General features: G+C 35.4%; 3 protein-coding genes across 13 annotated transcripts; 2 read left to right on the plus strand and 1 right to left on the minus strand.

Moving 5' to 3' along the window:
• Nucleotides 1-24,953: 24,953 nt before the first annotated feature.
• On the plus strand, nucleotides 24,954-26,318 carry LOC122282152 (probable aquaporin TIP2-2). The gene is made up of 3 exons (XM_043094108.1): nucleotides 24,954-25,138; nucleotides 25,352-25,602; nucleotides 25,808-26,318. Exons 1-3 carry the CDS (start codon nucleotides 25,012-25,014, stop codon nucleotides 26,183-26,185), a joined length of 756 nt encoding a protein of 251 aa, XP_042950042.1. The 5' UTR covers nucleotides 24,954-25,011; the 3' UTR covers nucleotides 26,186-26,318.
• A 16,900-nt stretch (nucleotides 26,319-43,218) lies between these two features.
• Nucleotides 43,219-47,064, plus strand: LOC122282966 (VAN3-binding protein). The gene is made up of 7 exons (XM_043095064.1): nucleotides 43,219-43,667; nucleotides 44,143-44,541; nucleotides 44,865-45,243; nucleotides 45,640-45,816; nucleotides 46,241-46,290; nucleotides 46,383-46,440; nucleotides 46,647-47,064. The coding sequence occupies exons 2-7, from the start codon at nucleotides 44,278-44,280 to the stop codon at nucleotides 46,880-46,882; spliced, it is 1,164 nt and encodes a 387-aa protein (XP_042950998.1). The 5' UTR covers nucleotides 43,219-43,667; nucleotides 44,143-44,277; the 3' UTR covers nucleotides 46,883-47,064.
• Nucleotides 47,065-60,698: 13,634 nt separating this feature from the next.
• LOC122282776 (formyltetrahydrofolate deformylase 1, mitochondrial) lies at nucleotides 60,699-71,244 on the minus strand. 11 transcript variants are annotated; one of them, XR_006230465.1, is made up of 10 exons: nucleotides 70,952-71,239; nucleotides 70,595-70,707; nucleotides 70,201-70,351; nucleotides 70,052-70,125; nucleotides 69,807-69,966; nucleotides 69,442-69,540; nucleotides 69,246-69,332; nucleotides 68,508-68,678; nucleotides 67,465-67,592; nucleotides 66,801-67,384 (listed from the first exon to the last, which is right to left on the minus strand). XR_006230465.1 is itself a non-coding variant. In XM_043094790.1 (9 exons), exons 1-8 carry the CDS (start codon nucleotides 71,090-71,092, stop codon nucleotides 68,532-68,534), a joined length of 972 nt encoding a protein of 323 aa, XP_042950724.1. In that variant the 5' UTR covers nucleotides 71,093-71,239; the 3' UTR covers nucleotides 60,699-60,878; nucleotides 68,508-68,531. The 11 variants fall into 11 exon arrangements, 9 of the variants coding, with proteins under 9 accessions (XP_042950724.1, XP_042950726.1, XP_042950728.1 ...); XR_006230464.1 differs by having other exon boundaries at nucleotides 67,465-67,603; XM_043094790.1 differs by lacking the exons at nucleotides 66,801-67,384; nucleotides 67,465-67,592 and adding an exon at nucleotides 60,699-60,878.
• Between the last annotated feature and the right edge of the window lie 845 nt (nucleotides 71,245-72,089).

A 72,089-nucleotide genomic window follows, 5' to 3' on the forward strand; every position in this document is an offset into this window, starting at 1 on the left:
TTATTTACCATGATTTACACTTTCAATGTGAATACAGAGCAATGGCCAAGTGTGCATATTAGCCTCCGAGCAGTTAGATAGCAATGTTTCCTTATATGAAATTGTTAATTGCCTTATAACTATCCTTATATGTAACTTTGCCTTTTAAGAGACATTGTGTTAAGGCTTATTTAGTTAGTTTTCTTTTTATGTGTTATTCACCATTTTCTTATTTCAGCATTTAGTGATCTCATATCAACCATTTTCTTTCTTTATTCTTTGTTGGAAAAAATTCAAGTGGCCTTATCTCATATTGGTTTCCTAGTTGGATTGATTCGCATTCAAATGGACAAGAGTTGGATGCAAGTGCCAAACAGATTTATGTCACGTGAATATGGTGAAGGATTAATCAACTTCTCAATATGGCCCGAGCCCATGCACCTGGAAGCATGACATTTAGGTGTCCATGTCGGAGATGCCATAATGGCATCTTCCTACCAATCAATGAAGTCGAAGATCATCTATTCGTGATAGGTATTGATCCAAATTATACACGATGGATATTTTATAGGGAGGATGAATATTGGAGTGAGTGCTAATTCATCAGATGATGATGACGAAAGTAATGAAAGAGAGAATTATAGTGATGATATGGATGAGATGATAGATGACATTCAGGCCGGATCATTTATGGAGTCTGCACGTGGGGAACAAGGTACTAGTGAGAGACCCATCGTACGTGAAGGGCCCTCCACGGATTTTGACCAATTGTTAGAGGATGCTCGACGCCCACTTTATCGAAGTTGTGCAAAGTTTTCTAAGCTGTCATTTATAGTTAAGTTGCTTCATATCAAAAAATTGGTGGGTGGACTATCAAATCATTTAATATGGTTTTACAATTGTTAAAAGCTGCATTTCCAGATATTCAGTTGCCTAACTCATATCACGAGGCCCGACACTTAGAGCGTGGCCTGGGTTTTAGTTATGTCAAGATACACGCATGTCCAAATGACTGCATGTTATTTTGGAAAGAGGATGCCAAGAAAGAAGAGTGTTCTAAATGCAATGAGTCGAGGTGCATGTCGACCGTAGGGAAAAAAGGAAGGATTCCTCAAAAAAGTATTACGATACTTTCCTTTGACACCGAGGTTACAAAGGTTATTTATATCAAAGGACACTGCAAAATCCATGAAATGGCATAGAGAAGAACATGTTGATGACCATAACATTTTAAGGCATCCTGCTGGTTCTAAGATGTGGAGAGAATTTGATAGAGACCAAAGTTGGTTTGCAAAAGATGCTTGCAATGTTAGATTGGGCCTAGCCAATGATGGTTTTAACCCTTTCAATAATATGAGTAAACCTTATAGCATATGGCCAGTTATACTCGTGCTGTTGCGCCTAAACTTTGACTCAAATTAATGAACCAAAAATTTAGTGCAGTTTTACCTGCAAGTATACAAGTGTTGTAGTATCTTACAGGATCGAATCCATAGGGATTGACTTTTGTGATAAAGAAAATAAATTCAGACAATGAAACGAAATTACTAAAAGAAACGTGCAATCAAATGAAGATTGATAAAATAACTGAATCAAACTAAAATGATAAAATGAATTGATATGGAAAAAGACTAAGGTTTCGAGGATCCGTTTAATAATTTATGATATTGTTTCCGATCGATTTACTTCAATTAAACTAGAATAATGATTCTGTTTAATTGGAAGATTTAACATTTAAGATCAAGAAAAATAGTCGCTTATGATTGAGCGTGAACGACTGATGATTAAAACATTTACAAATCTATTTGAATACCACAGGGATTCCTCAAGCATTCACTGTATTCGGAAATCACAATGAATCAAGACGAGTATATAGATAATCAAAATATCCAATAATAAAATCTTTCAATCGATCAATCTCACAAAATAGATTTTACGTGGATCCGGAAACAATATTTAAATCACTAAACTTCACCTCTAACCTTAGTATGAAAATTTAGCCAAACATATTTATTATAAATACTATAGAAATCACATAAGTATTCTCCATTAAATAACTAACACAAGAAATACTAAGCAATAACTTAGAAACAACAAAATTTGAAATCCAATTGATACAGAGGAATAAATCAGAGATTGAATTCCATCCGTCTCTTCTAAATGAAAATGAATCAATACAAGAGCTTTACGCCACAAGTAAAAAAAAAATCCACTCCGAATGAAAAGCAAGGAAACGGAAACAGCACAACACCTCCCTTTCTTCCACTCACAAGTCCCCTACTCTATTCAATTCCAACACATGAATTTATTCCAACCAATAAAAACTAAGAAACTGACTTGCTCTCCCACTAAGAAACCGACTTCTTCTTTCTTCTTTTAATCAAGACTCAAGCACCGACTTACCTCTTTTAGCACAATACAACTCCCTACACGTCTCATGATTATGTCCTTCTTTGGAAAATTAATCGCCAGCCGACACTCACTATAGATTTCCACGTCTCACTCTCCCTTCTATCTCTTACGTAACCTGCCCCTCAAATCCTCACCTACCGATTGCTCCTCCTTTCTTTTACATCCAGCAATATATTTATATATTAAGTCGGCACCAAACTTCCCCCAACCACAATTCACTTCAGCCGACTTTTCTTGTTGAATATGGCACTCTACTTCAAGCACGGCACTTCTCTTATCTCTTCTCTTCACAAGTCAAGCATGACATTTCTTTTCTTCATCCAGCAATATATTTATGGCACTCCAGCCGACTTCTCTTATCTCTTCTCTTCACCTTTTCAATTTCTGCCGTCCAGCCACACACACACACACACATATATATATATATATATGTCTTTAGATGGCTGCCTCAAGTTGGTGCTGCCTTTCCTCCAAGTCAAGTAATGCACGGCATCTATCTACTCCACTCAAACCCCCTCTTCCTCCAATCAAATTAACCAGCCGAATTCCATCTTCAATTCACACTTGGTTGAAAACTCAAGCATGTCTTCACACTTCAAACGGCTTCTCTTCCAATCCATCACATGTTCCTTACCTTAATTTAGCTGCACCAACCGATGAAAGTTAAGCCAAACAAGCAGCTGCCCAATTACGTCCTTCCTTCTCTTCATTCCTCTCAATTAATATGCACTTTTGGTCAAAAGTTCCAACCGGATCTCATTTGAATTTTATTTAAACTGAAAATAAGAAGAAAGAAATAACACTCAAAAATAAATTAAAAGAAAAATAGATTATCAAAAACAGACTATATATGTGAGGAACTATTGTCCTATTAAATCATAATTATAAAATTAAGCATAAACTTGATATCAATCAATTAAAAATCACAACTTGTATTTATGCTTAAAAATCATTTTTCCATCTAAAACCAATAATAGTGTCACGAAGAATTTAAAATACATTGTTTTTAAATAGCTAAAACATGCAATATTTCAGCTCAATCACGTGCCATACAACTTGCCCCCTTGGTTGTGCATAAAAGATCCGTACTTAATGTTATCCCTGCTCATTCTTGGCCCTAAAGCTCCAGGAAATGACATCGACATTTATTTGCAACCTTTAGTTCATGAATTAAAGCAATTATGGGTTGACGGCGTAGAGACATATGATGCCTCTAAGTCAGAAAGATTTCGCTTACATGCTGCACTATTATGGACTATTAATGATTTTCCTGCATATGCTAATCTTTCAGGGTGGATCACAAAGGAAAAATTGGCTTGTCCATTATGCAATCTCGATACAGATTCCATGTGGTTACGTCATGGGAGAAAACATTGTTATATGGGCCATTGTCAGTTCTTGCCATCCGCACACACTTGGAGAAAGAAAAAAAATCGTTTTTAATGGAAATGAGGATCATCGGTTGCCACCTACTGAACTCATGGGACATGATGTACTCCAGAAACTAGAGGAGATTGCTACTGTCTAGTTTGGCAAAGGTTCTCGGAAGAGAAAACGCAGACCAAATGAATTGAATTGGACAAAACAAAGTATATTCTTCCAGCTAACTTACTGGTCAACGTTGTCTTTACGACATAATCTCGATGTCATGCACATAAAAAAAAACATATGCGACAACGTCCTAGGTATGTTGATGAGTATTGAAGGGAAAAATAAAGACACTGCAAATGCACGCAGGGACTTGATGGAGCTTGGATTAAGGAAGGAATTACATTTACAGCCTATTGGTAGTGGATATCCCATGGTGCTTGGTTCATACATGTTGGATTTAGATTAGAGGAGACGTTTTTGTAAGTGGCTTGCAAATGTGAAATTTTCAGATGGTTTTGTCTCAAATATTTCGAGATGTGTTCAGTCAATGATGGAAAGATAATGAGAATGAAAAGTCATGACTGTCATATTTTTATGTAAAGATTACTTCCAGTTGCAATTGGTGGATTTTTGCGATTAGATATACGCCTTGCATTGATGGAGTTGAGTTCCTTTTTCAAGGCTTTGTGCGCATGAACATTGACATTAGATGTATTGAAGCGATTACAATCCGACATTGCAATCATCCTATGCAAGCTTGAGATGATTTTTCCACTTGCCTTTTTTGATATAATGGTACACCTCGCCATTCATCTACCCCGTGAGGCAGTTTTGGGAGGTCCAGTACAATATAGGTGGATGTATCCTTTTGAAAGATATTTGGAAAAATTCAAGCGCTACGTCAAAAATAAGGCTCGTCCAGAAGGCTCAATTGCTGAAACTTATGTTCATGTTGAATGCTTGACTTTTTGCTCATTGTACATCCATGATGTTGAAACTAAACATAATCGAGTGGAATGGAACAGGGATATTGATGACGATCCTCAGTTTCCAGGGTTGTCTGTGTTCTCACAAAAGGTATGTCCTTTGGGATTGCCAACTTTGCATCGATTGGATCAGACTCTAATTGCAAAGGCAAAATGGTATGTGTTGAATAATTGTACAGAGATTGGACAGTACCTACAGTAAGTATGTTGAGTTTTCTATTACTTGTACCTTATTAATATAGCATTAATAACACCTTATACTAACTTGAGTTACCATGCATATGGATTTTTACTGACCACTACTGCAAGATTCAAGAACATTCCATGGATAATGTAGAGCTTAGACATCAAAGTGAATTTCCAAGTTGATTTCGCACACGTGTAGGTTACCTCTAAATGTCTAAACAACTCATATTGTCATTTTGCAGTGGAATATAATTTGTTTTATTCGGTTTCTTACCCTCCTCACAGGTTCAACAATTGCGTTCAGAAAATGAGGATGAGGTCACTGACGATATATATGCACTTGCTTGTGGACCGGACCCATGGGTTGCTTCATATGATGCTTGCATCATGAATGGCATAAGGTTCCACACAGAGAACCTGGGAAAATATCGCCGAAACCAAAATAGTGGCCTCGTTGTTAGCGGTGAACACCGTTCAAAACCTGTTAATTTCTATGATTTTTTAATTGACATATTACAATTATGCTACATGGGATGGCGTCATGTATATTTGTTCAAATGTGAGTGGTTTGATATCGGCGATGGAAAAAGAGGAATATGAGTTGGCGACCATCTAACTAGTGTCAACACTTCTCGTAAATGGTATAAAGATGAGCCATTTGCCCTAGCCTGTCAAGCCTCTCAAGTGTTTTATCTTAAAGATACTAGTTTGGGTGGTAATTGGTTTGTAGTGCAGAAGATGACCAATAGGAATTTGTATGATGTTCCAATCGGTCCAGTGGTGAATGATGAGGATAATGATGACGGTTTATTAAAAAATGATGCATTCCAAGAGAACGAACCATCATACGTAGAGGTAGAACCCCAATATGATGATGCTGGCACGACGAATCCCTTGCATAGGTCTGATGTAGAACCAATTCATGTTGCTAACGTCACATTACTCTCGAACCCAATATCTGATCATGAATATTCAACCTTTGGCAATGAGGAAGACTTCATCGATGAGGAAGAGAATGAATATAATGAAAATAATAGTGGTAGCAGTGAAAAAGACCTTGAAACTGACTATGGAACTTCGTCTGATGATGGTATGCATAAATGCCAATTCCCTACTTAATTAGAAATACGCATTTCATAGTCACTTAACACCACCTTTTGTTTGGTACTCTTTCATAGCTCTTTACTATATCTGCAGGATCTGAAAATCCCGAGAGCTTTCAGGGGTGATCTTCAAACAAATTCAATAAACCACAAGCTGAACATAAATCTGATGGTAATAGACCACCCACAACCTACTAGAGTACAAAGCGCTGCTACATAGTTTGCATATTATTCTTGTACTCGAATTTTGTGTTATATTAATGTCATGTGTTAAATTCTTTTCAATTTATAATGTCTACAGTTTCAACCCACATTGTGATAAATAATCTTAATTTGTCATAAATATTGACATAGCTTGATTTGTCCAAGAATAAGTTGATAGAAAATTGGTTTAGACAATCGCCTGTTTTCAGAACACATGGAGATGTTGTTTCCTTCAACTTTTATTCTGTTTCCAGTTTAGTTCAAAACCAACATAAATATGTTGTTTGTGATTTTTTTCTTGGAAATAAAAAAATTTCCAGTTCCATAGTTTTCAGTTTTTGAGAATCTATGGTTAAGAAATCCTGATGTATAATGTTAGCTAAAATGTTATTAGAAATTTTTGGAATTGTATATCTCGAATGCTTAGGTGACACGTTAAAAATTAAGGCCATAATGTCTTGGTTTTTTCCCTCTCTCATTTTTTTTTTTTTTTGATAAAGTTAAACTTAGTAAAGCTAGAGAAAATGGCCGTGGTGCTGAGGTTGTATGATGAACCTATTGTGCTGGCATTGATCTTCCAGAGCTGCATATGGTGTAGTCAGCAATATGCAGTTTCAGTTATTAAATTTCATATGTTTCTATGAGATGAGTATGGGTGTGTAGAACACCTTATTGAGAAAATGCTGTAATTCACCTCTGTTTTTAGTTTGCATTTCCTGAGGTATTTGGTTAAACTGCTATATTTGAGAAATTAAATGTCTACAATTTGGCAGGATTGGTGTAGTGAGTCTATTCAACTGGTTAATTTAGCCATTCATCTTCTAGTCATGGAGCATACAAGTACAATGGTGAGATGATGAGGAAGGGAAACGTAGTTTACCATTGTATATAAGATCTCCTTGTCAGAGGTGAATGTTGTAGTGATCTGTTCTGGCAGCAGCTTTATGTATTTAGTATTTATGGAAAACATTACCTTAAGGATGAGGAATACATTTACTACTAATTAATGTCGTTGTTTGAGTACAATTTCATACTATAATTGGGGTTGAACGACTGGATAATGTAAATACTAGCCTTCTCAAAGATTATGGTGATAATTTGGACTTATTAATTGTTTATACATGCACACAATGCTTTATTACTGAATGTGAAGTTGTCGAGATATACCTTTTTTGATTTACTCATCATTATATACAGCCCAACAAATTGGCAATGAGCAAAGTTTGTATAAGGATTTAATTACTTGGTTCAACCACCAGTGAAGTGTGTATTTGTGGCATCAAAATGACTTGGTTCAACAATGAAGATTTTGTACGAGGACGTCCAATTACCATCATGAACTTTCATGTTTGCCAATTTAAAAATGGTTACTTCCAGATTTAACTTAATTAGAAAATGTTGGGTTTTAGTACTTAATATATATATTAAGTACTTAATATATAAGGAGGAAATTTCATGGTATATGTGAACATGGTAATTGTTGATCGCAGTAGTTAAATTAAAATAACTTACTTATTACATGATGGTAAAATCAATACTATATAAGAAAATGATACAAGAAATGAAATATATTGTTAACAAAATGTTTGCAAGATAAACAATTATTGTGATGAAAGTGATGTTATTGTAGAGAATTGTATTTTATATTTTATTTTGGGATATTCGGATGGAACCTTTTTGTTTTAGCAATTATTCATATCATTTTCCTGTATGGATAATAAATAAGCAATTGAAAATGCTCTAAGAAAACTCTAATTGAAATAGCCAAAGTCAAAGATAAGTTTTAGAAGAATATGATTAGAAGTTGCCTTTGTGATCTATTTCTTTCACATGGGATTTCCATATTGGATTATCTATTTAATCATTATTTTTCCCTCGTTATCAACTTGGATTAATTTTATCATATTTTACATATCTACCAAATTACCAATTATTTGTTATTTATTAATCATATTCTAGTTAAATTATTGGTTTACAAACCATCATATACTCAATGGTTATTTAAAGCTAATAACCAGAAACGTTTAATTCTCAAACTCATTGTCAATCTCAATATAAATGTCTTAATTACAAATCAAATAAATATATTTTCCATCCAAAGTATATTCTAAGATTTCTATAAAGGGACATTTCCGTATGTGAGTGGAAATGTTGAGAGGAGAGAAATACTAATGAAATCATTTGCATTGGATTAGTCAAATACTAGTGGTTTTAAATTATTTTTGGTCTTGTATATTAGGTTCACATGCATATCGATTTTCAAGAATAAGTTGGTTTTGTAAATTAGGTTGAGGAAAAAAATTAGTTAGAAAACAATAATTTAAGTAAAAGTAAATTATTAATAAATATATGATTAGTGCAGTTGCAAAGGTGGAAAAAAAATTATAAATATTTTTATCAAAAAAATAATAATACATTATTATTTTGACTAATCCAACATGAAAATGAGGAGGTTTGAATGGTTTTAAATTTATGGAAAACATATACTTATATTCTTAATGTTCATACTTATATGAGGACGAATATAATGACCAATACTAATGCTTTGAAGATCATCTCATATGTATCAACGTGTCCCTTAGATACTAAAGTTTATTATTTCTTTATAAGTCCTCATCGAATCTGTACAGAAAATCTTTTACCTTAAGTATGTGAGGTGACGTAAAAGTTGACAAGCAATATATACTGTATAATTTACAGCTGCACTTGCGCGGGATATTGCTGAAAACATCAACTCCAAAGTGAAATATCTTTCTATTACAATGGCCAACTTGGAGAATTGTGCCTCAACTATACTTGCCATTACATGAAAAAACTTCACATATATACAACGTACGTACAGTCAAGTAACTTAAAAACAGCCAAGAAGAAAACTTCACTTCTACAAAACAGAGAATACATTCTGTTAGCTGCCACTGGGTTGCCTTCGTTAGCTTCATCCTCCGCTTTTGCAATTCTCTACTTCTGAGTTCTTTGATCTTGTTAAAGAGAAGGTGGGATATTCTTCTATTTGGTGATATGGTTCTTGCAAAAAGAGGAAGAGGAGGAGGAAGATCATCGAGACAAGCACCAAGACAGGCCAATATTGGACGATGCCTACCATCAGAACCAGCAACATGGAGTTTAGGAGATGAACGCCAGTCATCATCTGATGACTCTACACAACCTCCAGATGTTGAATGTGAGGCATTGTTGGGTCCCTGTAATGAGGCAGATCAAACAAATACAACTGGCCAAGAGGATGGTAAGTAAACTCATAAACAAGTTCATGTAGTCTTTCCTAAATGCCCATGCAAAGAGAGGTTAAGTTCATGAATTAAAATTGCACTAACATGTACAAGTTGCCTACTGCATTTGTGGTATAGTACTAGCCACTTTTAAACGTTGGAGGGGTGTTGCCAAAGGGAGAGAGTTTGAGAGGCTGAGAAAGCTGGGGAAGATACCACTGGATATTAAAGATGGAAAGATAGGTCCATCTTGCAACAATAGAACAGTGTACACCACAAGAGTCACATGGATCATCAAACACTATGCAGAAATGAGGCATGTTAGCTGGAAAGTGGTTAATGTGAAGGAGAAAGATGAATTGATTAAGCGTGTTCGAGAAATGCATTAGATTTTGAATGTTTCATATATTTCCCTATTGGCTTGTGATTCAGTGATGCTTATATTATTGTACAGAGTTATTAGGAAGACTTCAGAATATGTTGTGCATGGTGATTTTAAATTGATACATCCATAGGCAGATTTTGAATGTGACTACTCTTTTATGGATGAGTTGTTACAATTAATATAGGTCATGAATATTAATTGTTTGAACTCTTTCATTCATGGGTTGACATTGTGTTGTAACCATTGTCAAAAATAGTAACCATCAAACATCTGATTGCATAGGCCTTGTTTTCTCTAGATTAAAAATATTTCCGACTTCCTAGTTATACACTAACTGACGCATGCAACTACTCTTACAACATTTAGACTAGAATACTGATGACCACAGCCAAGACTAAAAGACATGAGAAAGATAAGGAACTATAGCTTACCTTTCTCTTCCCCTGCTAAATCTACAGAACAAGTCCTACATGGACAAATGAATGTTTTAGGTTAGAGCCCATTCATGCTTGTATTAAGACTGAAAACATGAAATGTCTCTTCACTTTTTTTTTTTTTTTTTGTTATAGAGGAGAGACAGGTGTGACTATCTAGGATATATGACAATATGCTTTGAATTGCAATTAGAATGCTCTCAATATCAAAAACATTCTGATAGTGACAAATTGTATATGCTGAGTTTGTGAGATATAGGCTAACTCGATCGTTCATAGGCTAACTTTGTGTTGTATTTTTTTAAGCATCAAGTAAATTGTATATGCCTTCTGATTTTGAATATTTACATCATGGAGTTTTCTGTTTGTTAGATTCAAGGGTAAGTATGGTGTATTTTGGTAATCTAACACTTTCAACATTCATAGGCTGACTTTGTATTGGATTGGACTAAGAAAAATCATCACCAAACAGTGACAAATCAACTATGTCGTGCATATAACGTGTTTCATTACTTGCTATACCTAAAATACAAAGAATATGCAACACATGGGGAAGCACTAGCTAATGAAGGTATGTTGGTAGATAAGCCAATATGGGAGTGGTTATGCAATCGGTTGGTGAGTGAGCCATTCAAGGTAATTTTTACTGAACTTTTACTAATCATGGAGGATGAAATGAATGTAATTAATGGCTTTTGAAACCTGTTGAAACATAATTCTGGAGGTGTGTTTGTTAAAGTGTCTGGGTTTTAGCAGTTTGACAGCTTTGTTAAAACACATTATACTCTAAGAACACCTACTTAATCTAACAATAGCTCATACCCAATAAAAAAAAAAATCAAGTGCAAGCAGTGGCTAATTTCTTCTTATTGCAGAAAATGTCCATGCAAAATAGAGATAATAGGTGTATGCAGAAGGTCAACCACACAAGCGGAAGGACGTCCTTTGTTGTATTAATGGAACAAAACGTGAAGTTAATAACAGTTTTAATGTTTCTCATTATCTTCTACAAGTTATTTTTAAGGATGTGCCAAGACTAATGTTGCCTATCTCACATTGTGTAGGAAGACAAGAATTTAATTTCTTTTCATAAAGATGTTCACTGGTCAACGAAGAAGGGAAGATTCATCACACCCACTATGGAAGAGAACTATGTGAGCACTTCCGTTTATTTTGTGTTAAATAAAAATTATGTGAGAATTATGCAAAGACTAATAAATATCATAAATAGATGTGATCTTCTTATTGCAAATACTTCATGCTAGTTAATATTTCCAGAAATTCCACACTTCAGTCACATGCTAGGCATATATATATATGCCTATATATGGGTAGAACACTTAGTCAGCATTTCAATTTTCATACTTGAAATAAATGTACATGTGCTGTAATATTTCAGTGATTTGGAGTTCCATGTCCCTTGACTTTCAGAATGAGAAGTCCTGATGTCAGTTTCCAATGTAGTGAGTTGGAGAGGAGCACTCAAGTGTTATATAAATGTAATGTTAAATTGTTTACATGTTGTAGAATAAAATGCTTGAAATGATGAACGCCAAAGAGCCAGAGAGTTACACCGATGATGCAGCGGCAGAGATATTTAGGGACATTTTGGGCCATAGGTTAGGCTATTCAAGAGGGTTGGGCCATTCTTTTATTCCCGAATCTTCTAAAGTGTTTGGCGTACCCACTGAGGACTATGAACGCCTTGCTGAAGAAAATGAATAGAAGAAGAAAAATGCTGAGTACTACCAAAATCGGTTTGAAGAGATTCATAATGGTTTCATGGCTATAAGGGAGCATATCCATGACTATGAGAAACGTGTAAACCATCGCCTTTCAGACTTTGGGTCAAAATTAGAGTCTCAAAGAGAGACTCAAGGAGTTCTGTAGCCACATTATTGCCAGCAACTAAACTTTTTGTTTTTGATAATGCATGGTTTTTTTTTTTTTTGGTTTTTTTGGCAGTACTAATAGTTTTTGATGAATGGCTTCTGAAAATGCAGAGTTTGGAATTCTGCAGTGGCTAGATTGGGTTTGAAAAAAGAGGTGAGCTGACTACTCCTAGCTGTCATTTCAAATTTAAGGCATTCCTTGGTCAATATATCCATAAAGTAAATTAACCAACTCTGTTTTATTTGCCTCAGGGATTATCCCAGTGACTATGGGAGGATAAGTTGGTTAAGAGCATGTTATATTGATGTGCTTGCTTTGTTAATGGGCAGACTAGATAAATAAGGGGTAATGTAATGAATTTATTAGTCATGATCATATTTGGTAGTCTAATGAATGTATGCTGATTAATGTCCTGATTTCCAACAAAGTATATGAGGCTTTGAAAATTAGGAATGTATTCATGATGGAAAGTAAAAGGTTTAACTGATATATTTCTATTTTTACAGCTGATTTCGAGTCTATTTCACACCCTTCTTATTTGCATTAGAGCAAATTTCTACAGTTTGTAATTGGTAATAATATTCTAATGTTTATACTTTGGTTTCAATAATTTGGAGTTTGGTTCCAGTTTGTTTTGAAAGTGTATCAATCCTTTAGAGTGGATGTACTATAATACAAAGGTTCAGTTGCCAATGAAATTCACACAAGCACACCAAAAGTCAACATATCTCTGAATTATTTATCTAAAATACTAGGCAGGTTGTTTGGTTTGAGGCAACAGGTTTTTGGACTAAAATAATGCTCCTAAGGGGGCAAAGTTATAATATCAGCTTCATTATTGGGGCTGACTTTAGTAAGACATCAGTAGACTCACAAATGAGAAATATAAATGACTTTTTAGACAAATATTTGAATCCTTGGCTAAAAATGAAATATTTCCTGGGAGTCTAGCTGGTTTGGAGTCTGTTTCGAGCCCATTGTCCTATTGGGCATTAGAGCAAATTTCTATAGAGGGTAGAATACAAAGAATATTCTGCATTGGTTTTTATATTTGAATTGGCATATAATATAGACTATGAGAACTGCAGCCTCCTAATCAAACCTTGCCATATAAATGTCTAATGTAGATTGTAGTGTATAATGCCTTTAGAGTTTACAAGAGTTTGATTAGGATGTGGAGAGTGATGTTTCTGTACTAAATTCAAGCAGGGTGCTATCAGAAAAGATTTTTAAAATCATGATTACACTCATGAGCTGGTGGTCTTTTCTCTCAACATGCCCAAAGATTTTTTTTTTTTTTTTATAAGTACCTCACAAGTGAATTAAAATTAATAAGACATGTATATATGGTGGTGGCTATCTTAGTTAGTTGGATTTCATAGAGTTGAACAACTTACTGCTGTTACTCAAATGGTTTTTGTAAAGACAATCTTATATTGATGATGTTGGAAATTCTGTGCTAGCATATACTTGATCCCATTTCCAGATATTTTAATGATTCTCTAGGACCTACAGGAATTCGAAAATCAATGTTGAAGGGCTGCCTTTATCCCCTTGCTCTGTTTTTGCACTAGGTAAAAAAACCATGCATTGCTAGAGACAACTTGGTTGTGCTAGCCAAGATCCTAGTAACAAAGGTAGAATATGTGCAGACACTTATAGGAATTGTAGGATTGCTGGAATGTTGAAATAGCAAGTATTCATGTATGGTGGGAAAATGTAAGAAACTTACTAATAAATTTGAATCTTGTTCCTGAACTTACTATATACATGTATGACAAGCTGCACTAAGTTTATAACTACTCTGTACGTAAATTCCTTGATTTGGATAAGTGTTGTTATTAGTAATTGGATGTACAACATAACCTTTATATAAGGAATTAGTGCATGTAGGATAAAAAAAGTGCATCATTATAATAAATGCCATACAAGAAGAAAATATGGACAAAAATGATAATTTAGTGAAAACCCAATAAAATTTTGAGAGATACATTGAACAATTTGATCAAGTTTTTTTTTTCATGAAAGTGAGAAAAACATACCAGTGAAAACCCAATAGGCCTGTTGCCACATGCATAGAAAAAATGCCCCAAATTGATGCTTTTCAAATTTGAGATTGGCTGCTACGGCTTGCTGCAAATGGACAAGAGCGATGATCAGTAGTTAGTGCAAATGGAATTAAAAGCTAAAATATTTGTTCACAACGTCCAGCTTTTGCAAAAATCCATTCTAGATTTACCACAAATCTATTGTGCTGACAACATCCACAGATTAGATGATCCTAATCCCTGCGGGGAATTGCTCAACGGAATGTAAATGGGCGAATCCAAATTTTCCACCAACAATGTTTGACAATCAGCGGTGATTACAAATGTTGCCCAGATGACTAACACAAGAGGGGGGGTGAATTGAGTTGTATTAAAAAAAATAACAATTATAAATCAAATATATAATATAAAATATAAACAAAGTATGAAATAACAATAAATATAAAGAGTAAGGGTAAGAGAGAAGCAAACTCAGTATGTTAACGAGGTTCGGCCCCACTGCCTACGTCCTCGCCTCAAGCTACCCCTTGAGGATTCCCAAATTCACTATTCAACCTCCTTCAGGTGGAGATAGAAACCTATTACACATTTGAACAACACCGCTACAAAGGATCCGTGTAGAACACCCTCTACACTTGCAATCACCTTACACGTGGTGATTCAACTATTCCTAGTGTAGAATACTTTCTACACACACAAGGGTTATACACACCCTTTTTCTAATACAAGAGCTGATAGTGGGTAGATTATCAGAAAACACTCCTCAATGAGTGAAATAAGAACAATACAGCGCAAACTATATCTCTCAAAATGAACAAGGATTAATGCCCAATACTTAGAGAAGAGATAATGAAAGCTTTGAATGAATGTTGTATGCTCTTGGTATTGTAAATGTGAAGCTCTCAAATGATCTATTTATAGGCATATGAGACTTCATATTCAAATTTAAAAAGATTCACATGTCAAAGACAACATCATTCACTTTTTCAAAAAAATCAAACCTAATCTTTTACTTTTGACATATGACAAAATGAGCACACTTTCCTTTTCAAAAAATTCAAACCTAATCTTTTACTTTTTGTATATGACAAAATGAGCACACTTTACTTTTCAAAATTTTCAAACAAAATCATCTACCTTTTGTATAAGTCTAAAAAAGCATCAATCACTTTTGAAAATATTCAAATAAAACATGCACATGTGAAAGATGACAATCAATCATCTTTAATATTTTCAAAGTTCAACCCTTTAATCAAGGCATGCACATGCAAAAGATGACAAACAATCATCTTTCAAAATTTTCAAATTTAATTTTCAAAAAATATTCATGCACATGTGGAAAATGTATTTTAATGCTTTATGATAAAATATTAATTTTGAGCATTAATCCTAATTTTGAATTTTGAAGAGATTTACAACATTATTCTATAATTTTAATGTGAACTTGTTCCCTTCTTGCTCATGCTTGTTTACTTGATGTGCTTGACTCCATTGTGTAGACAACTTGAGCTTGAGACTTCTTTATTCTTTGAATTCATTTGTTATCATCAAAATCCATGTGTAAATATATAATTATACAAAACTTGAAATCTTGGATTCAACAATCTCCCCATTTTTGATGATGACAAATACTTGATAGAACCTGAAACCTGTATTAATACTTAAGCTCCCCCTGAGAATGTGCGTTAGTTTTTCAAGCAAAAATATAAATATAATTCCAAGTATATATAATAAGTTTAGCAATTCAAACAATATTAATGTTCTAGTCTAACACTTCTCCCCCTTTTGGCATCATTAAAAAAGATCCGCAACAAGTAAATAGACCTGAAGAAAACGGTGCGCTAGTAGACACTGTAGATAAATAAATAAATTTCATCCGTCCGTGACCCGACAAGTGCGGCTAGAGATTTGAAAAAATCGTCTGATGTTGTTGACAAACAAGATTGAGGGCTCCGAGTTTCTAAAAAATGTCATTTTCACCGATCGAAAAAAAAAATACATTACTCTTTGACTTGGATGATAGCTTGTCTTATTCTTTATGCTATCTCTATAAAATCAATCCTGAAGTTCATCCAATCCGCATCAAGTTTTCATCTCATCTCTATAACTCATCTGCATTCCTTCAACATTCTCGTTTTAAGCCTTCTATTCTTTTCTCAATGGCTCATTCTTCTAACATTTCTCTAGATCCATCCATGAGGCATTCTGCATCTCAACCTCCTGTCCTTTCTGCAGCTGCCATTGGTGCCATGTTGCAGCAGGAAAATAATAATCTGACTAATAAGTCAGATTCTGATGCTATTTATGACTTGGTGAGTCTTGGGACTCGCTACTCTTCCTCTATTGTTGCTTTTTCTCAGCGGCTACAAGCCAAAAATCATGAAGTTGAAAAGCTCAAAGAATAAATTGTTGTACTTCAACGAATTGTTCAAGAGTCTCATACAAGGGAAGGAATCATTCGGCAGAAGAATAAACAGTTGAAATCTTTATTAGATTCTTCATTCCGCTTGCCAGTTCCCATGGATAAGAATGACATGATATTGTATGAAAATAATGAGCGTCTCAAACATGAGACTAAGAATCTCAAGTTTATGTAAAAGTATTTAAAATATCTATCTCTATTTTTATTGACTCTGGTCTATCTTTTAAGAGATATTCATAGCATGCATCATACCTATTTCTCTTTTGATCATACATAATCTATCTTCTGATAAAGGTTTTGTGAAAATATTTGCTAACTGATCGTGTGTGTTTGTGAACTCTAATATTATATCGCCTTTCTGCACATGATCTCGAAAAAAATGATACCTTATTTCAATATGCTTAGTTCTAGAATGTTGTATTGGGTTCTTTGAAAGATTTATAGCACTTGTATTATCACATTTGATTGGAATGTGATTATACTTGAGTTTAAAATCTTCAAGTTGTTGTTTCATGTAGAGAACTTGAGCACAACAACTACCCGCAGCAACATATTCTGCCTCAGCAGTAGATAGTGCAACAGAATTTTATTTTTTACTAAACCAGGAAACTAATGCATGACCTAAAAAATGACATGCTCCACTAGTGCTTTTTCGATCTATTTTACAGCCAGCATAATCTGCATCTGTGCAGCTGATTAGATCGAAAGATGTATGCTTAGGGTACCATAACCCTAGGTTAATTGTACCACTAAGATATCTAAGAATGCGCTTAACTGTAATTAAATGTGATTCTTTTGGAGATGATTGAAAGCGTGCACATAAGCACACACTAAACATAATATCTGGTCTACTGGCTGTTAAATATAATAAGCTACCAATCATACCTCGATATATCTTCGAGTCAACTGGCTTACCGGATTCATCTTTATCAAGTTTAGTTGATGGGCTCATTGGTGTTCCAATTTCCTTAGCATTTTCCATCCCAAACTTTTTCAGTAATTCCTTAATATATTTTGATTGATTGATGAATGTCCCATTTTTTGCTTGCTTAATTTGCAATCCGAGAAAGAATGTAAGTTCTCCCATCATGCTCATCTCAAATTCTTCCTGCATAGTCTTAGCAAAAACTTGACACATATTTTCATTAGTAGCACCGAATATTATATCATCAACATAAATCTGAATTAAAAGAATATCATCATTTTCATATTTAATGAAAAGAGTTGTGTCGATTTTTTCTCTTGAAAAACCTTTTTCAATCAAGAAACCACTGAGTCTCTCGTACCAAGTTCTAGGAGCTTGTTTAAGTCCATATAGTGCTTTTGTGAGTTTGAAAACATGATTTGGGGAAATATGATTTTCAAAACCTGGAGGTTGCTCTACATATACCTCTTCATTTATAAAACCATTTAAGAAAGCACTTTTAACATCCATTTGAAAAAGTTTGAAATCTTTATAACAAATATATGCAAGTAGCATTCGAATAGCTTCTAATCTTGCGACTGGTACATATGTCTCATCATAATCGATTCCTTCTTCTTGATTAAAACCTTGGGCTACAAGTCGAGCCTTATTTCTAGTAATGACTCCGGACTCATCTTTCTTGTTTCTAAAAACCCATTTTGTTCCAATAATAGTATGATTTTTAGGTCTAGGAACAAGTGTCCAAACATCATTTCTTTCAAATTGATTCAACTCTTCTTGCATAGCTAGAATCCAAGATTCATCAAGAAGTGCGTCATCAATATTTTTGGGTTCAATTTGAGATAGAAAAGCAGTATGATTGCAAATATTTCTAAGAGATGATCGAGTACTTACACCTTGTGAAGGTTCTCCCAAAATTTGTTCCACTGGATGATCTTTCACAAATTTCCACTGTTTGGTTGCATCTTGTATTAAATTTTGAAGATCTTTCCTGATGGCTCCATGTTGAACTTCCTCTATTGTTTTCTCTTTGTTGAGATTGAAACTTTCCGTGTTATTTATACCTCCTGTTTCTTCATCAATAGATTTCTTGGAGAGTGGAGAATTAGATTCATCAAATACTACATGTATAGATTCTTGTACAGTCAAAGTCTTTTTATTGAATACTATATAAGTTTTACTATTAGTAGAATACCCGAGAAAGATACCTTCATCAGATTTTGCATCAAATTTGCCTAAATTATCCCTGTCATTCAAAATAAAACATTTGCATCCAAATACATGAAAGTAACCAATGTTGGGCTTTTTCTCATTCCAAAGCTCATAGGGGGTTTTATCTAACTTAGACCTTAGCATAACTCTATTTATAACATAACATGCAGTACTTACCGCTTCGGCCCAAAAATAACTAGGCAAGTTGTTCTCATTGAGCATTGTTGTTGCCATCTCTTGAAGAGATCTATTTTTCCTCTCTACTACCCCATTTTGTTGAGGAGTTCGAGGAGCAGAAAAATTATGCATAAAACCATTTTCATCACAAAAAGTTTCAATATTTTTATTAACAAACTCTTTTTCCCTATCACTTCGGATACTTGAAATAGTATAGCCATTTTCATTTTGAATTCTCTTGCATAACTTGGTAAAGGCATTATGTGCCTCATCTTTATGAGCAAGAAAGATGACCCAAGTATATCTAGAGAAATCATCAACAATAACAAATGCATAATATTTTCCTCCTAGACTTGCAACTCTATTTGGTCCAAAAAGATCCATGTGTATCAGTTGCAATGGTCTAGTAGTGGAAATATGTTTCTTAGTTTTAAAAGAAGTTTTTGTTTGTTTACCAAATTGACATGCATCACAAATTTTATCTTTAAGAAAATTTGTTTTTGGTAAACCTCTCACAAGATCATTTTTTGAAAGTTTGGAAATAAGTTCCATATTGGCATGACCTAATTTTCTATGCCATAGCCAACTAGTTTCATTTTGAGCTAGAAAGCAAATAGTATCTTGTGAGGTAATTTCTTCAAAATCGATTGTATAAACATTATTGTTTTTAAAAGTAATAAAACAAATATTACAATCATGATCATTCAAAATAATGCATTTATCCATTTTGAAAGTAACTGTAAATCCTTTATCACATAATTGACTTATGCTCAAAAGATTATGTTTTAAACCTTCAACAAGTAGAACATCTTCAATTATGAGAGAAGATTCATTACCAATTTTACCTATTCCTACGATCTTCCCTTTCAAGTTGTCTCCAAATGTCACGTGTCCTTCTTCTTTAGATCTAAGATCAAAGAACTTAGTCTTGTCTCCCGTCATGTGTCTTGAACATCCACTATCTAAAAATCATTTGTTTTTACTTGTGGAAGACTTCATGTATACCTATAAAAACAATTAAAATGATTTTTTTTGGTACCCAAGTTCTTTGGGTCCTTTATTTATTAGTATTAGAAGAAACAAGATTTTTAGGTACCCATATGGCCCTAATAGTCATTGTATGATTTCTTCTAATAGGACAAGTATGATAATTATGATCATTTCTATTACAAAAATTACAAATAGCATGTGACATATATGAAAAACTTGAATGATTATAATAATATCCTTTTTTGGCAAAATTATTTTTATGAAAAGAATTTTGAATATTAGTTTTTGATGTAGAATGATTATCAAAGAAATTTTTATAAGGTTTGTATTTTTGTTTTGGCATATATCCCAATCCTGCCTTGTCAAAAACACATCTTTGACTACCAAGAAGTTTTTCAAAATTTCTTTTTCCATTCGTAAAGTTTTCAACAATATTTTCTAAATCGGTTTTCTTCTTATTCAATTCAAGATTTTCATCTTTCAAAATGATACTTTCTTTTCTTAAAATTTCAATTTCGTTTGTTAAAAAAGAATTTTTCTTTTTCAAAGCAGTATACTTGATACCCAATTTTTCAAATTCCTCATAAATCTCTTCTAAAACATTTTGCAATTCTTCATATGAAGGATTTTCAATATTATCAAGATTTGTTACCTCAATGTCATCTTTAGCTATAAGACAAAAATTTGATGATTCTTCATTGCTTCCTTCACTATTTGAGCTACTTGAATCATCATTCCATGTAGCTTTCATTGTTTTCTTGCCCTTATTTCGATCTTTCTTTAGCAGAGGACAATCTGGCTTGATATGACCAGGTTTATTGCATTTATAACAAATTAAAGTGTCATTTTTACCTGAATCTTTCTTGGAAAACTTTTTGAAGGATTTCCTCGGAGGAGTTCTATTTTTCTTCAAGAACCTCTGAATTCTTCTTGTTATCATCGCAACTTCTTCATCTTTATCGTCATTTTCCTCATCTTCATCACTTTCACTTTCATGAGGAACAACTTTAAGTGCTAAGCTCTTCTTTGGCTTTCCTTATTCTTCTCCTCTTTTCAATGTGTACTCATGGGTGATAAGTGACCCAATGAGTTCATTGACTTCGAGTTTCTTGAGGTCTCTAGCTTCAAGAATCGCTGTAACTTTTGATTCCCAACATTTTGGTAAAGAGTTGAGAATTTTTCTTACTATCTCCATCTTGGAATAAATTTTGCCAATAGCTGTCAAGTTGTTTATGATGTTAGTAAAACGAGTGTGCATACTAGAAATAGATTCATCATCATTCATCTTAAACATTTCATATTCATAAGTAAGAATATAAATTTTTGATTCCTTGACTTGCGAAGTTCCTTCATAAGTTCCTTCATAAGTTACTTCCAAGTTATCCCAAATTTCCTTTGCCGTAGCGCAATTCATTATTCTATTAAACTCATTTCCATTAAGAGCATTATATAATAAATTCATAGCAGTTAAATTTAAAGTATAAAGTCTATCGTCTTCACGATCAAACTCTTCTTCTTCCTTTTTGACCTTTACTCCATCAACCACTTTTGTTGGAATATAAGGTCCATTTACAATACATTTCCAGATTTCTCTACCTTGAGCTTGAAGAAATATTCTCATTCTAACTTTCCAGAATGAGTAATTATCTCCACAAAAGAGTGGAGGCCGACTGCTAGATTGACCTTCACCAAATGAAGCTGCAATGTTAGCCATAAGATCTTAACTCAAAAGATAGTTAATCTTATAATAGAGCTTTTAGTTCTGATACCAATTGTTACTAATCATAGGCCGCACCTATGTCACCTAACAATTGTATCTACCAGACTAGCCGGCTACCGTCTCTACCGGTGCACCGTCACCCATGGTCGGAGAGTCTTGCTTCGGTGACACAGTCACAAGCGAGAGTTCCCATGAGTGATCTGCCTGTATGAACAGTACAGGTCAACTAGCTCTGAAACCAATTGTTGGCCAGATAACTAACACAAGAGGGGGGGTGAATTGAGTTGTATTAAAAAAAATAACAATTATAAATCAAATATATAATATAAAATATAAACAAAATGTGAAATAACAATAAATATAAAGAGTAAGGGTACGAGAGAAGCAAACTCAATATGTTAACGAGGTTCGGCCCCACTGCCTACGTCCTCGCCTCAAGCTACCCCTTGAGGATTCTCAAATTCACTATTCAACCTCTTTCAGGTGGAGATAGAAACCTATTACACATTTGAACAACACCGCTACAAAGGATCCGTGTAGAACACCCTCTACACTTGCAATCACCTTACACGTGGTGATTCAACTATTCCCCGTGTAGAATACTTTCTGCACACACAAGGGTTATACACACCCTTTTTCTGATACAAGAGCTGATAGTGGGTAGGTTATCAGAAAACACTCCTCAATGAGTGAAATAAGAACAATACAGCGCAAACTATATCTCTCAAAATGAACAAGGATTAATGCTCAATGCTTAGAGAAGAGAGAATGAAAGTTTTGAATGAATGTTGTATGCTCTTGGTGTTGTAAATGTGAAGCTCTCAAATGATCTATTTATAGGCATATGAGACTTCATATTCAAATTTAAAAAGATTCACATGTCAAAGACAACATCATTCACTTTTTCAAAAAATTCAAATAAAAGGTTCTTCTTTTTCAATTGTCAAAGACAACATCATTCACTTTTTCAAAAAAATCAAACCTAATCTTTTACTTTTGACATATGACAAAATGAGCACACTTTCCTTTTCAAAAAATTCAAACCTAATCTTTTACTTTTTGTATATGACAAAATGAGCACACTTTACTTTTCAAATTTTTCAAACAAAATCATCTACCTTTTGTATAAGTCTAAAAAAGTATCAATCACTTTTGAAAATATTCAAATAAAACATGCACATGTGAAAGATGACAATCAATCATCTTTAATATTTTCAAAAGTCAACCCTTTAATCAAGGCATGCACATGCAAAAGATGACAATCAATCATCTTTCAAAATTTTTAAATTTAATTTTCAAAAAATATTCATGCACATGTGGAAAATGTATTTTAATGCTTTATGATAAAATATTAATTTTGAGCATTAATCCTAATTTCGAATTTTGAAGAGATTTACAACATTATTCTATAATTTTAATGTGAACTTGTTCCCTTCTTGCTCATGCTTGTTTCCTTGATGTGCTTGACTCCATTGTGTAGACAACTTGAGCTTGAGACTTCTTTATTATTTGAATTCATTTGTTATCATCAAAATCCATGTGTAAATATATAATTATACAAAACTTGAAATCTTGGGTTCAATAACAAACAACCGCAAAATTCCCCCACAAATCTAGAACCGTCGGAAATGATGTTCTTCATGACAGAATCAACCATCAGAAAACAGGGTTGTTTGCGACGAACGGCTCCCGCTGCTGGTATGGAGCTGTTTCCGACGATTCAATTCCACAGGGGAACAACTATTGTTTGCGACAGTTTTCACAACCAGATGAACTCCATTTACGGCAAACGGCTTAAGTGCTATTCCTGGCATCTCGATTGCCATGAAAATAGGTTGCATTTTACGGTGTAACCGTTACGGCAGTTCACAGAGCAACTGTGACGCTTTTACATCGGCGATCTTAAACCGTGGCGCACGAATTTTTTCCACGATTTTTTTGCTTTACATGGCGGTTGGATTTCGTAGGAGAAGGGGACTTTTCTTGTAGTGGTAGCCTGAGATCATGTTGCTACCGGCATGTGAATTACACGCTTTTATGAAAAAGAAAATCCCACGGACAGCGCCACTGTTGATGTTATGTTTCGCGGCCCAAGGAATTCTAGGATGGCCCAAGCTTTCAGCGCATGCAAGAAGGAAGAGGAGTAGGCTTCGATGGATTCCAAGAACCCTCCGATGCTAAAGTCAGTTGAAGCTCTAAGGATGAGGCAAGTGTAGAGAACAGAATAAAAATCAGACCTTTTCCCATGGGCAGGATTGGGGTTTTTATACCCGGCTATGACTCATCAGCCGAGGATGATCGTGGGGTGTCAATCCATGCTTGGGTTAGACTTGCCACCATCTTGCTGCCGTAGCAAAGTGTCGAGTCGAGGTTGTGCCATCTCATAAGTCCTCAGGTTGCACACCATTTGCATGTTTGGGTTACCTGACATATATTTAATGCGGCATGCCACCCTGGCCTGAAGTGCCCACAATTGTCCACACCTTACTGCTATTGCTTTGTGCCAGTCAACTGCCATGTTAGAAAGGGCTCCCCCCCCCCTCCCCCCCGAAATAGTGACCCTGGACTATCGCTACCCATGATGAGCTTCTTAGCCATCCGAGCTCAGGGAGGGTGTGTTGCGGGGGCAGCACAAGTCCCTTCCCACCTTGGGCCGCTTTGCTTCCCACCTGGTGGGTCTAGCGGGTCTCGTGGCATGCTATGGTCTGGGCCTATTAGGCTCGGGGCCATTTTCCACTCACTGTACGAGTCTAGCTAGTAATCCATATACAGGTGACAAACCCTAGTCCGTTAGAAAATAATCTCATCATCAAAGAAGCGAATTATGTATTATCAATTAAGCATCTTTCTTAATTTAATGAATTGGATTAGGATCAGGAATATAATATGGCTATTAACGTCAGGGATGGAGCTGATCACTTTGGTAATAGTCGACAACAGATGCTCATCATCATCATCTATGATCTATCTATCTAGCTCCCCGGCCACTGTTTTTAATGAATTGTATATCGTCTCTCCATTAATTCCTAGTTAATTAAGTCGGTTGTCTTATGCCCATAATGCCTGTATTAATTTATGCAAAACAAGGTGTTTGGTAGGCGCTAAAACCCAATCACACACTGCCCTTTCATTCATTAGGGCCCCATGGTCGGTGCCGGCCATCCATGCCCCTAGCTTTCTTCCCTTTATATATATATATATATATATGTTGCACAGGGCACTAGCTCTCTCTATATATATAGCGTAGCTAGCTGGCCTGGTAATTCTGCTAGATCTAAGAGTCTGAGTTATCGGGTTTTGAGTGCTGTAACTCTTCTAGTTTTCGGAGAGAGCAAACATGGTGAAGTTAGGTTTTGGTAGCTTTGGTGACTCTTTCAGTGTTGGGTCTCTCAAAGCTTATTTGTCAGAGTTTATAGCCACCCTTCTTTTCGTTTTTGCAGGCGTCGGCTCCGCCATTGCTTACGGTAAGTACTGGCAATTCCAGCAAGCCATATTCCTAGCTAGAATTTGTTCTGGCATTTCATGATTGGCATGCATGCATGGACGTAACAAATTAAACACGTAAACATTGTACCAAAAAAAAAAAAAAAATAAACTTTTTATTCATATTTGATCACTATATATATATATATATATAACGTCGGAATTTTGTTTGATTTAATTAATTGTTTGTATAGGTAAGCTCACATCGGATGCAGCCTTGGATCCTTCTGGCCTCGTAGCGGTGGCTCTGGCCCACGCCTTTGCACTTTTTGTTGGTGTGTCGATTGCAGCCAACATCTCCGGTGGCCATTTGAATCCAGCTGTTACGTTTGGATTGGCCATCGGAGGCAACATCACCATCCTAACTGGCATTTTCTACTGGATATCTCAATGCCTTGGTTCCATTGTTGCTTGCCTACTCCTGAAATTCGTCACTAATGGCGAGGTACTTACGTACATTTCCCAGGAAAACTAGGATACTATTTTATATATCAGATTCATCATAAAGTAATTTTTATGAAAACTTACATTTTTTGGAGGAAAATTTCTCTGAAATAAATGATCAGTTCAAGAGCAGCTTCTCATGCATGGGTCAACACCTAATTATTAAAGACTACTAATTCGAATATTGCCCTACTTAAATTTGGCAGAGCGTCCCAACACATGGAGTAGCCTCAGGAATGAATGCAATCGAAGGAGTGGTGATGGAGATCGTCATCACATTTGCACTCGTCTATACTGTCTATGCCACGGCTGCTGACCCCAAAAAGGGCTCACTCGGCATAATCGCACCTATTGCAATTGGGTTCATTGTTGGGGCAAACATCTTAGCTGCAGGTCCATTTTCTGGTGGCTCCATGAACCCAGCCCGATCTTTCGGCCCCGCCGTTGTCAGTGGAGACTTCTCTGAAATTTGGATCTATTGGGTCGGCCCACTTATTGGGGGAGGCTTAGCTGGGCTTGTTTATGGTGACATTTTTATTGGATGGTATGCTCCAGTCCCAGCCTCTAGTGAAGACTATGCATAAAGACATCAGAGATCAGTTCTTCTGTGTTTTGGGGTTTTTATCTTTCTTGGGATTGAAGCTTGTGCTTGTCAATCAGCATCCAGCCAAAGAAATGGTTGTATGTGACAAATAAAATAGTGAACAATGAACCAAATTGCCTCTCTGTTTGTCTTGTTTTAGAATTATTCCTTTTTTATCATTAGGAATCATGTCTTCATGTGGAAGTAAATTTGCTTTGGTAAACAAGCTTTTATTCATCAAAATAGTAGGCAAGAGTCCAAGTATACGTGATATATATACAAGAGCAACAACCCCTAAGCTTGCTAGAGGAAGATAAGAGAAATTAAGATCCCTTTTAATTGGACTATCCAATTTGGTCTTTGTTCGAGCGAATTGAGATCATCGTAATACCGAGTTTAATTATTCTACATCAGATCATTTAATTTAGTCTAATAATTACAGAAAATCTATACTCATCAGAGTATATAGTTCATTCAACCATGCTCTGGTATCTCATTCTCCTCTTTTGATTTCATCAATTAAATCCTATAACTTAATTTCATCAATTAAATCCTATAACTTAGAGGCTGTTTGGATGGTGAAGTGAGATGAAATGAGATAGTTTTAGATGAAAGTTGAATAAAATATTATTAAAATATTATTTTTTAATATTATTATTATTTTGAAATTTGAAAAAATTGAATTGTTTATTATATTTTGTTTGAGAATTTAGAAAAGTTGTAATAACGAGATGATATGAGATCAGATGAGATAGTTTTTGAATCCAAACAGCTCCTTAGTTTTGAATGGCTGCACCACCTGATGGGCCTCGGAAGGTTTCAGCCAAGATTGCATAGAATTAATACACAACTTCTTGTTTCTCCTTTTTTTAGTAGTATTTCTTGGTATATATATTTTGAAAAAAATCTGGTTGTAAGCGATTCTGTGCACTCATCTATCGTGATTGGTCAAAAAGTCAGATTTCAATGCAAATGATGCCAATTTAAATTTTGAATATAAATGCAATATCATTAGTACATAGATTGGTATGTAAATTCGCTTGTATATAGTAAAACTCGTATATTTTTTATGAGCAAGACAACAATTTAATTAAATAAAAGATAGTACTAATCATGTGGAGGAAGGCTTCAATAAATATTCCATACAAGTTAATACAGAACAAAAAATAATAAAACCCACATTGTCGTCGGTCCACTATTCCTTGGCATGATGACACTTCGATCTTGGTTTCAAATTGCAATGGGATAATCACTTGTTATTGCAAAAGTGGGAAGATGAAAAGAAATTTAAGTCCTGCACTGTAAAAGATGTTAACAACTTAACATGATTTGGTAGGGTTCCAACGTCCAATTGCAATAGAACTTGATAAAGCAATGAGGCCACTAACTATATATACGTATCGATTGTGGTCCCAATTTTATGCACCTTACGTCTCTCTTTCTATTATATAAATCCAAATGCCTAGAATTTATGGTTAGAATGGCATTATCTCTTCACTTTTATTTATTTTTTTCATACCTTTCCCATTGACCTCACGAGGCATTAATTCTATCTACATCTTTGCTTTTTATATATGCATGGTTGGAGGTGATCATCATAGTGAAATGCTTGTGTGGGGGGTCCAAAAATGTTCTCAGTACGTAGTGGAAGATTTACAAACTTCACTTCAAAAACATTATCTTGCTCGTATCTTCTTTTAGCTTCTTCATGAGTTGGTGCATGCTTCTTTTTTCTTTTTCTTTTTTTCTTTTTTTTTTTTCCTGCTTTTTGTAAGAGTTTTGAGTACGTGACGATATATCACAATTTAATCCATTATTTGTTGGACAGATTGCATAAGAAATCTTATCTTCTTTTCTTTACCATATATTATTAAGATATCCGAATCATCTTTTTAAGGTTTTTTCTAAATTAATATGTTTGCAATGTTCTTTAAATTGTCTTGATCAGTTGCCCTCAAAAGGTGTATTCTTTTTGTGCACGTGTGGGAACCACAATCGTAATCATGACCCACTTTTAATAGTGCTAGAAAATGATGGTGATTGTGATCCCAAAAACCTAAAGTCATGCTCTTTCTGACTCGATGCTTTATATTTGAATGCTCCTGCAAAGCATAGATTTTTTTTTGTTCATTTATCATAAGGATTCCTTGATTATACATATTATAATTGAAGATTTGGGCACCTTTCGGCTTTGTAGATATATCAGAGTAAAAGGAGGGACAAATTGGAAGGAAAATGCCTTTTTATTGTTCGTGCTATATATCTACAAAATTTAAGATTTTAACAATTTAATTTGAATATATTCTTTGCTAGTAAGATTTGGGTTTCGATCTCTTAGGATCTACAGTGATAGAGACATATAAAATAGATCTTAAAATATTTATTAAGTATTTAATTTTACCTTAAAACTTCACATCATATGTTTATCTTTCTCTCGCTCTAAATCTTAGAGTTTAGATTGAAATTGATGCATGGATTTGGGTTTGCACCAAACCCAATCAAGCTTTTAGACTTTGATAATCTTGAATCTAAATTCGAATTCTTCTATCAAACGCTACCTCAAGAGATTTAGATTTGTGAGAATCAAGTTGTTTTTTATTTTAAGTGAAACGATGTGACAGAAATAAAAACACTTTTAAACTTTAATATATATATATAAATATATATATGTGTGTGTGTGTGTGTGCGCGCGTGTGTGTGCGCGCGCGCGTGTTGAAAGCTTAAGAAAAGAACAAGCACACAGACGGTTTGAGAAAAGATGCCATAGACAATACAAACACTCTACTCAGAACTCATTCTCTTTTTCATTACATTTTCTATACATGCTACTGTTTTATTTATAATGTGTATTTTATAACAACCAATACAAATGTTCCAATCTTGAGATGACACATGTCTACAAGGATCTCTTATTCTATTATGAGAGTATCTTCTAGAATGTTGTCATAGAAATGACACAATTTGAACATTCCAGAGTAAGAAATTGGAGTTTGTAAGTTTTACGGCTATAGAGTGTGAGACAGAAGTGAGAAAGGAGGTGGGAGTAGGGGTGGAGGAATTTTTTTTGGAGGCCATGGAGGAGTGGTGACACAAGTCCTAGGCTATAGATACCATGTTGAAAGCTTAAGAAAAGAACAAGCACATAGACTGTTTGAGAAAAGACGGCATAGACAATACAAACATGCTACTCATAATTCATTCTCTTTCTCATTACATTTTCTGTACGTTCTATTTATAATGTGTTCCAATACAAATGTTCCAATCTTGAGATGACAGGTGTCTACAAGAATCTCTTATTTTGTTATGGGAGTATCTTCTAGAATGTTGGTTTTTCCTAAAGTTTCTGCTGCTGCGATAGTGGGTGCTGCTTCTGAAGTGGTGTCTTTTTGTGTGGAGGTGCCTTAATAGTATGTGTGTGTTCGTATGTGTGTTGAGTGTGGTTTATCACCAATGTAAGAAAAGGGCAGGGGAAAGATATATTGTAGAGACTATAGACTATAGACTGTTAATATAACTTATAACTTATAGCTTAAATAATAAATTTTATAATTCATAAGCTGTTTACTGTTTGATAAACATGTATCCAAAACACTTTTAAAGTTAGTTACATTAATTTTTTTTTAAATATACAATTATCTACACGAGTTTTTCAATAAAAGTTTTAATTTTTTGTTTTTTTATAAAAGTAAACTTTCAGCTTTTTTAGCTAATTAGAACACTTTTTATAAATTTATCAAACATATTATTTTTCTTTAAAAGAAATTTTAAATAATTAAAAGTATATTTTACGCTTTCAAACGTAATCCCAAACAGGCTTTAAGTAAATCGATAGGCAGTACAGCTTGTTGCAAAAAAACAAAAAAAGATCACATGGGTATGCAGCGGCAGGTAGCCTAATGCGACTAAACAAATTATTTGATGGCAATCTGAATGTGGAAGCAGATTGAAGCCATGCCTAATTGATCATTTCAATTGTAATTTCACAGCACATATATGCATTACTAGTAGTACGTACAAGTGCATGGCAAACAAAGTTTCGCCCAAAAACTAAAAACCAAACCATAGTTGGATATGACATCATCACGACGTAAGATCAACAGCATTATGTCATGTTGATACAAAGCACTAAGCCATACATATATAACTGATTTAATATTATCTCATATTGTTTTAATTATTGCATTCCTCTTTTGAGTATTTAAATCATGGTCTGTCGGTTAAAGCAGAATATGGACTGAGGCTATTTATTATTATTATTATTATTGTTAGAAAAATATATATATATATATTAATTTATATTTATTAAAAGGAAAGAATATTAATTAAAAAGTTATTTATTTATTTTATAATAAAGTAAGTACCCTGCTACTCTCATTGGATGATTTTATCAGAAGACCTAACCCGACATTTGACCTTGAAGTCTAATGCCGACAAAGAATTAAATACAAAAATATAAATAAAAATCTCAGGACCTTCCCTTTTTTTCTTCTCTCATTTACTTTCTTTCGTATGTCTTCTTTCTTATTCTATCAATTCTGCACTGTTTTTTAATTGATGGCTTTTGTTCAGAAAAATCTATACATTCTGATCATTTATGGATTCACCATTGAACATCATCGATCTCGTGATGTTTTAGTTTAAAAAACGACTTTACACGCTTAAGGTGTGCAAGACATACACATGCATTTTCAAAAAAGCGAAATCCATATAGAGTAATCCAAAAAGGGGTTTCAATTTCTTTTTCTAAATCATGCACGAAATTTGTGCACTCTATACCTATATTTAATATTAGTAGTAGAAAAATGAGATACGATAGAAAAATATTTGAATATTGTTTTAAACTTTCATTTATTAATATGAGTTTTTAAATACAGATCCACAACAATGTGTTGGGGAAATTGCGGTGATCTAGAGGTGGTATTAGAGAAATATGATACTTGCACAACAATAATTCAAGACACATGCACACAGCAACACCAAGAATTTAAAGTGGTTCGGCAACTGCTTATGTTTATAGGGAAAGAGCTTCACTATTAAATAGTAGAACATAAAAGACATTATAGAGGAGGAGGATCACACTTCACTCAACTCAACTCTCTCTCTCTCTCTCTCTCTCTCTCTCTCTCTCTCTCTCTTCAGATCTTCTTCACTGAGCCATTCTTGTGCTTTTTCCCTTATGGCACATTGCACTGAAAATGATCTCATTTCATAGGTGAGGCTTTAGAGGACAAGCAACCACAAATCTTGACAATGGGATGCTCCAACAACAAGTATTTACCAACAACTCGCATGGATGGTGGAAGCTGCAACTCTTGACCAAGCTTCAGTAGCTAATCTATTGGTTAAGCTGCACCTCTTAACCAAGTTGTATGGGCATGGAACACCCAACCAATCTCCCCCTCCATGTCTATTAGAGGAAAACACAATCTAATTTCCTCTAGTTGGCATCCATCCCTGCTATGTCTTTGCATAGCTCGGAATTCTCACTTATAACCACCTTCATCAGCATGTCTGCTGGATTCTCTTTGTGTAGATTTTCACAAACTTCAACAATTGTTGTTCTACCTCTTCATGTATCCAGTGATAGTAGATATCAATATGCTTGGTGCGTAAATGATACATTGAATTCTTGCTCAAGTCTAGAGCACTTTGACTGTCATGACGTACCTTGTAGTCTTCCTGACTAACCCCCAGTTCATGGAGAAACCGCTTCTTCCACAACATTTCTTTCCCAGCTTCCACTACGGCAATGTATTCTACCTCTATTGTAGAAAAAGCAACACATTTTTGCAGTTTGGACTACAAGAGATAGCTCCTTCTGCAAAAGTGAAAAGAAATCATGAGGTATATTTCCTACTATCTAGGTTTCTTGCCATATCTGAATCAATATAGCCCTCCAAAACTAGTTTAGCTCCTCCAAAACACAAGCATAACTTCAACGTACCCTTTAGGTACTTGAGAATATACTTGACCACTTCCCAATGATCATTTTCTAGATTTGAAAGGAATCTACTTATCGTGCCTACAGCATGAGCAATGCTTGGTCTTATACAAACTATTGCGTACATCAAGCTTCTTACAACTGGCGAATAGGGGACTGCTTTCATCTTTTCAATCTCTTTCTTTGAAGAGGGACACGAGCTCTTGCTTAACTTGAAGTGTATAGCTAGTGGAGTATTGATTGGCTTGGCATCTCCCATGTTTAAATATTTGATTATCCTTTCAACATATTTTTATTGTGATAGCCACAACCTTTTGGCTTTCCTACACGAACAATCTTCAGGTCCAAAATCTATAGCGCTGGGCCTAAGTCCTTCATGTCAAAGGACTTGGATAGTTCTTTCTTTAGCTTGTTAATCATGGACTTATCATCACCACTGATTAACAGTAAAGGAGTATAACAAACTTGTCATTGGCGAATCTTCAAGCATAAACATATTGATCTGTAGCAAGTCTCTTGTAACCATGACTCATCATGAATGGGTCAAACTTCTTGTACCATTGCCTTGGCACTTGCTTGAGGCTGTAGAGACTCTTCCTCAGCTTGCAGACTAAGTCATTTTTCCTGGAGCTTCAAACCCTTTTGGCTATTCCATGTAGATTTCCTCCTCCAAATCTCCATGGAGCTGTCTTTACATCAATCCGTTCGAGTTCCCAATTCAAGCTGGCTACCAATCCAAGTATGACTCATATTGAGGTCATCTTCACCACAAGTGAAAAGATTTCGTCAAAGTTGATTCCTTTATTCTGTAGGAACCCTTTGACAACTAATCTGACCTTGTGCTTCACGAGCTTTCCCTGGGCATCTTTCTTCAGCTTGAACACCCATTTGTTCTTCAGTGCTTTCATTCTTTCAAGAAGCTTCACCAACTCATAGGTCTGATTTTTCTACAAAGAACTCATCTCTTCTTGCATAGCCTACATCCATAGACTTCTACTAGCATGAGTTTAAACTTTGTAGAAGCTCTCTGGCTCCCCCTCATCAGTAAGCAGAATATAGTCTGATTTCGAATATCTCCTCGACGAAATCAATGGGTGGCCTCTTTCCAGTCTTCTTGGTTTAGCTTCATCAACCAAAAGAGATTCCTCACCATCTAACCCTTGTAGTGGTATTCCAGCTTCTGGTGGACAGGGTTCTTGCTCTCCCTGCTCATCACACTGTTCATATTCTTCTATTTCAAGAACTTGATCCTGAATGTTCTCATCATCTGTGGTAAACTGTAATGGTGTAGGATCTACAACATCAGAACTATTGGACTTTGTGGATTTTTCAAAGTCTATATACAACTGGTTTTCAAGGAACAGAACGTCTCTACTTCTGACAATTCTTTGTCATCGGATCCCATAACTTGTATCTGAATTCTTCATATCTATATTCAAGTTTCAGTCTCAGATCCTTGGATATGTGTGCAAAGGCTTTGTACCCAAACACTCTTAGCTGAGAATAAGAGACATCTCTTCCAAACCAAACCTTTCCAGGAACTTCAAATTTCAGTAGTACTGAAGGTGATACGTTGATCAGGTAACAAGAAGTATGAACAACTTCACCCCAAAATGGCTTTGGTAACTTGGCCATACTAAGCATGCATCTTGTTCTTTCTATGATGGTCCGATTCATCCTCTTAGCTACACCATTGTGTTGTGGGGTATGTGCGATCATCATCTCATGTTGGATACCATGATCAGTATAGTATGCAATGAACTCTCTGGAAATGTACTCTCCTCCATTGTCTTTTTGCAAGCACTTCAACTTCTTTCTCGTCTCTCTTTTTTCCAAGGAGTGGAAACTCTTGAAGTGCTCAAATACCTAGTCCTTTGTTTTCAAAAATACACCTAGACCTTTCATGAAGCATCATTAATGAATGTCACAACATATCAGTTACCTCCGAATGGTTTTTCTTCCATGGGACTGCATACATCAGAATGTGCCATACTCAACAACTCTGATCTTCTCTTGGCAGAGGAATTAAATAAGACTTTATGTTGTTTTCCAAACTATCAATAATCAGAAGGGTTCAACACAATGCCTTTGGCAACTTTAATGAATGCCTTTTTTGCAAGCGTATCCAACCCTTTCTTATCCATGTGTCTACGTCTCTTATGCCACAAATTCGGTGATGCCTCAGCTTCCACTATGTTGAGGCTATCAGAATTGATCTTCACATGGGTTTTGTACAACGTACTACAAATGTGTCCTCGGGTAACAACCATGGCACCTTGTGACAACTTCCAAGTGCCTTTGCTAAAATAGCTGTCATAGCCTTGTCAATCAAGTGTTGTCCCAGAAATTAGGTTGAGGGAAGGTCAGGAACTGAACATCCTTCAACACCATGGTGCAACCAATGTTGGTTTTGATCTGCACATCGCCAACTCCCACAATCTTCGAGGAACTAGCATTTCTCATCTTTATAGTATCAAAGTCTCTAGCTTTGTACATAGTAAAGAACTCACTATGGGAAGTGGGATGGTATGTGTTGTCGTGTTTGCCACCCACTCAACATCATGGCTTGCAACATGCAAACACATCTCATCACTGATAGAGAGTACTGCTACATCTCCCAAAAGAGTGACCATAGCTGCACCATCTTCTTTCTTCAGCTAGCTGCTTTGACCTTGCTTTATTTGAAATTTGTGGAAGTTCTTTCTTAGGTGGCCTTATTTTCCACAAAAGTAACACTTAAAGTTTATCTTCTGCTAGTTCCTACTATCGCTGGACCTTCCACGTCACTGAGACTTCCCTTTATTTCTACCTCCACTTCTGCCTTTGCCATTACCTTAAGGCCTATCTCTACTCTCAATGACAAAGGCATGACACTGATTCATGCTCATTTCCTCCATCTGGCCTCCTTGTTGAACAGGGCATCCTTGACCATCGTCATGGTAAGTTTGCCATCTAGAGTAGAGTTACTTAGGGAGACCACCAGTGTCTCCCAAATTTCTTATAATGAGCTGAGAAGTAGCATAACTTGTTCTTCATCGCGAGGAATTAACTTGACTGACTCGAGCTGGTTAACTAGGTTTTGAAACTTGCTAGTATGCTTGGCAACAAAGGTGTCGCTCTTTAACTTCAAGTTAACAAGTTGTCTCATCAAAAGGACATTTTTAAAGTAGTCTTAGCTTGATACATATCCTCCAACTTCTTTCATAGGGCATATGCATCTGTCTCTTGGGCTACATGGTGAAAACACTATGGTCGGTCCATTGTTTATCTGATCGATAGTCTTCTTGTGCATTTTTTTCTACACCTGATCCGTAACTTTATCTGGCTTAATCCCTTAGGGTTAGAAAGATCTTTACAGTTCAGAAGATCCTTCATTTAAGAGATCCCTCATTTGAGATCTATAAAGACTATGGTTTGAGGCAGTTAGCTTTATCATGGCACCTGATGTTGAATCCTCCATATAGACTTAGACTGTTTCTAAGTTCAAAATGCAAGTACAAGATCTTCGAGGTGGAATTGTGCAAAATGGATAGTACGATTGTGTCTAGAATGGCTGAGTTTGCCAAGATTGAGTCTTGTTTCATCAAAATTGGCCCAAAATAACACAAGGTATGAGTTGCAAACCCAAAACAAGGAATAAGTCGCATGTGCAATGTGTGAGACACATGAAAATGCAAAGGCTCATGCAACTAACGTACTTCTAACCCTAGCACACATGGGTGTGTACTTCATGCACCTTCAACTTTCAGTACGCATGGGGGCACATTGGCACTTGTACTTCACGCGCTTCAGCCTTTGTGGTGCATTTAGGGGCATGTGGATCTCGTGCTCTCCTTCCTCACTGGTGCGTGGGGTTACTAGATGACCTTCAGGCGGCGCATGGAGGTGCGTGCTATGTCTTTTTAGCCTCTATTTTACATCGTTGTTCTTGGTTTCATGAAATGAACAGTCTGGTATGCTCAGATTATTTGACTGAGCAACGTAACATAATTGAGTTTTTCGAGAAAAAAACAACTCTTCCCAACACGCTCTGATACCACTTGTTTGGGAAAATCACAGTGATCCAAATGTGATATCAGAGAAATATAACACTTGCACAGCAGAATTCAAGACACACACATGCACACGCTGACACCAACAATTTAACATTGTTTTGCAATTGCCTACATCCAGAAAGAAAGAGCTTCACTATTAAATAGTAGAACATAGAAAATATTGTAGAGGAGAAGGATCACACTCCACCCAACTTAACTCTACTCTCTTCTTTTTCTTAGAGCTCACCCTTACTCTCTCTCTCTTTCTATTTTAAGCTCTTCTTCATTGAGCCATTCTTGTGCTTTTTCCCTCACGGCACATTGCACTGGAAATGATCTCCTTTTATAGGTGAGGCTCTAGAGGACAAGCAACCACAAATCTTGACAATGAAATGCTTCAGTAGCAAGTATTTACCAACATCTAGCATGGATAGTGGAAACTACAACTCTTGACCAAGCTTCAGCAGCTAATCTATTGGTCAAGCTGCAACTCTTGACCAAGCTGTATGGGTATGTAACACCCTGCACAATGTACTCTTCGTATGTGCATATAATTTTTTAGTACAAAATGTAGACATCCATTATAATGAGCAACATTATAGTCGAACAGCACGGTCTTCTCCTCTCGATTGATCTACAGTATAGTCATTTGTTTGATTGTTATGCATTGCTTATGTTTCTTCAAGACAATCTCATGTGTGATAATTGTGATAATGATTCAGCTCCTTCAAAGTCATCAAGGTTTAAGATGAACTTCGTATAGTTGGAAATACTTAAGACACAACCATCTCAAATGTAACTCTAGATATAATGATCATTATAATTAGAATATTTATCATGGACAAATATTGTTGTTGTACAATTTATTTCATGGCCGCGGTTGCTAACAATTTTGCTGTCGCTTTTTTTGTGAGGACAACTTGACCAAGGAGATACTATTGTAGGGGCCTAGTAAAAAGGGTCTTTATCCTATGAATTTAAAGCAGTTTGCTAAGAATAAAATAAGAGAACATATAGAACTTCTTTAGAGTTCAAACATTCACTAGTATCTGGTATGGAAGGCTTGGCCACCACAATTCATAAGTTTTGTAGAGTGTCATCTCTTCTCACTAGCTGACTATGTTGAGTCAAGTCTTGTAGTTCAATTTGTGTTCATTGTTAGTTTGGAAAGAGCAAATAGATGCCCTTTGCTAAGTCTTTGCATGTCACAACTAGTTCTTTAGTAGGGTTGGGAAACGGGCCCGTCCGTTGGCCTGCTTGTGCATCCCACCCGGCCCGCTCAATATGAGGTGAAAAATCCACCCAGTTTGCCATGTAGGTGAGGCAAATTGAGTTTTTGTATTACCAAAGAAAGGTGAGTTGCTAGTAGAATATCCGCCCGCCCGCCCGCCCCATATATATATATAATCCTAATTCTAACTTCTAACCCTCTCACCATCTCTTTCTTCTTCTCCTTCCTCTTCTTTTTCTCCAAACCTTTCCTCTACTCTTTTCTTCTTCCTTCTCTCCTCACTTTTTCTTCTCCAATGTTATGGGTCGCGTGAAGTTCTCCAGTTCCTTCTCTTGGTTGCGACACCGTCATTCTCTAGTTGCGAACCAAAGACCCACAATGTCATTCTCTAGTCGTGAACTAGAGACACATGGCGTCTTTCTTTGGTCATGAACCAGAGATTCATAGTGCCATGGGTCTTTGGTTGTGATGTCGTTCTCTGATCACGAAGTAGATAACCATGGCCTTGAATCGATTTTGGTTCCACGTTTTATTTGATTTTCATTTTATTTTAGTTGGTTGTTTGGATTTGGAATGTGCAGCGGGGGGAATGGCAAAGGAAATATTTTTTTGATGAACTTTTGTCATTAGGAAGTGGAGGATTGACCAATACTTGCCCTCCATCCGTATGCCCATGTGATGGGAATGAATGGCCTTTTTGTAAGGCAACAAGATGATATTAGGTGACCCTGTCCAAGCTGAGCAGGGAGGCTGCAGACCTATTCTTTAGAAATTGTATATAGTGATATATGGGTATCATCTTTTTATCTTTAATAAGTGGTTATACTTTTTATACAATTTTTGTTGATGGTTTTTTAAGATATTTAGGGCTCTTTCTTTTAAAGCAATGATATGATGTGTTTGATTGGTTTGCTAAATTTTAAGTGTCTAATTGAAAGTCTTCTCTCTATCAAAATCAATCAATTGCAAACAAAGGGTGGGGTGAATATACCTCTCACCACTTCACAAACTCTCTTTCATCCTCAATTAAAAAAAATAAAATTGAAAGACTTGTCATTAGTTAGAGCATCTCATTTGTAATTTGATGGTATCGGTTTGTTGAATTTGACACAAGAGGATGCTACACAAAACCTTCTAAAATGATTTCATTGAAATCATCACTTTGAATAAATAGGTAGTTGAAAGAAACCATAGGCCTGTTATAAGCAAGCCTGGCATTACTAGCTTAGTCATGTATAAACAATACATGGCCGAGGCCTTCTCCACTACCAATTTAGTAGTCTACTCCTTTTATCATGATCTTCAAAAGAAAATCAAATTACTTAGCTTTGAAAGTGTTGGTTGTGCATAATATTCTCTACTTAGGTCATACATACACTAAACAAAAAATGGAGTAAATAGTGACCTTCCTAGGGTACAACTCCAATCACAAGGGTTACATATGTCTTGATCCTTCCTCTAATAAGGTGTATATTTCATGGCATGTTGTATTCAATTTGAACCCATTTCCAGCTCATGATAAAAATATCTCTTCACACTCTACAGGAGCTTCTTCCCCATAGAGACATAATGTCTTGCTTGTTGCATTGCATGTTTATTCCATTAATGTTGCACCTTCCCCCTTCCATTGAGGCATCACCTACCAAGACATCATTTTCTCCTCATTAAGGCTAAATTGTCCAACCTTTTGGGACAAGTTCTTCTTTATCTCAGGCTACATCTTGTATTGATTACACAGAGATGGTATTGACTACATTTGGGGCTACAAATGAACAAGACAACTTGTAAACAATTCGAGTTCAGCGCGTATATACTCGATTTGGACTTGGTTTATTTAATAAATAAGAAGTTTGTAAACAATAATATTGATTCAGATTAAGCAAGCAAAAATTATCTAAAACTCAGCTCAACTCGATTTAGGATCATGAACAAAACTCGTATAAGTTCGATTTAGCTTGTTTGGGCTCGTTTTGAGGCTTTTAACATGTGATATATATATATGTTATTTTTATTACATGTTAGTTATATTTTATATATTTAATTATATATTATTAACTTATTTATAGGTTACCTTTTTTTTCATGGAAATATACTTCATTGCATTCATTCAGTAAACGAAGTTACAACTGTGACTTATAAATCAAGCGAACCCGACTATAAGATCAACTAACGTAACTGCTCAGGAGCTTCCCCGCACACAAAGTGGCAGACATTGTCTTAAACTTCTAAAACTCTCAAAAGAGAGAGTAAACATTCTGTATGATCAGAGACTGGATGGCCCCTCCAACCTCCAGAGAGACAAAATGCGGAGACAAATACTATGAATAAACAGTCCAATAGCATATACCTATACTAAATCTTATTAAACAGACAACCCACAAAACAAAAAAACCAACAAAACAATCAAACCACGAGCACGGCATGAGCTCTGACAGCACACCCTCCACAGACAATCGGCATCACGAGCCCCAACGACACGAGCACCCAGCTCATTAAATAGGTTACCTTATTTAATAGACTTATTATGTTCCTAAAGTGTGTATAGGATGGATACTATGTATAATTCTTTTTATATAAGATATATTATGAATTAGTTATCTATATTTAGGTGGATATTTTATTACAAGTTATATGATATATTAAACTATTTTATGTTTGCAATACAAATTATTTTATATGATATATCAAACTATGTTATATAATATAACATTAGTGTCATGTATAAATTTTCTAATTGTTATATAGATTATAGCCTATTGATATAGTTATAAATGAAGGAGTGAATGCACATTCACTTGGAATAGTTGCCAAATTAACTTTAACTGGGTTAGCATAGATCATATAAATAATACATATCATATATATCATAAGTTGATAGTATTTCTTTTTAATTAAGGAATCATATCATTAATCTTATATACAATATAGTTTTCATTATACTAAATAAATGATAACACATATTCTAATTTATAACTATTATTTATTACTTATATTTGCATATTATTATATTATTATAGTATAATATACGTCAATAACTTATATATTATAATTATATATTAATTATATCATATATATGCTTGTAATATACATAATATCGTAATGTACGCTAGGATATATTCATAATTTATATTTAATAATAATATAGTGTATGAGTACTAGAACGTTTGACTTACTATGCTAGCTATATATATATTAAATGGTTCAACGTTATTATGTATTACTTTTTTTAATTTATAACTATAAGTTAATTTAATTTATAAATATTTACATCAAAAGGATTTTTTAATCAAAACTATTTAGTTGAATAGTTAAATGGTTAGAATTTTATGTAAAATTAAAATTTCTTATATTAACCAAAAGACAAAATGTCATATTTTCTTTTGATAAAACTGAGTTCAAATTCAGGCTACTCGAGTTTGACTTGTTTATTTATTTTTAGTCAAGCTTGAATCTAGTTCTAATAACATTAATGATCAATGAGCCGATTCAAACAAGAATATTCGAGTTTTATTCAAATTCGAACTAATAAATATATTAATTGAGCTTGAGCACCCTTATTTGAATTCGTCTTGACTTGGTTTATTTGCAATCCTAAAGTCTGCATTGTTCTGAGCAACAAGATGTTATTGACGACACAGAGACATTTAGCTCAATGATTAATTAACCAACAACTGTTTGACTAATTTTGGTTCTTGCAATCAATTGCATCTGGCCTATTAAGCAACTTAATATATCTAATGCTTTCTTGCATGGGTACTAAACTATCAAGGAATCCTTCATGGAGCAACCGAGAGGCTCAAAGATCCTCTCATCTTAACTATGTTTGTGAGTTGCACAAGGCACTTTATGAGCTTCAATAACCTCTCTTTGTTTCAAAGGGTCTCTCTAAGTCCTATTTGACTAACGGCCTATTAGGATTTGCAGTATCAGTCTTAAAAAGTACTTAAAAGTCTTAAAATCTCTTTAATAAAAAAATTAGGTTGTTTGGGTGTTACATATTAAAACACTTTTAATCTCAAATAAGTTAAAAAGTACATTTGAGGAAAAGCATCAAACGTGCTTTTTTGAATAATGCAGAACATAATTTAAATGTTAAAAAAACTTTCAATAGACTTAAATACCAATACAAATTACAACTTTCAAACTTTTAAGGATATGGTCATAATTTTTAAAAATTTAAATAATCCTCATTTTTACCTTAGAAAGCACTTTTTAAAATTTGTTTTTTCTAAAAAAACATAACATGTTTGAAAGTGTTTTAAACATATGGTTACCAAACAGTAAATAATTTTTTATTAGTAAAACTTATTATCTAAGTTAATAATAAGCTATAAGCCTTAAAACTATAACCTATATTTCTCACTGCAATCCAAAAAATACACTAAGAGCCTAGTTGTAATTGCGTTAAAAGTCTTAAAAATATTTAAATAGTTTTAAAAACACTACAAAGAAAAAATTAAGTTGTTTGGTTGTTTTATATTAAAGTACTTTTTAATATTTATAAAAATAAAACAAAAATAAAAAGCTAAAATGTACGTTTTGGAATAAGCATCAAATTGATCTTTTCCTCAAACGTCTTTTTCGGATATTATGGAACGTAATTATACTTCTAAAAAAAACTATCAATGGATGAAAATAACTATATAATTTTTAAATAATTACAGCTTTATCCTTATTATATCTGATTGAGTGAGAATCCATTTTATCATTATTTTCTATTTTAAATTGAATTTCAAGTTTCAAATTTTAAAATTTTTACCATTTTCAATACCTAACACATAAGCATGTATGGTTATGTAAGTAAAATTTTAATTATAGATAGCATCTTCCATCTTTAAAAAAATAAATGACCTAATTTTATGTCATTTCTATTTCAGAAAGTACTTGTTTACTTTTTTTCCAGACAAATATAATATGTTTAAAAATAGTACTTTAACATATAGTTACAAAACAGTAAATAAATTTTTATTTTTTTAATAATAATATCTATTAATTTAAGCTCAACAACTATATATAACCCTTAACCTAGCTAACAGCTATATCACCGACCACATGCACTAAGGCTTTGTTGGATCTATGGTTGACACATCACTTTTTATGCCTCATCAATCATCCATTCGCAATTTCATTCTTCTATATGTGAACAAGATTATTATCACCAGCACACATTCCTCCATTATTGACGATCTCGTTCAAAGTTTGCAGGCTGAATTGAAGCTCAAGGACCCCGGGTCCTTGTCTTATTTTCTTGGGAATTTATGTACACACTGAGATGGGCAATCACTCCACCTCAATCAAGCTAAATACATCAGTGACTACATTCATCTTATAATTAAGAAACTTGAACTCAGTGTTTACTTAAAGAGGGAAACCTTTATTTGTAACTTGTAGTTTTTTTTTTGTAAATCATATTTTCATAAATTGATAATCATATTCATAGTACTTTTTGTGTTTTAAATTATGATTTTAATATTTTCTTGTATTATATTTATTAATGCACAATATACATTAAGAAAAACATACCACAAAATATTAGTTATTATAATGCTAGCAAAAGCTGAAACGACATATATATAATAAAACAATCTGCTACCCTCACAATGGGGCAGACATGCATGGTTGTGGTGCCTGAGAGTCGAGATGTGTGGTTTTGGGGCTGTGGCTCAATAGAATCATTATTCATTAAATACTAGTTTTTGTAGTACTACAGTGTCTGTGGTTTGAAACGAAATGGACCCTCAAAACCGTCCCCACCGTCCAGACAAGGTTCGTGCATGATCCAGCGTGCACTTTTTCGAACTACCCAACCACCGATATTCATAGCGTGCTATTGCCTGAAAAAAAAGACAACCTTTGTCAGTTTCTTAGAGCAATAATATACCATTAAGGTTTTAGTACCTTAACCCAAAGTACTTTTATCTTTTTATCCCTTATACAAATATTGCTTGCTTCAACCGTTGCATGAGTCTAGGAAACCATTCCCACTTATCCAGGACTATGCTTTCTTTCTGTTCCTGGAATTAAGCTTGTTTATATTAATTGTTTTCGAGCTTCGTGAATTACGGGTTGTCTTTGTGTCTTATTTATTGGTTCGTTTAATGAAATAATCCGTGGGAGTTCAAAGCACTAGATTTCGATATGCGTTCTTGTAACCTGTTCTGTCTGACTGTTGGTTTTATATATTTATATATATAGACTCCATAACCTAGTTTGTTGCAAAGGAGGACATATGCTTGTTTCTTTGCTGATTGGAGAGGTTTTGAGGTTTATATGAAAGGTTAGTAAAGCGAGTCCTTTTTGGTTAACTTCGTTTTACTATTTCTCAGGTTTTTTCAGATATATGTGTCTTGGCGGCCGATCTAGTTAAATTTCTGGAAACCCATTTGGCCAAATCTCAATTTGGTTTCTTCAGTTTTGATCATTGGATGCTGCAAAATTTACTTTTTGTTTATCTATTCATGGACGGTTTTGTTTTTTAATCATTTGGGCCACTTTACATTGCTTCCAAAGGCAGAATCCAAAGCAACTTTGCTTCAAGAAGCATGAAAAGAACTTTCAAATTGCCAGCCAAAATATGCCTTCCTTTCTGGTTCCTGTGAACTATATCTTCGTGGTGTTTTTATTCATTCATTCTGAAAGCAATATATCCGCAATTATTCAGCTTGATAAGTCCACAGCTTTCTTCTGTTATGTGCTGAGCATCTGTGGCTCTATCATCAATATGCTGAGCTTTGATTCATTTGATATCACAGGGAAAGCCAAAATTTTCAAAAATTTGATAGGACAAAAGTCTTAGTAGCCGGCACAGGGGAAGGGATTGCTAGTAAAGAAGGGATTTTCAATTGATCAAAACATTTGAAACTTTTGTCTGAGATCCAAAAATAAGAATGGAAAGTGGTTTTCAATCAGCTTGGAGGAGTAGCTATTTGCGTGGGCTAGAAAATGTGGAGGAAGACCAAGAGCTGAAAGTAGTAGCATCGTTGCCCGTGATTCCTCAACCACAAACACCGCGAGAGCCTATGGAATTCTTGTCAAGGTCATGGAGTCTTTCGGCTTCCGAAGTTTCAAAGGCTCTTGCCGAAAAGCAGAAACAGTTTTTCCCAGACAATAATCAGATCAATTTCCCAGAATCATCTGCTGTACCAGAATTAGTAAGCCAACACATCCCCAACACTTTTTTATGTTTCAGCTTCCCTCTTCATGGTTCATAATTTGCCATGGGAATTAAGGCTAAAAATAAATACTCAGTTCATCAGAAAGGAATTGGTTACTTTTCAAAGTGAACATACCGATAAAGGTTTTCCCCATGGATGGTGCTACTTGAATGAATATGTGAAAATTTTATGCCCTCAAACTGGTGATAATATAATTCAGAAGAGGCATATGTATTTAAGGTTTCATAGGAAGTGCTCCTCAACTCTTAATTTTGTAAAATGATCAATTACTTGTGCTTTGTTGTGCTGTTCTGTTGCAGCCAGCCAAGCTAATAAATTCCATTGTGGCACGGAGGACGGGGTCATTTGGAAAATGGTTCCACCACAAAGAGTCCAGCATCAGCTTAGTGAAGAAGAAAGATAGGGCACGCTTAGAAAGTGCACATATGCATTCTACTCTCTCAGTTGCTGGACTAGCTGCAGCCTTGGCTGCTGTAGCTGCAGCAGAGAACTCCAGTGACTCAGGAAAAAAGATGAGCATGGCTTTGGCATCTGCTACAGAACTTTTAGCATCACACTGCATTGAATTAGCTGAATTAGCTGGAGCCAGTCATGATTGCGTGGCTTCTGTTGTAAGATCCGCAGTGGAGGTTCAAACTCCAGGCGATCTAATGACTCTTACAGCTGCAGCTGCAACAGGTATTTTTGCTCAGTCTATCTCCATGATGTAATAAAAGGGTTTCTGGAGAAGTCTCATGAGTAGCTATTTATAAAAGCTTTATAACCTATTCCCTCTTCCAAAAATACTAAATGATGTTGAAATGGTTGCTTTGTGTATTAATCTCAAGAAAGAAGTGAAACATTTGGATAATTTCAAATAATATATTAAGGTGTCAGACAATATGTTTATCAAAGCATGCTTTATTTTGTTAGCAAGTTCCTTCTAGGAAAATATTAAAGTACAGTTAAATCAGTCCAAAATATTAGATTTGCCGCAATGTATTTGCTATTAGGGATTAATTCTGCACTCCAACCTGCGATTTGTTTAGTTCATTGGTCATTGGTTGATGGAATTCTTTTACTTTACAAAATTAGCTTTGCGAGGGGAAGCAGCCCTGAAAGCAAGATTGCCAAAAGAAGCAAAGAAGAATGCATCTATAAGTCCCTATGACAGAGGTATGATAGGGACCGACTGGAGTGCTGGTTTTCATAGTAGAATGGTGGAACAGACTCCTCCTTTTGTTGGGGAGTTATTGCAAGTAACACAAAAAGGTAATCTAGGATCAAAAGTTCAGGACTTCATCACTATTAAGTTAGTGCATATCCCACGCTATTGGACAATGCCTAATCTCTGGAGTTTGTTCTAGTTTTGGTAATGCAATTTGTGCAGTTCATCAATTTCAAATTTCAAACTATACTTTCTTCGACCGTTTGTCAATTCTTTTATATCTTTTGAGTCATATAATAACCAAGAGATCATACGAGAGATTTTTACATTATCAATTTTTTCCATTTTCATATATAAACAACATAGTCATATAAGATTATGTCGTGTCTCCTCCCAAATCTTTCATTTCTTTTCTCTTTTCTTTTGCACCTTTAAGATTCCAAATGACTGCTTGACCATATATACAGGGGTTTACCCTCTTAGTAATTTAAGCAGCTATTTTTAAATACTTTCTATCGGACTTGACAGGAGTTCTACGATGGAAGCATGTTTCTGTTTACATCAATAAGAAATCTCAGGTACTTAACTTAATGCAGAGGAAAATAAGGAAAGTTTGTCTGTTTGTCTTGTCCGCTTGTCTCTTCATTTTCTCATATCACTTTGTTTTCAGGTCATAATTAAGCTCAAAAGCAAACATGTTGGAGGAGCATTCTCCAAGAAGAATAAATGTAAGCATTTACATTTGAAGTCTCTTATTAATTTGGCTGTTGTCTACTTCTCACCAGCTGCTTCATTCTCTTCTCAACATCAAAACTCTCTTTCAATTCTTTCCTGTTAAACAAGCAGACAGTACTTCGTCACAAAGAAATTTCCCTTGACAATAAATTTCTACCCTTTGTTTCCTTTTCATCTGAATGTACCCTGCTGATACCAGGTGTTGTTTATGGAGTTTGTGATGAGACTGCTGCTTGGCCATACAGAAAAGAAAGGGAAATTACTGATGAGGTCTATTTTGGCCTCAAAACCGGACAAGGTCTTCTAGAGTTCAAGTGCAAGAACAAGAACCATAAACAGACATGGGTGGATGAAATTCAGAATCTTCTTCGTCGAGTTAGTTGCATTGAAGCAACTGAACACTCTCTAGAATTCTTAAGTATTAATAGTATATGACATGTTTTTGTGTATATATAGTGCAAGAGTAGGACAGATACCTTTATTAATGCCGTACTCCTAGTTCATGAGAGATGAAATTGGCATCACAGATTATATAGGAACATGCAATGTACTGCTCTTATGTTTGGTTCAAAACAATAATCATAAAATTCAAATTTTAGCTGAGAGTTTTGAGAGCATTTATGTGTAATTACAATACAATGGACTGGAATCTTGATACAAAAAATTAAATAAATAATTGAATGTACATACAGATCTTACCCCTTTTATTTGCTTAATCTCCAATTGGAGGTTGACATCTCATCATCTCTATATTTTTTTAAAAGACCTGAGTTCCATATAATCATTTCTCATTTTCAAAACAAATAATGTCTCAGCACATTAATATTGAATGTATCTGTACAGCTTTTGAAAATTTATGTGCCCAAAACGGCTACTTATCCAGTCTCACTCTCTCGGTTAGTTGCTATGGCTGCATCTCCTTTCCAACTTCTAAAACAAGCATTTGGATGTAGAAACTAGGTGGTTTGGAGCCTGGAGGTTTGGCTTTGGAAATTGCGTGTCGAAACTGAACTTTGGATGCCAATATACAGCCAAGCAAGCATACTTTCATAATCATTATAATTTTTTTTTTTTTTTTTTCAGAGTAAAACTTTGGATGAAATACAAACAAGAACAGGTAGAATTAAATGTTCGACTAAGACGGATTCTTGATATCAGTCAAATTTGGGCCTTGTTTTTTTTTCCCCAAAAAGTTTAGTCTTGGGGGAGAACTAAAGACTGTTAGCATTATTTAAATTAATGGACATATATAGATTAGGAATCTGACATTGTATAATTGCCAAATATAAGATTTGAATGATGTTTGTAAGGTCAAATAAATGTGATCAAGAAAGTGACATAAATGGGCCATTGATACATATCTAGGAGTCATGGTTTTGGTTAGGTCATGAGCATAAAGTGCTACGGGCTCAATTCATGTGTAGAGACACATTAGGGACCTATGTCATTTCATTATTTTATGATGGGCAAAATCGAAATTTAGGGTATTATTTATCGAAATTTAGGGTATTATTTATAGGTCATGATCCCCACTCTTGATTCGTCTTCTTTTTTTTAGAGAGTGAATATTGGACGTGGAAGACCACACCGATGCGCTATTCTCTCCAATGGCTACAAGTACGTTATCTTTTTTAGATTTCTACATAGATTTAAAAAGAGATATTTGTGTTTTTAGATTTTATAGAAGATCTCACGAGTGGTATCAGAGCCTCCTTGTCAAATCTGTGCAGAAATAAGGCTTTGTACTTGTGAAATACAATTGTTGTATTTTGTGAAGTTTTCGCCACTCAAGTTCCTTATGATTTGGTTTTTGGAGTTTTTGACGTAACCGGAAAGTTTCTCTTGAGATTTTATGGTGGTTGCCAGTGTGTAGCCTACCGGATCTATAAAAAACCGTCATTTACGTAGGCCAAAAGTTTTTATTTATTTATTTATTTATTTTGGGTTTTGACTAAAAGGGGGCTGTCGGAGACATAGGAGGATGCCGGAAATGTCCTCACCAGCATCCCCTCATCTAGATCTGTCGAGATAGCGACAGCTCCAGTGGCCTCTGTTGGCTTAAACTTTGACTCAAACTAGTGAACCAAAATTTAGAGCAGTTTTACCTACAAGTATACAAGTGTTGTAGTATCTAATAAGGTCAAATCTACAGTGATGGACTTATATGATAAGGAAAACAAAATCAAACAATGAAAATAAATTACTAAAAAGACGTGAAATCAAATAGAAGAGAAAATTACTGAGATGAAGATTTTTTAAAGTAGCATAATAAAACTAAAATGATAAAATAAATTGATATAGAGAGCGACTAAGGTTTCGAGAATCCGTCTAATAATTTAAAATATTATTTCCGATCGACTTACTTCAATTAAAATAGGATAATGATTCTGTTTAATTAGGGGTGCTACCTGCATATGCTGGTGCGGGGCACCCCTTACCCTCACCCCGCCCCGCATATGCCGGGGGATGGAAATTCCATCCCGCACCTGGCCCCAGGGAGGCAGGGGCGGGGCCCCCCGCCCCAGTGTCGGGGGGCGGGAAGAACACCCCATCCACCCCGCCCCCCACCCACTTCAGGAACACTACGTTCCATTAGGCTTAAAAAAAAAATTGGGTCTAAAAAAAAATTTTTTGGGTCTAAAAAATATTTTTTTAGACCCAAATTATTATATAATTAAATTGTAAATTAAAATTTATATATATAATAATAATTTAAAAACTATTAACATAAAAATTATGTTATTAATTTTTAAATTTGTTAGACTTGTTCACAAGAGTTACAAGAGAATGAGACTTGTTCACAAGATTGCAAATGGCATGGACATCCTAGGCCACTTTATATAAAACTTCAATGTCATACAAGAGTCTTACTTGAGCAATGTGGGACTTACCCGCCCCGGCATGTGCGATGCGAGGTACCCTGTCCGCCCATGCGGAGGCGTGGCGGACAGGGGCGGGGTAGCGGGGGGTGGGCCCCCGCTGCCCACCCCTACGTTTAATTGGAAGATTTAACATTTAAGATCAAGAAAAATAGTCACTAATGATTATCAAATGAGCCATGGAAATCAAATAAATATTCTCCATCAAAAAACTAAAATAAAATACAAAGTGTAACACTAGAAACATAATCTAGACCATAGAGCAGGAGTGAAGATAAATCCCTAAATGAAAAAGCTTCCCGCTCCATTTGTCCCAAGCTGTCCAACAAGCTTCCAACTCAAATGCCGCCTCTCTTCCCGTCGTTTGAGCCTTTGGTTCCATCTCAGTTCCTTGAAAGCTAGATTTTCCGCTGCTAAAGTGCAACCTCACGTTTTTCTCTCCAAGGAAAATAAAAAACAGCAGCCAAGAAGCCCCCTTGAAAAGCCCAAAAAAAATAAAATAAAAAAAACTCCCGCTCACTCTCTATGAAAACTAGCCAGCCGTCGTACTCTGTTTTTTCTTCCAAGCTCCCATTTTTCCTCTCCACCCAAAAACTCTCCAAAAGTAATATCAAAACTCCTCCCAGCTCTCAACAAAAAAGAAGCCTCCAATCTCTCTCCTCTTTCTTTTCATGTTCTGGCCTTTAGTCTTACCAAGAAAGCCCAAGAAAATCCTTCCCCTGTCCGTAAATCACTCCTCATTTCTCTATCTTCCAAAAATAACCCATCTGCATGTCTCTTTTTAATTTCAATGAAAGTTTCTGTGCCTTTTCTGCTCTCCATCTTTTTCTGTTTTTCCCCAACTGTCCTAGAAGTCCTGTGTCATGCTTTTCCCCTCCAACTTAACCTTGGTTCATGCAGCGTCCTCCTTTCATATACGTCCCCTCAAAAGCCCCCAAACAAAAACAAGCCAGCCAAAAGCTAAAGCTATAAAGAGAGCAGCTCTCCTTCCATTTCGTCTAATGCCCAACATCCTCAAGAAAAGAAAAAAAAAAAAAACTCTCTGTGTCCTTTTCCAAAACTGTCTCCAGCGTGCCCACACCGCTGCCTTCCCCTTTCGGTGCTTATTGTGGTCCCACTCTGTATCGTATGCCTGTCTAGAAATATTTGAAAGCCTAAAATAAATAAAAAAGAGGAATTGAATATAAAAAATATGTTGTGCATGTGAGGAAATATTGCCTAATTAAATCATAGGTTATAAAATTAAGTGTAAGTCATAATATTAACCAATTTAAATCACAACTCAGATTTATGCTTATTAACTGTTTTTTCATCTAAAACCAATAATAATGTCATGAAATGATTAAAATATGTTGGTTCTAAATGTATAAAATATACAATATTTCAACTCAATCAGCCTCTTTCTGTTACAGTAACTCAGGTCATAGGGTTTAGTGTGAATTGGACTTGGGTCTTTAACACAAGCCTTGGGCTTGCTTTTGTTGGTTCAATCCTTAAATATAAGGTGAATTCGGTTAAGTAAGGATTGGGTTTGTGTGTGCTGGTCTAGTCCATGTATTGGGTCCAAGTCATAAGGCTATTGTATTTAAAACATGTGGGTCAAATGGTTTGACAAGCCTATACCTAGTGGATTCTCCCTTACCAATTTGATTAGTTGACTTTGACTCAGTTGACCCATTCACTGCCAGTTTGACCCATTCAATTTTACTCGTCCAGTTTGACTCAAATCTAGATCCAGACCCAAATCCGACAAAATAAAACATTTATTTTTTTATTATAATAATATTTTTTAAAAAAAATTTAAATTATTTCTTTAAATATCTCTATTATAGATATATTATTTAGTATTGTTTTATTTTTATGTATGATTATTTTTCTTTGAGATATTTTGTGGCAATTCATATATGTGGCATAGAGAAATTAAAGTGATACATCGCCTAAGTGACCTCTGTCATGGAGCTTTTCTCCTTGGCCAAAAATGTAAAAGTTTAATAAATTGCATCAAGTTACATCTATATCCATGCGAATGACAATTGGCCCAAAGGAAGATTGTTGCCAGGTCATAGATAGTATAAGGTGGTTATATGTGAATTGCATAATTTTTTAGATTAACCTATGCATTCAATAGTTGGCCCAAAGGAAGGCTATTATTCGGCCAAGTTGTATAATTTTTTGGATTCGATAGCCTGCCCAAGGAAGGTTATTGTTTAGCCAAGCTTACATTTTTGCATTATTCACGATAACTAGCCTCATTAGGAAAGGACCACTTGCATGTTGTAGCTACTATCCAAAGAATTGATTGCAATGATGCATTAAGTATCTCATACGGCCCACTTTTATAAAACCATAAATTTTTTGGGTTTAATTTTGTCCTTTTTTCTGATTGATTTTATTCTTTAATTTTACTAAAGTTTGCATGACCAAAGTTATGATTTGTTTATTATTACTTCAATATTGATGGGATGTTTATTTATTGTAAGTTTCTTTTGTTTCCTTAAAGTGAATATATATTCAATATCTATCAATTTGAATAACATTCATGTCCTTAATGGATTAAATTTTGCAAAATGGAATGAGCAGATTACTATTGTACTTGAGTGTATGAATCTAGAATATGCTCTTCGGGTTGATGAGACTCCCAAGTCTATTGATCAGAATTCTGTTGATTAGATGACAACCTATGAAAAATGGGACCGTTCTTATCGCTTGAGTCTTATGATAATGAAGCATCATATTATTCCCGATTCTATTCATGGTGCAATGTCTGAAGAGGAAAATGCCATGAAGTACCTAAGCCAAATAGCAGATCGAATTGTTGTATCAAAATAGGTAGAGACAAGTACGCTACTAAGCAAACTTGTTTCAATGCGATATAATGGAAAATGGAACTATTATGGAATAGTCCAATCTTGTTACTAGATTGAGAGCACTAAAGTTAGAATTTTCTGATGAAATTCTTATGTTTTGATTTCTCTTTGTACACAATTTGGTTCTTTCAAAATTAATTATAACACTCAAAGGTAGAAATGGAATCTAAATGAGATTATTGCTTATTGTGTGCAAGAGGAAGAAAGATTGATACAAGAAATGATAGAAAGTGCTTATATGAAAATTTTTCCTCTTGGAAATCCGAGCACCAAGAAAAGAAAGTGGAATGATAAAGCCAAGGCAATTGTGAATGCTAGAACTTCACAAATAATTGTGCAACAACAACATGATAAAGTTTCTGCCAATTACTTTTGCAAAAAGGATGGTCATGTAAAGAAGAATTTTTTCCAATATAAGAAGTGGCTTACAAATAAAGGTGATTTTTCTATCTTTATTTGCACTAAAATTAATTTGGCTATTATGCTACCTAACACTTTGTGGATAGATTCTAGACCTACTATTCACATAAGTGTTACTATGCAAGGTTACCTAAAGTGTCAAAAACCAAGTGATGCAAAAAAATTCATTTACTTGGAAGATGGCAATAAAGTAAGTGTGAGGCAATTGGAGTTTACAGATTAAAATTAAAGTCTGGTTTTTTTTTTTTTTGGATTTGGATAAGACTTTATGTGTCATCATTTAGATAGAATTTAATTTTTGTGTCTTGTTTGGAAAAATCCGATTATTCTTTTTTATTTAGAAACTAGAAATTCAATCTTTTCCAAAATTCAAATGTTATCAGTACTGGCTCTTTGATTGATAATTTTTATTTGTTGGACTAGGATGCCTCTCACTTAAGGACAAACGAAACTTTGCATATAAATAGTTGGGGTACAAAGAGGAGATTAATTAATGAAAATTCATCTGTATCGTGTCACAAGCAGCTAAGAAATATCTTGAAAGCAAGAATTGAAAGACTTGTGTTAACTAGAATTCTTGATTTTTCAGATTTTAAAATCTGTGTTGGATGTATAAAAGGCAAGCAAAAAAATATGAGGAAAATAGGTGCCAATAGGAGTTCAAGCATCTTAGAAGTGATACATACTGACATTTGTGGTCCATTCCCTATGGCATCTTGGAATGGTCAATGGTATTTTATTATTTTTATAGACAATTATTCCCGTTATGGGTACTATATTTAATACATGAAAAATCACAAGCACTGACCATTTTTAAGGCTTATAAAGCTGAAGTTGAGAATTAGCTTGAAAGAAAATTATGGCCGTTAGATCTAACCGTGGTGGTGAATACTCTTTGCAGATATGACATATTAGGTGAACAATGTCCTGGGCCTTTTGCAAGGTACTTTGAAAAATGTGCTATCATTCCTTAATACACCATGCCAGGGACTCCAAGTCAAAAAGGACACAGCTAAGAGACAAAATCGAACCTTAAAAGATATAGTTAGAAGTATAATATCTCATTCTTATTTGCTAGAGTCACTATGGGGAGAGACCATAAAGACCACCATTTATATTCTCAATTGAGTACCAAGTGAAATAGTAGCTAAAACCTCCCATGAGTTATGGACTAGAAAGAGGCCTAATATTAGACATTTACATGTCTAGGATTGTCCAGTTGAGGCTAGGCCCTATAAGCCTAATGAAAGGAAACTAGACTCGAAAACAATCAGCTACTACTTTATTGGTTATTTGGAGAGATCAAGGGGTTTCAAGTTATATTGCCCTTTAGGTAGTACCATTATTAAGATGTGTAATGCCAAATTCATTGAGGATATTCATGATGGTGAGAGTACATGACCTAAAAATATTTTATTTGAAGAGGAGCAGATTGAAATACGTCTGAAAAATACTAAGGGCGGTGAGATGGTCACCACCTGTCATAGTACAGGATGCGGATACAGATCATCAAACCAATTTTAAGTTACCTTTAATTAATACTGAAGAACCTGAATTGTCTCAGCAGGAAGTGCCATTAAGGATATCAAATAAGGAGAGGAGATCAACAATTCCAGATGATTACATTATTTATCTCCATGAGCATGAGTTTGATATAGGGTTGGAGGATCATCCAATCTCTTGCCAAACAAAGTGCTAACTCCCAAAAGTGGATGGATGCTAAGAAAGTGATTTACCACCCCGATTCGGCCGTGTGGGGTTTTGCCCTCCTCAGGGCCCAAACCGGCCAATTGATGGCCCAATGAAGGGAAGAGGACTAGGCTAGGCTCAAGTGACTCACTCAAAAATAAGTAGTGGAAAAATTATCCCAAGTGCAGGAGGATATCATGTAATAATTAGGAATAAAATTCCTAGATCTTCTCCTCGGAAAAAGTTATTTAAATCCAAACTTGTATAAAACGGTGAAAAGTTTCACAAACAAAAGTTGTGGTATGAATAATAAATGGAAGAGTGCAACGGAAATAAAAAGGGGACTAGTCATAGACTAGATTTATACTTTTGGATTGTTTTTAGTGTCGAAATGGAACGTAAAAGACTAACAAATTGAAATTAATAATTAAATATTTAACTACGCTAAATAATTTTAATTAATCTAAAAATTAAATAATAAACTGAAATTAATCTAAAATGTAATTGTAATGCATCTTTAATAGAAGCTTAAAGAAACAAAAAAAATAACTGATATAAAATAAAAAGTAGGGAATGAAAAGATCAAGCCAAATGAACGAAAATGGAGATTAAAAGCAGTGGAGGAGGCTAGACTGTACTAGCAATTGGACCCCTCAAAGAATTCTTCAACGGTGCTGCTGCAGCGTGAGTGAACTAGGCTGAACGAAAAGAAGTGTCCAGGGCTGAAATGAACTAATGCATAAGAGAGAAAAATCATGCAGTGCTCAAGATGCCCAAGAGAAAATAAAAGTGCTGCACTGAAAAATGCCCCCAAAAGATCATATTGTGTGCGGCGCTCTCTAGGTTCCAGGAGAATAAATGTTGCCGTCCAGGTCTTGAACTCTCCAAATGCCAAAAGTCTTCCATGTCCAATAAGAAAGCGTGCGGCACTCCACCAAAGAGGAAAAAACATATGCGGCTTGAAAATACCCATAGCAAATATATGTCGTCCTTAGTCAAAGTCAAAGTCCCAATTAAATTAGTGTGCAGCGTCTCTTGTTCCAACATGTGTTGCCATACCATTGACTTTTCAAATGAAAGTAATGAATTTTAAAACCTCCTATGGGCCCCTCAAGCATGTGACTTTTAAAAGCTCAAAACTCCATTTCTTTTGACCAATGACTACATATAAAGATAAATAAAATAAAATACAAAGAATAAAATATATATAAAAATATATATGTTGTGCATATAAAGAAAATTTGCTCAATTAAATCATAAGTTCTAAAATTAAGTATAAATCATGCTATTCATTAATTTAAATCACACTTGAATTTATGCATCTTAACCATTTTTTCATCTAAAACCAATAATAATGTAATAAAATAAATAAAATATATTGGTTCTAAATGTATAAAATATGCAATATTTTAGTTCAATCATCGAGTAGGCCCTTCGAATATGGTGGCTGGTCATGTCACCTACTCAGACCGCAACCCACATTTCCGAACAGCAGGCATGCCGCATTAAATGGTCTGGGAAGCCAACACACTACGGCAGAGCCAAATTTCCACTCAGCTTTGCGGATAAGATAGTTTGCGCACCTTTGACCCCTTACTTGCCGTGAGGGACAAATTAGCAACCCACACAAAATGTGGTAGGGTGAAGGCTGATATGATAAGGGAGGAAACCTATCCCTAGTGCCAGGGGCCCCCACAACCGTGTATAGAAACACGTCTTGGGCTCAAGTATAACTATTTGAACATTTTCTCCTTACATTCCTACACAAATAGATAATTTTGACTTAGGTATCGGTGTCCCTCACCACCCTGAGCCGTCATCTCCTTGGGTCTTGTAGGTACCATGGAGGAATCGCTGAGTTGTCCAAGCTACAAAACAGGGCATCATCAGATGCAATGCTAGATGAGTGAATGTATATGAAAAACAATGACGTTTGGGACCTTGTCAAATTGCTTAAGGGTATTAAACCAATTGGTTGTAAAGGGGTCTTCAAAACCAAGCAAAACTCTAAAGGTAACGTCGAGAGGTATAAAGCACGTTTGGTTGCAAAATACTTTACTCGAAAGGAAGACATTGACTATAAGGAGACTTTCTCTCCAGTTTCATCGAAATACTCTTTTAGGATTATTACGACACTCGTAACTCATTATGATTTAGAACTTCATTAGATGGATATAAAGACTGCTTTTCTCAATGATGACATGGAGGAAACATATATATGATGCAACCAAAGGGCTTTGGGACTAATGAATCGAGTCATTTGATTTGAAAATTAAAGAAATCAATTAATGGTTAAAAGCATACATCTCTTCAATGTTATTGAAAGTTTGATCAAGTAGTTTCCTCTTTTGGTTTTAAAAATAAAAAAAAATTGAGGATCAATATATTTATCATAAAATCAATGGGAGCAAATTTATAATTTTGGTGCTATATGTTGATGACATTCTACTGGCAAGTAGTGACATAGGCCTATTACACGAAACCATGAAATTTCTTTCGAAACATTTTGAAATGAAAGATCTTGCTGAGACATCTTTTGTGATAGGTGTACAAATTTATCGTGATAAATCACATGGTATAGTTGGCTTATCACATAGGGCATATGTTGAGAACACACTCAGTACGTTTGGTATGCAAAATTAAACCTTCGGGGATGCACCCATTGCAAAAGGTGAACGATTAAATTTGCTCCATTGCCCAAAGAATAATATTGAAAATAAACAAATGGAGGACATTCCTTATGCATCAATTGTAGGGAGCCTCATATATGCTTAGGTTTGCATACGCCCAAATATTGCTCATGCAGTTGAAATGCTTGGCAGATATTTGAGTAATCCATGTATGGATCACTAGAAGATTGCAAAAAGGGTAATGTGGTACTTACAAAGAACAAAAGACTATATGCTCACGTAACTGAGGTCAAAACATCTAGAAATCATTGGGTTCTCAGACTTCGATTTTGCTGGTTGCCTCGATAGTAGGAGATCCACTTCAAGTTATATTTTCATGTTGGTTGGAGGAACTATATCATGGAAAAGTGTCAAACAAATGCTTACAACTTCTTCTACCATGGAGTAGAGTTTATTGCTTGCTACGAGGCATCCAATCAAGCAATATGATTATGGGATTTTATTATTGATCTTCAAATCATGGATAGTACATGAGAATCCACTAAAAGTTTATTGTGATAATAAGGCCGCTAAGTTATATTTTAAGAATGACATGAGTTCGTCAAAGTCCAATCACATTGACATAAAGTTTGTGAAAGAAAAAGTTTAAAATCATCATGTGTCAATTGAGTACATTAGTAGAATATCATGGTTTCAGATCCACTCACTAAGGGCTTGCGACCTAAAGTGTTTAAGGAGCATGTAGCTTGTATGGATTGGTTACTCCTAGTGACATATTTTATTAGTGAGAGTTTGTTTGTTACCTACGTGATTTATTTGACACTTAATACAATTGTGCTTTTGGGTTATTGATGATTTTAAGGATGCATTTCTTTCAAATTTTGGTAATACATAAGGCTTGAAAGAATGATGCAGGGACCGGTTGGAAATAGGCATGATAAAGGATCACATTACTTGAAGTTTCCATGCTACACATCCGTACTTGATCTATGTTATTGACGATATTGGTGTTTGTGACCATAGATGGTCCTGTCATGATAATGTGACAATGACTACACAATTCTATAATGATATTATTTAATGAACATGATTGTTTCAAGATGATATCCATAACGTCGAGCAATTATAGTTTGAGATTATAAAGTTTGCAATGTTTAATTTTTTAGAAATCTATGTGTCCAAGTAGGAGATTTTTAGAATAATTTAAATTAATAGAGCTAAATAGATTAGGAATCTTATATTGTATAATTTCCAAATATAAGATTTGGATAATGTTTGTAAGACCCAATAAATGTTATCAATAAAGTGACATAACTGGGCTATTGATACATCTCTATTAAGAACCTTACCAAAAAGTGATACAGGCCCAATTCACGTGTAGAGACCTGACCAAAAAGCTTTTGGTGAGGTCATGAGCAAAAAGTGATACAGACCCAATTCATGTGTAAAAACCTATTAAGGACATATGCGATTCCATTGTTTTATGATGGGAAAAATTGGAATTCAAATTATTATATATAGGTCATAGTCTCCACTTTAGATTCATCTTCTCTACTCTACACATTTCATTATTGTGAGTTTTGTTTTCTAGAAAGTGAATCTTGAACATGGAAGACAATACCACTACTCTCTTCTCTCCAATGACTACATGTATGCTCTTTTTGTTAGATTTCTACACAGATTTGACTAGAGATCTAAGTGTTTTTCAGATTTTATACAAGATCCAACAAAGTCTCCCGTCACTAGCAAGGGGTCCAAGAGATTCCGCATTTGAGACCTGCTAAATATAAAAGCTCTAGGAATCCACTAAAGATCTTGAAGATTCACAAGGCAAAGAAAAATTTTAAGGTCTCGAAAGAGTTATAAAACTAAAATCTTAATGGATTTTAGTGTAATTTTGATTGTAGCACTGTGGCAAAAGCATGGAAAAGTTCAAATTGTCATATTTGGATTATCTTTGGCAAGTGGAAGAACTTTCATCCATCCATAGTTTGAGTTGGGGAAAAAAGTATATGGATAATGGAATGCTCTTTTTAGAATAAATAATCAGTTGCACCTTGATTTTCTGAAGAAAGATGTAAGACTAGCCTGCCAAGCTCTGGTGTAAAATCTTGATTTTTACTAGGTCCTATCCAAATGGGAACTGAAGAAAAGAAGGTTAATGTTAGGGTGCAGAGAAGTGTAAATGGTTTCTTTTTTTTTTTTTTTTTTAATCTTTTAAGTATTTTTTAAATATCCTTAACCATTAAGAAAGATTAAAAAAAATACAAATTCACTTATAATCACTTCCTTAACCATTAAGAAAAAAAAATTAAAATATATGAATGGGCACATTTGGTTGACATATGTGAACGGAGACCATGTAAAATTAAAGTCTTGATTTCTTTTGATAAAGAGGAACTTCGGAAACCATGTAAACGGAACATATGTTTTACCTAATTAAAATCCCAGACATATGTAGCACACCCCATGATATTGATAGAGTAAATCATTTATTTTTCACCCATGGAATAATGCTGCCTCTTGAAAATATTCATGCCCTAAGGCGAACTTTAAATATGATGGAAGCATTGTCTTTAAGACTTAGTACTTGCTTGGTTGTACAAACTTTTCAAATCATTCCATCTTATCTCAACATTCAAATATCATTTAAACACAAATATTTTTTAATTTCAAATTTTTAACTTTTTCATCTAATCATTACATGAGTATTACAGCTTTTTCAAACTTCTAAATTCTTAACTTTTTCATTTAATCATTACATAAGTAATTTGTGAACAGTTCAACCTTTTCAAATCTAAAAATAAAATTAATATTAAAAAATTATATTCTAACCCTATTTTAATTTTATAATTTTTTTATCCAGCTTTTTCTCTCTCATTTTCCAAAATCCCATAAAAATTTTAACTCAAATCATTTTACTACTATTCACATATTTATCATTTTATCTTATATGTGTAACCAAACAAGGTCGTCCTTTTTTGGTTACCAATAGTTTTTTCAAAAGTTCTTAATATATTTGAAAATTTCAAACCAAACATCTTCAGATCTGAAAAATACACTATTTCAACTTTTCAACACATAATTTATCCAAACAAAACAATTTTTTCCAAATGTCCAAACAAAAACTACTCTTAAAAAATTATATTCATATATCTTTTTACAATACAAAACTATTTTTCAAAAAAAAATTTACTCAAATATTATTCTACCCTTTTCCAATATCGAATAAGCAATACATCTCATAACAATTCTCAAACATTCTCATCGGAGCTTGAGCCAACTTCTAAGGATTTCAAAAAAAAAAAAAAAATCATGTTTTCCTTATGGGTTAATGGTGTAATAGTAGGCTTAAAGTATACTTTATAAGATTCTTTGAAGATTTTTTTTTTTTTTTGAGCAAGATAATCTCATTAATAATAATAAAAGGAAGTGATACATTAGGAAAGGGTGGGTTCCCTGACAATCATCCCAAAGCAGTAGATAGAGTGCAAGATATAAAAAACAAATTGAGACATGTGGTTGTTGTCAATCCTATCATCTACTACCATAGTAGCAATTGCTGAAGTTATCCAATCAATGGATTACATTGAATCATCTATTGCGGGAGGTTCCCTCAATAGGACGATAGTCGGGCAATGAGTTCAGCTGCATCAAGTCTATAGTTGAGGATCTACTGTAACGCCTGTCCTTATGGTGGGTCCTTTTCATAACGATTTTGATAAAAATTGACGGGAATTACAATTCCTTTTCAATTTCTTTTCCATTCATGCCAGGATACAAAAGATTCCATGCTATAAATAAAATTCATTTTCTTAATTAAGAGATTTCAGCGAAAAACATTAAATTCCATAATTAAAGTTTTCAATATAAAACATCTTGCCTATGCCTTAATGCTCTTCCCATTTGGCTGTGCCCCGCTTGACCTGTCATGCTCATCTTGTGCCTGGGAGGGCACACATAAAAATTAAAATGAGTTGATAACTTGTAAGCATTACTTCATATAGTTAAAATATAATAACATAGATTTTCAGTCATGCACTTATCATTCCATACATACATATCGTACTTAGCATGCATTCGTCTTTCTTTTCATTTAAAAATGCTACGAGGTGGGGTTTTTCTTTAAAACATGCTTTCTTCTTTAAAACAGTTCCCCACTCATCGCTGCCTTCATTTCTTGAAGAGTCTTTTCATGCATTTATCTTTCTACGTACATTCATGCATACATACATACATACATTCCTGCGTTCATCTTTTCTTACTTACGTTCATGGATACTGTCCATACACACATACATGCATCCTTTCTTAACATGCATCTATTTTTTCTTTTCACTTTCATTGGCCATTGCACACTGTTACACCTCATGTGCTAGGGTTAACGGTCTTTTAGACCTAATTCTGCCCGTGGCCGCAAGTTGGGAATCCATTCCGTCAGGGTGCACTACCAGTATTACTTACCCGGCATTGCAATATGCCCCGTTCAATCCATTCATTTGGTACCATTTCCATTCCAGTCCATGTGGCCCTTACGTATTTTCATACATCATACATTCAGTTCGTTCATTCCTTTACAGTTCTTTCCTTTCCTTTACAATCCGTTCTTTCATTTCAGTTCTTACGTTTCTTACAGTTCTTACGGTTCTTCAGTTCTGACAATACATAAAAGTTTAATTAATAAAAAGGGTTTTCTCTCCTTTATTTTGTAAAAGTCGTTTTAAAAAAAGTTTTCTCTTCTTTTAAGAGAGAGAAAATAGTTTTGTTTCTTTTATTTTAAGAAAAGTTGTCAAGAAAGAGTTATTTTTTAGGAGAGAGAGTTATTTAAAAAAATTTGTTTTCTTTCTTTCTTTTCAGTTTCAGTACTTACATTCCTTAACGGTTCTTACGTCTTTTAAAGCTTCGTTTCGTTTCCTTTTCGTGAACATACATACAATACGTACTACTTATAACATCCATTCACATGCATAAATGTACATACTTTGGGTGCATAAAAAGGGGCTGCCAAGGAAGGCTGTTACATACTTATACTTGAAAACTTACGTTTCGTTCTTTTTCTTTCGTAAAACGTGTCTCGTGGAGAAAAGTTTTGTTTTCCTTTTAAAGAAAAGCTTTCATCTTCTTCTTCATTTCAATAAAGAAAACTCTAGAAGAGTATGAACGTAATACTTACTGGACTTCATGCCATACTCAATCCATGCAGTCCATTCATGTGTGTATCAGATGGCAACCTACATGCATACACATAACCTTATATCATCATCTATCTAATGCATAAATAACTATTCTAAAAATAGAACTATGCCTCACTTGGAACACTCTCTGTCCATCCCTAGACTCTTACGTGCCATTTATTATGCTAAAACTTTCGGAGTTTTATTCCTTAAACTGAACCCCCGTGATTCACCTTAGGGTTAAGACACTAAGACCTCCATCTCATTCTTCTATTTCCACAATCTGACGCATGATTCCGACCAACAGAGTCATGCGTCCCAACCTTAGACAACTTACCCATTACTACCTTCACGTATCCTAGCCCATACTAATTCTTCATTTCCATCCACTCAAGTTACATGAATTCAAGCCAACTTTGGGGCTAAAACACCATGTAATCATGATCAGGACAGATTACCCATTACATATGGTAAATCTGTCTGGTACACATGTCTCACCAGAGACACCTGTATCTTATCCCCTTTTATCACCTAAGAACAACTTATAAATCCAATAAACGCCCGCTTGTATAAACAAGCTTCATACTCGAATACCAACTTGCTCAAACCAGGTCGATAGGACTCTTCCTACTTCCTGACCCTGTACAAGTTCATCACAACACTTGATAGGAGAGGATTGCATCTACAAATGCACCTCTATCACATCAAGTAGTTCGAGACTAATCTCGAGTCATGTCACGATACCTATCATGCTTCTGTTGCACGCTCTGATACTTTTTCACTATTTGCTTATACTCTTAGCCATAATCAAGCCCAAGGTGACACCCGTCACCCCGGACTTCAGGCCACATCACCAATGCTTCAGGACATTATTACACAGTTCTCGCCACTTAACAAGAGGACTGCATCCAAAAATGCACATCTGTCACACTATGCAGCTCAAGAAATACTCCTTAATAACAGCACGATGCCCATCATGCTTCCAATGCACTCTCTGATACCTTTTTCACCACTTCACACATACCTTCAGCCACAAGTTAGCCTCAAGTCAGCCTCAAGGCAACATCCGTTATCTTGAACTACAACCATATCGCCACTATTTCGGGACACTATTACACGGTTTCCCGACGCTACACCATACATTCCACGCTTCTCTGCTACACCATCCAACCCTTCGTGACACGCCATCCGGTGTATCACGACATAATATAAAGTACACTTACATGAACTCTCTTCCATCCACACTATGACAAACATCACTGCGATACACGTCTCACGGTACATCACTACGCGACATGGAGTACGAGTCACGCGTACTCCTTTCGCTACAACACCTATTATCACGACGCACATCACATGGTGCATCGCCATACAACACAGAGTACGCTCCACGCGCACTCCCTTCATTCTACACCACACATCACTACAACGCACTTCACACGACGCGTCGCTGCACTACACAGCATAAACTCCACGCGTACTCTCTTCATACATCACGCCGTATTACAACTACGGCATCTATCTCATGCCCACTTCACAGCACAATCCACAATACTACACAATCAAGCCCAACATTTCACAACCCCACTTCACTTTACAATTACGCAGTGAACTCTACAAATACTAACTACACAGTCTATAATCCAACCAATCAACTACTATAAATATAAATAACTAGGGATAGAGGGTTATACCATCGACGGAATAACCCGTGCGTCACTCGCTGCTCGTCACAATCATACGTCGAAGGAGCGTACGTGGCGGTAACACCGTGTACGATGGCTGTCCACCACATAAAGTGGCAGTTTGGGCTGAGAATAGCTAGGTGTGGTCTTGGAAAGGCTTGTGGTGGTCAAAGGTGGCAGAGCACGGCTGCATCACGCCGTGAACAGTGAATATGAAATGCTAGGAGTTTGCTTGATGTGGATGAAGGCCATAGAACTTCATGAAAAGCTAGGGAAAGATAGAGGAAGATGTGGTGGAGCTGTGGTGGCGAGGTGGTGGCCATACGGTGGCTCACGGCGGCAGATCGGCCTCTAGAAGTGAAATACAGCCTTGAAGAGTGAGGGAGAGTGAGAGCTGTACAAAGCTCCGTTGGGCATGAAATTTCTTGGGAAAGGTTGTGGTGATAAGAGGAACGGATGGTGGTGGTGAAACACTGTGGGTAACCGTGTACGACGGCGTACGGTGGTGCAACCGAAACTAAGGCTATAGAGACCCATCGGAGAAAGAGAGGGAGTTAGAGGAAAAGAAGGACATGGGGAGGAAGCCCATGACGTGGTGAATCCATTGGTGGTGCTTGGTGGCTGTTTTGGCCATGTATGGTGGCTCAAGGAGGAGAAAATGGGTGTAAAACCCATTTGCTTGGAAGGAGAAAGGGGGAGAAGAGGTTGCCGTTAAAGCTCACCACCCGTGAGGTACTGGTCGCTGGTGGGGGAGGATCATGCCGGTGTGGGAGGTGGGGCATGGTGGCTGGAGGTGGCACCTGCTAGGAGTGCAAACCGAACGGTGTAGAAGAACAATGCACAGGCTAGACATGCATGCGAAGAGAGAGAGAGAAGAAAAAAAAAAGAGAAAAAGTGAGGAGGAAAAGAGAAGGGCCTGGGTATTTAATCCCATTACTACGCTTTGGGATCCTCAAAACGATCTAACGATGAGTTTAAACACTGATTTGAAAACGCTTTAATAAAACAGTTAAATAAAACACTGAGAGGAATTAAGATAGAATATTATTTTATAAACTAAAGTTTATAAAATAATATTTCTTCATCATTATTTAAAATGATAAAGTATCGTTAATTACTCAAAAAAGATAAAACCATTTAAATTAAATGAGAATTTTCAACGTAAGTTAAACCTCTTAATATTTTAAAACAACTACAATATTTAATATAAGTAATTATCCACAATTATAATATTTTTAGAGCTCATTAAAATATTATAATTGTGCTACATTAAAACAAGCTTATCTAATAATACTGAAATATCTTCTATAGATATTTCCATAATATTTAAAATATCTGTAAGTATTAAAATATATATCTTACTTTGAAATCCACTGAATAACTTTCAGAATATGCCATCGAGGTACAATGCTTAGGATAGGGCTTAGCACGTACATCGAAGCTCGACACGTTAGACGAGGCTCAACGCGTTGTCCAAAGCTCATCACATAGATCGAGGCTCAACAAGTAGATCGAAGCTCGGCACACAGACCGAAGCTCAGCACGTAAGTTGAGGCTCATAAAAAAGAAGAAGAAAGAAGGAGCAGATATTACATCTACAGTCCCACATCCTAAGCACTACTAGAGAGGCTAGAGCCTAGGTGGATTTAAGTGAGGGGAATGTTGGACACCGTGATGATGTAGATGAAGCTTTTGAATACCTACAGAAAGACACAAATAAAACAAAAAAAAAAAACATAAAAAACTAAAATCTAATGCACCAGAAGAGTTACGAGAGGTAGGTAACTAGTAGTAGTAGTAGTAGCGAGTGATGGTCGTTAGTGGATGTATCACAAGCACCAATGAGTAGGTGGCGATGGGTGGGTGGTTGGTAATGCAATGGAGATGCAGAGCATAAGGGGATGACACATGAGGGCTTTTGAAAGAGAGAGTTGTTGAAGGGAATGGTATAGGGGTTTTGTGGTATTTCGGGATAAGGAAATGATGGTGTGTGAGATCCGCACGCATAGGAAATGATGGCGCTTGTGGCTCAAATGCTCGTCATTTGGGGACAATTCTATTGTCATCAGAAAGTGGATGGTGAGGGTAGGTGATTTAGTTGGCACTTAGGGTCTGGCAGTGTCTAGAGGGTAGCAAATCGAGACTACAAACTTCATTCTATGAAAATGAAAAGACACCCTAAACACCGGAAAAAAAGACCAAAGAAAGGAGAATGGTTGACTGAAAACTAAGGTTAATGGTGATGAGGGGAAGAAGAGAGAAGTGGGAGGGTAGGGGCTACAAATCTATCTCAACAAGCTTCTAATTTTTCTTGAGGAATCACATTCTTCTTCTTTTTTAATCGGTAAATAAATTTGTATTGATCATAAGAATATGCAAAGCTCAAGTACACAGGTCATATACAAGAGCAATGTCTAGGAGTGATGTAATAGTGATACATGAAATTCATGAATGGTCATGCCTTTAAAATCAATTACGATCGACCATTGGAACAAGATGTTAAAAAATAAAATTCTAAGTTCATCCAATGACTGCTAACAATCTTTAAAGTTTTGCTCATTCCTCATCCTCTAAATGCACCACCATAGACATATAAGAACCATTTTCCAAATTGCAACAATTTGATAAGTGCCTTAAAGATCTCTCCATGAAACTAAGAGGTCAATCACCCTTCTTGGCATCGCCCAAGCTACACCCACCCGAGTAAAAAATTCGTTCCACAAAGTCATGGCAATTTTTTTTTTTTTTTTTTGAGAAAAGTAAGAAACAAAGTCATGGCCATTTTACAATGCATAAGTAGATGATCGACAGATTCTCCACTCTTTTTACACATGCAACACTAATCCAATACTATGATATGATGTTTTCTTAGGTTGTCAATAGTGCAAATATTCCCCACAGAAGTTGTCCATGCAAAACATGATGTCTTCAAAGGGGCCTTTGCCTTCCGAATGCTCTTACATGGAAATGGATTTGCATTACGCTTGGAGATGGATTGGTAGAAGGAACGTACTGTAAACTTCCCTTTCGCCGAGGGGTGCCAAGAAAGTTTGTATTCAAAGATTGCATCAACTTCCCAATCTTGGACAACTCTAAAGAATGTGACATATTCTATTACGGGGTGTCATTAAAATAATGAAGGAGGTATGCGATTGAGGCTTCATACCCAAGAAGTCTGGATAGGCTTCCTTAAGTGCCCTATCACCACACCATATGTCATGTCAGAATTTGATACAAAACCCGTCAACTACCTCAAAATGGATAAAACTAGAAAATATATTCCATCTAAGTCTTATGTGCTTCCAGAGCCCCATTCCATAGGATCCACTTACCTCATTCGAGCACCAACCTCCCCATACTCTACCATACTTTGAATTTAAAACTGATATCCACAAAGCTCCATGTTCTAGGGGATATCGCTATAGCCATTTAACCAACAACGCCTTATTAAAAAGTTGCAAATTTTGGTTACCCAAGCCTCCTTGATAAGTTGGGGATCAAATGGTGGCCCATTTACCAAATGAAATTTGAACTCATCATTCATGCCTCCCCATAGGAAATCCCGCTTTATATTTTCTCCATGTCGTAAGCTACCTATAATGGAAGTGGAAACAAAGAGAGGAAATAAGTCAGTTTGTTGGATAGGGTACTTTTAATGAGTGTGATTCTACCACCTTTGGATAAGTACATCTGCTTCCAACTAGCAAGTTTCCACTCCGTCTTTTCTAGGACATCATTCCAAATGGATATCGATTTGTAATGAGCACCCAACGAAAGGCCAAGATATGTGATTCCAGATATTCTACAAAATATCTGCAATGTTTGTAGAGATGCTTTCACAAGTAAATATAATCTCATTAAGGAGTTTTGATTTTAGGGGAGCAAATGCAGAAGATTGTCTCTCAATCTCCCACCAATATCAAGCATGCAATAGAAATGGACCCTAATGGATGAAAAAGAAAAAGAAAAAGAAAAAGGGAGTGGGAGATAAAGGGATCTTCTGCTTTACTTGAGAGGAGCTACAAAGTCAAGTCATTTTCAATCTCTTATTATTAAGTTTTAACTAAAAAATGATCAGAAAAATAGAACCCTACCATCGAAGTCACATTAATTGCAAACCTCAACTATAAACATGGATATCGATTTCCTCTTTGACAAAAACACACCTTATAAATATTAAGATTAGTTGTAGTTTAACGATAAATAAATAAAATTGGCCCGGTTTCTTGCCAGCTTGGCAGGGCTGCTAAATCAAACAAAACTATCTGAACACAATGAAACTCAACAAACTCATTTAAATATTTAGGCTCTCTACGTAGAAAATCCTCTGAAGTATTGTCTGACAACACCTAGTGCCCTTTGCACTTCTTTTCGCAATGGGGAAATTTGAAAGGAACTGATGTGATGCCCAAACACCGAAAACAAAGTAGCAAATAGCAATATAATTCTATATAGAACACCACCCCCACCAGCGGGGCCGCCCCTAAAAAAAAAGGAAAAAATTATGGAAGCATGACACTCGTCAAATAATAGTCTTCCAAAATTTTCTTTGAATTCATGTTTCATTTAAAAATAAAAGCTTTGAAGTTTACGCGTTAAATTTTGAATTTTTCTACATGTTATTACAATTACAAAACTGTGGCCCAGAAAAGAAAATATAGAACTGTGAGAAACTATGTTGTGTAAACGATTAAAATGAAAAACAGAATATACATACAATTTGCACTTCAGATCCTTCCCTTCAAAACACGACAGTCCTGTTTTGCTCGTAAGGTAGCACTCGCAGCTCACAATATGATTTCATAGCCTTTGCAAGGCATTGTTTCTCGAGGTTCTCTGATTTCTGCACAAAACTCTGCATGTTATCTCTGTGGGAAACTCTCTCAACCTACAAGGTATAGTGGATTATTTTGAGCTTTTCAGAGTTGGACAGAGCAATCATGTATAATAATGAAAACTAATAGCCAACAAACACAACTTTTATTCTACAGAAAGAATCAATAACAACATTATTAGACATGCAAGTATGTATGATCTAGAAACCAATTACAGTAACTTTCTAAAAACGCTTATGGATAACCCGGAAATTAGCAGCTCTATTGGCCTATTCCAAGTCAATGTTCTTTCCTATTTTGTTAAAAACAAATAGAGCTGAGTACATGGTATATGATGGTCCTGCAATACAACAGAGGAAATTATGTGAAGTCTGACATTATTTATTTCTCCACCTTTATGTTAATGTTCCATAATAATTTGTCACTAAAGAATTTTCTGGAAATGAATATTCAATAGAAACTGAGAAAAGAACCTTTGAATTTTAAATCATTTAGTCAAATATTAAAAAAGTCAATAATGAGCATAATCATTATTGTGTTTAATCATAGGATCACCACTTTAAGCTTTAGAAGATAGTCAAGAATGGAGGTAAAATGGCTGTAAACAATCTTGCAATCACCATCTGTTCAATAATAGGCCCTGCATCGAGTTCTTCAGTCACAAAGTGACTTGTTGCACCAATCAATTTCACTCCAGAGTCAAAAGCCTGCCAGCATAATCTAGCTAGTTAAGCATGAATCAACAATTAGGAAGGAAGCACAAATGATTGGAAAGGTGAGAAAACATATCAACTATGGATAAGGCAATAACCGAACCTGTTTAGATGGGTTCCCACCCTTGAATGATGGCAAAAGGCCATGGTGAATGTTTATTATATCCTTTCCGTAACTCTTCAAGAAATCGCCAGAAAGTATCTGCGAAGATAATCATCATACATAAATATTAACTATTGTAATGATCATTCACTTGCATCTCTCCATGAGCCTTTTTTTTTTTTCTGGTCTTCATATTGAAAAAATGAACACCAGTAAAAGAACGAGTAGAAGAAAATATTGATTACATTAATTTTCCACTGCCTCGGAGACTGAAAAGTTGGACAGGGCAAATCATACCCTTCCAATCAGAAAATGGAAAATAAAAATAACACTGTGAAAGTCTAGAACCACAAAAACTGATTTACCTGCATGTACCTAGCAAGTACTAAAAATTGAGTATTCTGAACCAATTCCAAGATCTCCCCTTCTCTTTTGTTCTGCATCGTTGTATGTATATGATGATAAGGAATGCCATGCCTTTCGAGAAAACGAATCACATGGGTGTTCGCACCTCTTTCATGATTACTATTGAGAAAATGCATTCAACGATAAATCAACATTGTCAAAGAGGAAAGGATAAATTAAAAGGGTGGCAGTCCTGAAACTTAACCTTATTACACAAGTTATATCAACAGGAAGTCTTCCATCCTGCCATCCGTGTAGCAAATCAACCAGGCAATGATCCTGAAAGCTAAAGACAGCTTAAATATGCATGAGATATAGGATTGATTCAATTTTCACTAAAATGACAACATATACCTGCTTTGAAGCAAGGACAGCAATATTATATCTAGAGTCGCGATCCGGCACCCGGATGACAGATCTCATGGCATTAAACATTTTTGACAGCCTAACAAAGTCCTCATCCATTTGCTCCCGAGGCCATTTAACGGGATCAAAAATAAATTCACTGCTAAGTTGTAGATGCATTTAGTCCATGTTGCACAAATATTCCGCTTGACTATGGTTAATTCAAATCAAGTGTCCATAAACATTTAGCTTATAGCTTTTTTTTTTCTATGTTCTGTATTCTATCAAACTAATTGGCATACCCGAAAGAAGCAATCCACTGAACAAAAAGCACTGAACTAAGAGACAGAATATTAGCTTGAATGCAACCTCAAGCAAAATGATAAAACACTCAGAAAACTACCTTCTGGAATAGAACACGTTCTTGTTTTCAGGTACGAAAACGTCCGCGCCCAGTATATTCCCACCTCTACTAGCTATGCAATCCGATAGCTTCGCAACAATCCCGACGGCATCCTATTACAGAAACGATTCAATTCCATCTCAGAAACTGAAAACTTAAAGAGAAATGTATCGAATAACAAAAAGTAGGGGTATATTACGATTGAAAAAGAAAAACCATTTGGTTTCTCAATCATTTCCCATTTGATTGCCAATAAAACAGTGAGAAAGAGAATGACAGTTTGTAAACGGGAGTTGCAGTGGAAGTTTGATTTCTCAGAAATCAAAGGGAATAACAAGTTGAGACATTGAGACTTACAGGACACTGGAAAACGTGAACTCCATGGGTGAGAGTGGAAGAGGACGAGGAAACGAGGGAGTCACCCGGGAATCTAAAGGATCTGAAGGCAAATCCAATAGGATGGGGGAGGGTTGCGGAAACTCTTCTGATTAGATTCATTCAAACACAGCACTCTTCCCTCGATCTCTCTGGGTCTCTGTCTCGCGCTTCTGCAACGACTAGCACCCACACGTCAAACTTGGTGCTCTACCTCACAATTTGAAGCTCACGTTGTGCCGACACGGTGTATGCTCGCTCCATTTCCAGTCAATCGGGTTCTGGATAACCCCCACTCAATTTTAATTCGAATCGGTTAGAAGTTTGAATTTTTTATTCGATTATCCAACATGTCAGTTGTGAACGTAATATTATATTCAAGATACAAATTTCTGTCGCATTTGCTCGTCTCAGGCTCTCAGCTTGTTCTATAATGATTATAAAATACACACGTGTGTGTATATATATATATGTGCACGTCTATATGCTTATAAATTTGTATTGCTTTTGCTGGTTACAACTTTTTTTTTTTTTTATTTAAAAAAGGAGGATGGAACCTCGATAATTTTATTACCCTTCATTTATAATGGAGGAAAATCTTTCAAATAAAACAAAAAATACACGTGTATATATACATGTATACACATCTAGGACTGTTCAACCGGGTCGGATAAAACCGAGTTCCGGATCTGGATTTCGGCCCGGATTCAATCCGAGCCGAAACCTGTATTACAAAATCTGGATTCATTCTGTCCGGATACGGGTTATCTAACCCGGGTATCGATTTTAGAACCCGGTACCCGGATTTATTACCACCCCATTTCTAATAGGGTTTTCGATTAGCTTCAGCCCCCCCCCACCCCCTTTCGTTTCAGTTTCTCTCTCGTGCCAAAACTACCTTCCTCTGCCGAGTGCCGATCAAAGCGTCGCCTTCATCCTCGTGCCCCTTCCTCCTCGTGCCGTCGTCACTGTTTGGTGGCTCTGTCTTCGTCGTCGTCGTCTCTCTCTCTCTCACGCCGAAACCCTAGCCTTCTCTGCCAATCAAAGCCTCGTTTTCATCCTCGTTTGTTCTCTCTGTAATGGCGTGAAAATTTTTATGGGTTTGCTTGTTTTGTTCTCC

Source organism: Carya illinoinensis, chromosome 11 (genome assembly GCF_018687715.1).
Source record: "Carya illinoinensis cultivar Pawnee chromosome 11, C.illinoinensisPawnee_v1, whole genome shotgun sequence".
NCBI classification, from domain to species: domain Eukaryota; kingdom Viridiplantae; phylum Streptophyta; class Magnoliopsida; order Fagales; family Juglandaceae; genus Carya; species Carya illinoinensis.

Bases quoted from the DNA above. Each gene is read 5' to 3' on its own strand.
- LOC122282152 (XM_043094108.1), top strand. From the start codon at position 25,012: ATGGTGAAGTTAGGTTTTGGTAGCTTTGGTGACTCTTTCAGTGTTGGG. The intron at 25,139-25,351 runs GTAAGTACTGGC...TTGTTTGTATAG, and splicing joins CGGCTCCGCCATTGCTTACG to GTAAGCTCACATCGGATGCA. The intron at 25,603-25,807 runs GTACTTACGTAC...TAAATTTGGCAG, and splicing joins AATTCGTCACTAATGGCGAG to AGCGTCCCAACACATGGAGT.
- LOC122282966 (XM_043095064.1), top strand. From the start codon at position 44,278: ATGGAAAGTGGTTTTCAATCAGCTTGGAGGAGTAGCTATTTGCGTGGG. The intron at 44,542-44,864 runs GTAAGCCAACAC...GTTCTGTTGCAG, and splicing joins CATCTGCTGTACCAGAATTA to CCAGCCAAGCTAATAAATTC. The intron at 45,817-46,240 runs GTAATCTAGGAT...CGGACTTGACAG, and splicing joins ATTGCAAGTAACACAAAAAG to GAGTTCTACGATGGAAGCAT.
- LOC122282776 (XM_043094790.1), bottom strand. From the start codon at position 71,092: ATGAATCTAATCAGAAGAGTTTCCGCAACCCTCCCCCATCCTATTGGA. The intron at 70,708-70,951 runs GTAAGTCTCAAT...TTTCTGTAATAG, and splicing joins TTCACGTTTTCCAGTGTCCT to GATGCCGTCGGGATTGTTGC. The intron at 70,126-70,200 runs GTATATGTTGTC...TTTAGCTTTCAG, and splicing joins CTGTCCTTGCTTCAAAGCAG to GATCATTGCCTGGTTGATTT.